This window comes from Triticum urartu, chromosome 5, assembly GCF_003073215.2.
Source record: "Triticum urartu cultivar G1812 chromosome 5, Tu2.1, whole genome shotgun sequence".
In the NCBI taxonomy this organism is placed as follows: domain Eukaryota; kingdom Viridiplantae; phylum Streptophyta; class Magnoliopsida; order Poales; family Poaceae; genus Triticum; species Triticum urartu.
The window spans coordinates 18,025,438-18,097,526 of NC_053026.1; the positions used below are offsets into that span (position 1 = coordinate 18,025,438).

General features: G+C 42.9%; 4 pseudogenes; all 4 read left to right on the forward strand.

The window, feature by feature from the left end:
• Nucleotides 1-22,785: 22,785 nt before the first annotated feature.
• Nucleotides 22,786-23,277, forward strand: LOC125506640 (annotated as a pseudogene).
• A 2,320-nt stretch (nucleotides 23,278-25,597) lies between these two features.
• LOC125506641 lies at nucleotides 25,598-26,089 on the forward strand (annotated as a pseudogene).
• Nucleotides 26,090-26,518: 429 nt separating this feature from the next.
• On the forward strand, nucleotides 26,519-29,082 carry LOC125506642 (annotated as a pseudogene).
• A 30,596-nt stretch (nucleotides 29,083-59,678) lies between these two features.
• On the forward strand, nucleotides 59,679-60,170 carry LOC125506643 (annotated as a pseudogene).
• The last annotated feature ends 11,919 nt before the right edge of the window (nucleotides 60,171-72,089 follow it).

Consider the following 72,089-nt stretch of genomic DNA (forward strand, 5'->3'; position numbering starts at 1 on the left):
CCGTGTACATACTTTCCCTATAACCCTAGCGTCATGGAACCTTAAGTGTGTAGACCCTACGGGTTCGGGAGACATGCAGACATGGCAGAGAAAACTCTCCGGCCAATAACCAACAGCGGGATCTGGATACCCATGTTGGCTCCCACATGCTCCACGATGATCTCATCGGATGAACCACGATGTCAAGGACTTAATCAATCCCGTATACAATTCCCTTTGTCTAGCGATACGATACTTGCCCGAGATTCGATCGTCGGTATCCCGATACCTTGTTCAATCTCGTTACCGGCAAGTCTCTTTACTCGTTCCGTAACACATCATACCTTGTGCGCATTATGATGATGTCCTACCGAGTGGGCCCAGAGATACCTCTTCGTTTACACGGAGTGACAAATCCCAGTCTCGATTCGTGCCAACCCAACAGACACTTTCGGAGATACATGTAGTGTACCTTTATAGCCACCCAGTTACGTTGTGACGTTTGGCACACCCAAAGCATTCCTACGATATCCGGGAGTTGCACAATCTCATGGTCTAAGGAAATGATACTTGACATTAGAAAAGCTTTAGCATACGAACTACACAATCTTTGTGCTAGGCTTAGGATTGGGTCTTGTCCATCACATCATTCTCCTAATGATGTGATCCCGTTATCAATGACATCCAATGTCCATGGTCAGGAAACCGTAACCATCTATTGATCAACGAGCTAGTCAACTAGAGGCTTACTAGGGACATGGTGTTGTCTATGTATCCACACATGTATCTGACTTTCCTATCAATACAATTCTAGCATGGATAATAAACGATTATCATGAACAATGAAATATAATAATAACTAATTTATTATTGCCTCTAGGGCATATTTCCAACAGTCTCCCACTTGCACTAGAGTCAATAATCTAGTTCACGTCGCTATGTGATTAACACTCATAGGTCACATCGCCATGTGACCAACATCCAAGAGTCTACTAGACTCAATGATCTAGTTCACATCACTATGTGATAAACACTCAAAGAGTTCTAGGTTTTATCATGTTATGCTTGTGAGAGAGGTTGTAGTCATCGGGTCTGCAACATTCAAATCCGTATGTACTTCGCAAATTTCTATCTCATCTTGTAGATGCAACTACTACGCTACATTTGGAGCCATTTCAAATAACTGTTCTACTTGGAGCTATTCTAAATTGCACCATTATACGTATCCGATATCTCTACTCAGAGCCATCCGGATAGGTGTTAAGCTTGCATCGACGTAACTCTTTACGTCGAACTCTTTATCACCTCCATAACCGAGAAACATATCCTTATTTCTCTAAGGATAATTTAGACCACTATCTGGTGATCTACTCCTAGATTACCTTTGTACCCTCTTGCTAGATATGTGGCAAGGCACATCAGGTGCGGTACTCAGCATGGCATACCGTATAGAGCCTATGACAAAAGCATAGGGGACGACCTTCGTCCTTCCTCTTTCTTCCGCCGTGGTCGAGCTTTAAGTCTTAACTTCATACCTTACAACTCAGGCAAGAACTCCTTCTTTGACTGATCCATCTTGAACACCTTCAAGATCATGTCAAGGTATCTGCTCATTTGAAAGTACCATTAAGTGTTTTGATCTATCCTTATAGATCTTGATGCTCAATGTTCAAGTAGCTTAATCCAGGCTTTCCATTGAAAAACACTTTCCAAATAACCCTATATGCTTTCCAGAAATTCTACGTCATTTCTGATCAACAATATGTCAACAACATATACTCATCAGAAATTCTACAGTGCTCCCACTCACTTCTTTGGAAATACAAGTTTCTCATAAACTTTGTATACCCCCAAAATCTTTGATCATCTCATCAAAGCATACATTCCAACTCCGAGATGCTTACTCCAGTCCTTAGAAGGATTGCTGGAGCTTTGCATACTTGTTAGCATCTTTCAGGATTAACAAAACCTTCCGGTTGTATCACATACAATCTTTCCTCAAGAAAATCGTCGAGGAAACAATGTTTTGAAATCCTGTCTGCAAGATTTCATAAATAATGCAGTAATCGCTAATATAATTCCAACAGACTCTTAGCATCGCTACGAGTGAGAAAGTCTCATCGTAGTCAACTCCTTGAACTTGTCGGAAAACATCTTAACGACAAGTCGAGCTTTCTTAATGGTGATACTTACCATCATTGTCCGTCTTCCTTTTAAAATCCATATGTACCTAACAGCCTTACGACCATCAAGTAGTTCTTCCAAAGTCTACACTTTGTTTTCATATATGGATCCTCTCTCGAATTATATGGCCTCGAGCCATTTTGGAATCCAGGCCCACCATCGCTTCTCCATAGCTCGTAGGTTCATTGTTGTCTAGCAACATGACTTCCAAGACAGGATTATGTACCACTCTAAAGTAGTACGCATCCTTGTCATCCCACGAGGTTTGGTAGTGACTTGATCTGAAGTTTCATGATCACTATCATAAGCTTCCACTTCAATTGGTGTAGGTGCCATAGGAACAACTCCCTATGCCCTGCCACACACTAGTTGAAGAGACGGTTCAATAACCTCATCAAGTCTCCACCATCCTCCCACTCAATTCTTTCGAGAGAAACTTTTCCTCGAGAAAGGACATGATTCTAGAAACAATCCCTTATTGCTTTCGGATCTGAGACAGGAGGTATACCCAACTGTTTTGGGTGTCCTATGAAGATGCATTTATCCGCTTTGGGTTCTAGCTTATCAGCCTGAAATTTTTCACATAAGCGTCGCAGCCCCATACTTTTAAGAAATGACAGCTTAGGTTTCTCTAAACCATAGTTCATATGGTGTCATCTCATCGGAATTACGTGGTGCCCTATTTAAAGTGAATGTGGTTGTCTCCAATGCCTAACCCATAAACTATCGTTGTAATTCGATAAGAGACATCATAGTATGCATCATATCCAATAGGGTGTAGTTATGATGTTCGGACACACCATCACACTATGGTGTTCCAGGCTATATTAGTTTTTAACCAATCTACACAATGTCTTAATTCTGTGCCAAAATCGTAATTCAGATATTCATCTCTATGATCATATCATAGATATTTCATCCTCTTGTCACGACGATCTTTCAACTTCACCCTGAAATTACATGAACCATTCAATAATTCAGACTCGTGATTCATCAAGTAAATATACTCAACATCTACTCAAATCATCTGTGAAGTAAGAACATAACGATATCCACTACACGCCTCAGCACTCATTGGACTACACACATCAAAATGTATTACTTCCAACAAGTTGCTTTCTAGTTCCATTTTACTGAAAACGAGGCTTTCAGTCATCTTGCCCATGTGGTATGATTTGCATGTCTCAAATGATTCAAAATCAAGTGAGTCCAAACGGTCCATTTGCATGGAGTTTCTTCATGCATATACACCAATAGACATGGTTCGCATGTCTCAAACTTTTCAAAACGAGTGAGCCCAAAGATCCATCAACATGGAGCTTCTTCATGCGTTTTATACAGATATGACTTACGTGGCAGTGCCACAAGTAGGTGGTACTATCATTACTATCTTATATATTTTGGCATGAACATGTGTATCACTACGATCGAGATTCAATAAACCATTCATTTTAGGTGCAAGACCATTGAAGGTATTATTCAAATAAACAGAGTAACCATTATTCTCCTTAAATGAATAACTGTATTGCGATAGACATAATCCAATCATGTCTATGCTCAACGCAAACACCAATCTCGATGGTAGAGGGAGCATGCGATGCTTGATTACATCAAGCTAGGGAAAAACTTCCAACACATATCGCCAGCTCACCTTTAGCTAGTCTCCGTTTACTCCGCAGCCTTTTATTTCGAGTTTACTAACATTTAGCAACCGAACCGGTATCTAATACCATGGTGCTACTAGGAGTACTAATAAAGTACACATTAACACAATGTATATCCAATATACTTCTATCGACCTTGCCAGCCTTCTCATCTACCAAGTATCTAGGGTAATTCTGCTCCAGTGGCTGTTCCCCTTATTACAGAAGCACTTAGTCTCGGGTTTGGGTTCAACCTTGGGTTTCTTCACTAGAGCAGCAGCTGATTTGCCATTTCATGAAGTATCCCTTCTTGCCCTTGCCCTTCTTGAAACTAGCGGTTTCACCAACCATCAACAATTGATGCTCCTTCTTGATTTCTACTTTTGTGGTGTCAAACATCGCGAATATCGCAAGGATCATAATATATGTCCCTGATATATCATAGTTCATCACGAAGCTCTAGCAGCTTGGTGGTAATGACTTCGGAGAAACATCACTTTCTCATCTGGAAGATCAACTCCCACTCGATTCAAATGATTGTTGTACTCAGACAATCTGAGCACAAGCTCAACAATTGAGCTTTTCTCCCTCAGTTTGCAGGCTAAGAAAATCATCGGAGGTCTTTATACCTCTTGATGTGGGCACAAGCCTGAAATCCCAATTTCATCCCTCGAATGTCACATCCCTAGTTCTGGTATGGTCCTAGGCTTGCTTTGTGCAATCATGTTTAAATTTCAAATGAAATTGAAATGGGGATGTTTCAAACCCTAGCACCAAAGCAAATTCAAATAGGTTCAATTTTAAAATGGATTATCAATGAACCCAAAATGCTATTCAAAAATGTTCATGCTCCTTGGAAAATGTTGGGAACAACAACTAGAGGTGATGCACATTTTTGCTACTCATTTTGGATTTTTGAATCAATGCATAAATATTTGATTTGGAGCTGTTTAAATTATATAAATATTTTAATGGCTCCAAAAATGTTGGGAATTGGTGAGGGCCTCTAGAATATTATATCTAGATGCCACAATTATTTTCAGCATTTATGGAAGTGTTTTAACATTTCTTTTGGATAGAAAACAAATGTCAGAAATAGAAAAGAAAACAGGAAAGGAAAACACTTACCTGTCCTTACCTGGCGGCCCAGCTGGCCACCCACCTTGCGGCCCAGCCCACCAGGGGCAGCCCCGTCTTCTACCTCTTGCCAGTAGGCAGCGGAGAAGCCGGGCACGATACCGCGCGCTGGCCACGCGCCTCGCCAGCTTCTGCTTGCCGCTCCCTGTCGTCGCCTGGACCTTCCCTGCGTCGCCACGCATCTTCCTCAACCCCCTCCGTCTCTTCCCTCTCTCTCTCTCTGGAACCCCTCCCCCTTCTCCGTGCGTTCCCGAATAGAGCTCGTCGACGCCGCTCGCCTTGCCGTGGCCACCGAGCCCCCCTCGCCTAGCTAGGATGCCCAGCAGCTCCGCCACCTCGCGCTACGCCTCCCCACAGAAGGAAGCTCGTCGGAGTGCCCCATAACGCCACCATCGCCGTCATCCCCTTCTTCGGCCGCCGAAGATTCGCCTCGCCGTCCCAGCGTCGTCCGACCTTCCCCGAGCCCACTGAGACGCGTGCTGCAACCGCTGTGAGGCCGCCCATCTTTTCCCCCTACTCCCGTCATCGGTTGCGCCCTCTAGCTGGTAGCCCCGCCGCATCCGTGAGCTCACCGCCGGCGACCCCGTCGCCGCCATTGATCTAGCATGCAATAGACACGCCTGAGCGCACGGTCGTGCTCCTGGTTATGCCAGGAAGCCGTAGACAACCCCAGTCGGGCTCCTCGTGCTCCGTAGCCCCGTGCCTGTGCACCACCGAACTCCGGCCGCCGCCTCCATGGTCATGGCCGTCGTTTCCGGCGACCCCGCGGCCTCCCGAGCAGCCAGCTAGATGCGGGCGTGTGCGGGCTATCTTCTGGTGGCCTCCGCGTGCTCTTCCGCCGCCTGTAGCGCGTTCCGGCGAAGCACCGCCGTGCGGTTTGGTCATTGCCGGCCGAACTCCGGCGACTGCCGACGTGGCATGATCATTAGGACTAATCCCGCAACCTAATCCCCCCCTGAGACTGACAGTGGGCCCCAGAGCCAAGTCAAACCCCGGTCAGTGCGGGTTTGACCCGGGGTTAACTCCAGTGTCACTGACGTGTGGACCCCACACGTCAGGTTTGACCTGGTCAGCCCTACTGACGCCTCTGTGAAGTCACGCTGACGAAGTAATTGTTTTTCTGGATTTTAAGTAATTCAGAGAATTTCAGAAAATAGTTTAAACTTCTAAAAATCATAGTAATTCAACCGTAACTCCAAATGAAATAAATTATATATGAAAAATTATCAGAAAAATGCAAGGAATCCATTTATGCTAATTTCATGCATGAAAAACCAACTTATACTTGCTGTATAAGTGAAAATGTAATAATGGCATGTTATATACTTAAATTGGGGTTTGCATATGAATCCTTGGTTCATATGGACTTCAACCAAATTGATGCTACATGCATTTGGGCAAATCATAGCATCTTTGAAATGTCATCTTCATGCATCATACTGTTGCATATGGTTGTTTATTGATTGCCGGCACTGTTCCCTCTCGATAGGTTCTGCTCTGGAAGGTGTCCCGAGTACCTGTCTGAGGAGCAGTGTTTCTTCGTGGATCTATCAGGCACGCAAACCCCCTTGAGCCTCTCAATACAATCCCACTCTCTCGCTCCTGCTCCTTTTACTGCATTAGGACAACAACGATTCAAATTGCTACTTTCTGCTGCGGTAGCTGAACCCATTCCTCTGCATGACCTGTCAATGCCACAGTAAATAGTTGAAACCCACTAGCATGAGTAGGAGTTTCTTGAGCCTTGATGTGCCTACTCATCCATGCTTGTTTTTCTTTATGCCAACTATGCTTAGAGTTGTGTCAGGTCTGATTCATCGGGAATGAATCAGAGTGGTGAACATGTCCTACCGATAAAGGCTAAGTGTGTGAACACATTTTGGTAAAGGTAGCGATGAGAGGCCATGTAGGAGTACATGGTGGGTTGTCTCATTGGAACCGTCCTTAAGCACTGAGTTCTGTGTATGTTATCCAAGTCCAGTTACTACCACACATTGGGTTCCGGTTATCTGGCCCCTCTCGGCTTATTAATCCACTTGATCTCTGTCCAGGAGTTGCAACTAGTTTCTGGCATTTGTAGGTAGTGCTACTTGTCTACCAGGTGGTGTCCGATGGGACGGGCTTGGGACAGACTAGGCACCGTGGCACGGTGTACCAAGTGGCACCCGGATGGTGGGCTTGGGAACCCTGCACACATCGTTTGGGGCCGTGAGTGACACCCCGGCCAGATCTCCTTGCGGATGGAACCCGAATAGGCGATAAACCTGGACGAGAGACTCGTGTGGTTAGTCAGGTCGTGGCCGACACCCTCGCCCAGCTTCCGCTTGAAGGTTGCCGAGGTACATGACGTGTACAGGGCTATAAGTGGCGAGAGCGTGTGTGACGAAGTACACCCCTGCAGGGTCAATATTATCTATTCGAATAGCCGTTTTCCTCAGATATGGAAACTTGGAGGACTTATGTAGTACATAGACAACTTGAAGTGGATACTCGAAAATACGCAGGATAAGCGTGAGTGCTATGGATGGCCTTCTCCTAGGGAGACGGGAACGGATCCATAGTGGAGTATTGATATGGTGAATATGTGGACTCGTGTGCGTCTTCTCACCTCAAAGAAGTTTCTGATACTCGTAGTATAGGTTAGCCACTGAGTCAAAGCTGGCTTGCTGCTGTTAAACTCCACCACCCCCTTTGTTGATAATGTTGCATATGTAGATAGTTCTGATGTAAGACTTGCTGAGTACCTTTGTACTCACGTTTGCTTATTTATGTTTTGCAGTTGGTTACACTAGTGGCTTCGACGAGTAGCTTGTATCCCAGCTACGATCTTGTACCCTTGGGAGGGTCATGTTTAGTCAGGCTTCTCAGTCTTTTCCTTTTGTAGTTGTCTGTACTCAGACATGTAATGCTTCCGTTGCTTGTATGCTCTGAATCATGGGACATGAGACCCCTGTTTGTATTGAATGCTACATGGCTCTTCTGGGCCTTTATCTATATGAGTTTGAGTTATGTTGTGATACCATGATGTATAGCACATACTTGCATGTTATGCGTACGTGTAACGTGTATTGCTATGTGTGGGATCCGACAACCTAGTTGTTTACCTCTGATGGCCTCTGTTATGGGGAAATGTAGTCTTGTGCTTCCATGTGCCATAGTAGTCCGCTACAGCCCGGTTCACCGGAGTCCTGCTAGCCCAGCACTACTGCTCCGGAACACTTGACTGGCCGGCATGTGATTCACTTCGTTCCTGTGTCTGTTCCTTCGGGGAAATGTCACGCGGTGACATCCGGAGTCCTGCCTAGCCTGCTACAGCCCGGGTTCCCGGAGTCCTGTTAGCCCAGTGCTACAGCCCGGACTCATACGCTGTTGACCGACATGCTCGAGGTTGATTCATGTATGCCTGTCCCTGTAAGTTAGTGCTACTTTGGGTTCACGACTAGTCATGTCGGCCCGGGTTCTCTGTCATATGGATGCTAGCGACACTATCATATATGTGAGCCAAAAGGCGCAAACGGTCCCGGGCCAGGTAAGGTGGCACCCGTGGGAATACCGTGCGTGAGGCCACAAAGTGATATGAAGTGTTACATGCTAGATCGGTGTGACTTAGGATCGGGGTCCCGACATCGAAACATCTCATATGTTTCGCGACGTTTCAAAATGTCTTCGGTGCCTCAACTCTAAACCGTTTAACTGAACTATCACGTAGTTATCAAAATGTGTATGTCAGATGTTCGCAACATCCACAGACGACGTTCGAGGTTCAGCACACTGAGCGGTGCATTAAGGACATAAGCTTTCTATGAAGCAATGAGGACAATCCTCAGTTTACGGACCTAGTCCGCATAATTGCTACTATCATCTTTCAACTAAATTTTCTCTAGGAACATATCTAAATAGTAGAACTGAAGCGCGAGCTACGACATAATTTGCGAAGATCTTTTGACTATGTTCAGGATAATTAAGTTCATCTTATGAACTCCCAATCAGATAGACATCCCTCTAGTCATCTAAGTGATTACATGATCCGAGTCAACTAGGTCGTGTCCGATCATCACGTGAGACGGACTAGTCATCATCAGTGAACATCTTCATGTTGATCGTATCTACCATACGACTCATGCTCGACCTTTCAGTCTCTTGTGTTCCGAGGCCATGTCTGTACATGCTAGGCTCATCAAGTCAACCTAAGTGTTTCGCGTGTGTAAATCTGTCTTACACCCGTTGTATGTGAACGTTATAATCTATCACACCCGATCATCACGTGGTGCTTCGAAACGACGAACTTTCGCAATGGTGCACAGTTAGGGGGAACACTTTCTTGAAATTTTAATGAGGGATCATCTTATTTACTATCGTCGTTCTAAGCAAATAAGATGCAAAAACATGATAAACATCACATGGAATCAAAAAGTGACATGATATGGCCAATATCATTTTGCTCCTTTTGATATCCATCTTCGGGGCCCCATGATCATCGTTGTCACCGGCATGACACCATGATCTCCATCATCATGTCTTCATGAAGTTGTCTCGCCAACTATTACTTCTACTACTACAGTTAACGGTTAGCAATAAAGGAAAGTAATTACATGACATTTATATTGACACGCAGGTCATAAATAAATTAAGACAACTCCTATGGCTCCTGCCGGTTGTCATACTCATCGACATGCAAGTCGTGATTCCTATTACAAGAACATGATCATCTCATACATCACATATATCATTCATCACATCCTTTGGCCTTATCACATCACAAAACACTTGCTGCAAAAACAAGTTAGACGTCCTCTAATTGTTGTTGCAAGTTTTTACGTGGCTGCTATAGGTTTCTAGCAAGAACGTTTCTTACCTACGCCAAAACCACAACGTGAATTGCCAATTTCTATTTACCCTTCATAAGGACCCTGTTCATCGAATCCGATCTGACTAAAGTGGGAGAGACAGACACCCGCCAGCCACCTTATGCAACTAGTGCATGTCAGTCGGTGGAACTGGTCTCACGTAAGCGTACATGTAAGGTTGGTCCGGGCCGCTTCATCCCACGATGCCGCCGAATCAAGATAAGACTAGTAACAGCGAGATAATTAACAATATCAACGCCCACAACTACTTTGTATTCTAATCGTGCATAGTAACTACGCATAGACCTAGCTCATGATGCCACTGTTGGGGAACGTAGTAGAAATTCAAAATTTTCTACGCATCACCAAGATCAATCTATGGAGTAATCTAGCAACGAGGGGAAGGAGAGTGCATCTATATACCCTTGTAGATCGCTAAGTGGAAGTGTTCAAGTGAACGGGGTTGATGGAGTCGTACTCGTCGTGATCGAAATCACCGATGATCCTAGTGCCGAACGGACGGCACCTCCGCGTTCAACACACGTACAGCCCGGTCACGTGTCCTACGCCTTGATCCAGCAAGGGGAGAAGGAGAGGTTGGGGAAGACTCCATCCAGCAGCAGCACGATGGTGTGGTGGTGGTGGAGGAGCGCGGGACTCCAGCATGGCTTCGCAAAGCACTACGAGAGACGAGGAGGAAGAGGGGTAGGGCTGCGCCAACAGGGAGATTGAATCGTGTGTTGGGCTGCCCCTTTTCTCAAGTATATATAGGGGGAGGGGAGGGGCTGCGCCCCCACCTAGGGTTCCCTCCCTAGGTGTGGCGGCCAGCTCTAGATCCCATCTAGGGGGCGGCCAAGGGGGGAGAGAGGGGGGGCACACCACTAGGTGGGCCTTAGGGTTTCCCCTTTTTCCCTTCTCTATTTGCCTTGGGCCCTGGTGGGGGGCGCACCAGCCCACCTGGGGCTGGTCCCCTCTCACACTTGGCCCACGCAGCCCTCTGGGGCAGGTAGCCCCACCTGGTGGACCCCCGGGACCCTCCCGGTGGTCCCGGTACGTTACCGATAGCACCCGCAACTTTTTCGGTGACCAAAACAGGACTTCCACAATATAAATCTTTACCTACGGACCATTCCGGAACTCCTCGTGACGTCCGGGATCTCATCCGAGACTCCGAAAAACATTTGTTAACCGTGTACATACTTTCCCTATAACCCTAGCGTCATCGAACCTTAAGTGTGTAGACCCTACGGGTTCGGGAGACATGCAGACATGGCCGAGAAAACTCTCCGGCCAATAACCAACAGTGGGATCTGGATACCCATGTTGGCTCCCACATGCTCCACGATGATCTCATCGGATGAACCACGATGTCAAGGACTTAATCAATCCTGTATACAATTCCCTTTGTCTAGCGGTATGATACTTGCCCGAGATTCGATCGTCGGTATCCCGATACCTTGTTCAATCTCGCTACCAGCAAGTCTCTTTACTCGTTCCTTAACACATCATCCCGTGATCAACTCCTTGATCACATTGTGCACATTATGATGATGTCCTACCGAGTGGGCCCAGAGATACCTCTCCGTTTACACGGAGTGACAAATCCCAGTCTCGATTCGTGCCAACCCAACAGACACTTTCGGAGATACATGTAGTATACCGTTATAGCCACCCAGTTACGTTGTGACGTTTGGCACACCCAAAGCATTCCTACGGTATCCGGGAGTTGCACAATCTCATGGTCTTAGGAAATGATACTTGACATTAGGAAAGCTTTAGCATACGAACTACACGATCTTTGTGCTATGCTTAGGATTGGGTCTTGTCCATCACATCATTCTCCTAATGATGTGATCCCGTTATCAATGACATCCAATGTCCATGGTCAGGAAACCGTAACCATCTATTGATCAACGAGCTAGTCAACTAGAGGCTTACTAGGGACATGGTGTTGTCTATGTATCCACACATGTATCTGAGTTTCCTATCAATACAATTCTAGCATGGATGATAAACGATTATCATGAACAATGAAATATAATAATAACTAATTTATTATTGCCTCAAGGGTATATTTCCAACACTTTCAGTGTCATCTAAACAGTGTGTGCATGCGTGGTATCCTTTGTTTGTCTGTCCTGAAAGGTTACTGAGAGCGGGCCAATCGTTGATGGTCACGAACAGCAACGCCTTTAGGTTAAATTCCTCTTGTCTGTGCTCATCCCACGTACGTACACCGTTTCCATTCCACAGCTGTAAAAGTTCTTCAACTAATAGCCTTAGGTACACATCAATGTCGTTGCCGGGTTGCTTAGGGCCTTGGATGAGAACTGGCATCATAGTGAACTTCCGCTTCATGCACATCCAAGGAGGAAGGTTATACATACATAGATTCACAGGCCAGGTGCTGTGATTGCTGCTCTGCTCCCCAAAAGGATTAATGCCATCCGCGCTTAAAGCAAACCATACGTTCCTTGGGTCCTTTGCAAACTCATCCCAGTACTTTCTCATGATTTTTCTCCACTGCGACCCATCAGCGGGTGCTCTCAACTTCCCATCTTTCTTAGGGTCCTCACTGTGCCATCGCATCGACTTGGCATGCTTTCCGTTTCTGAATAGAAGTTTCAACCGTGGTATTATAGGAGCAAACCACATCACCTTCGCAGGAACCCTCTTCCTGTGGGGCTCGCCGTGAACATCACCAGGGTCATCTTGTCTGATCTTATACCGCAATGCACCGCATACCGGGCATGCGGTCAGATCCTTGTATGCACCGCGGTATAGGATGCAGTCATTAGGGCATGCATGTATCTTCTCCACCTCCAATCCTAGAGGGCATACGACCTTCTTTGCTGCGTATGTACTGCCGGGCAATTCGTTATCCTATGGAAGCTTCTTCTTCAATATTTCTAGTAGTTTCTCAAATCCTTTGTCAGGCACAACATTTTCTGCCTTCCAATGCAGCAATTCCAGTACGGTACCGAGCTTTGTGTTGCCATCTTCGCAATTGGGGTACAACCCTTTTTTGTGATCCTCTATCATGCGATCGAACTTCAGCTTCTCCTTTTGACTTTCGCATTGCATCCATGCATCGACAATGACCCGGCGGAGATCATCATCATCGGGCACATCGTCTGGTTCCTCTTGATCTTCAGCAGCTTCACCCGTTGCAGCATCATTGGGCACATCGTCTGGTTCCTCTTGATCTTCACCAGCTGCCCCCGTTGCAGCATCACGGTATTCAGGGGGCACATATTTGTCATCATACTCTTCTTCTTCGTCGTCTTCCATCATTACCCCTATTTCTCCATGCCTCGTCCAAACATTATAGTGTGGCATGAAACCCTTGTAAAGCAGGTGGGTCTGAAGGATTTTCTGGTTACAGTAAGACACCGTATTCCCACATTTAGTGCATGGACAATACATAAAACCATTCTGCTTGTTTGCCTCAACCGCATCGAGAAACTCATGCACGCCCTTAATGTACGCAGAGGTGTGTCTGTCACCGTACATCCATTGCCGGTTCATCTGCGTGCATTATATATAATTAAGTGTCCAAATTAATAGAAGTTCATCATCACATCAAAACCAAAGTACATACATAGTTCTCATCTAACAACATATAGCTCTCCAGAGCATCTAATTAATTAAACCATACATTGAAACTATGTAAAACATTTAAATGCGAAAACAAAGGCAATCATAATCGCAACCAAGGTAACAATTGGTCCAACAGCATAATGATACCAAGCCTCGGTATGAATGGCATATTTTCTAATCTTTCTAATCTTCAAGCGCATTGCATCCATCTTTATCTTGTGATCATCGACGACATCCGCAACATGCAACTCCAATATCATCTTCTCCTCCTCAATTTTTTTATTTTTTCCTTCAAGAAATTGTTTTCTTCTTCAACTAAATTTAACCTCTCAACAATAGGGTCGGTTGGAATTTCCGGTTCACATACATCCTAGATAAATAAAATATATGTCACGTTGGTCCGCATAATTTTCATAAACAATAAATGAACCAATAGTTATAAAGATAATATATATACCGGCCACATCCGAATCATAGACAGGACGAGGGCCGACGGGGGCGGATACCCAAACCATCGCACTATATAAGATGCAATAATAAAAGTAAGAAAATGATACAAGTATCTATCTAATCATACAAGTAAGAATATTTTTCCTTTCAGAAAGAAGATAAGAACAAGAGGCTCACCACGGTGGTGTCGGTGATGAGATCGGCGCGGGTGATCGACGACAGTGAAGACGGGGGTGGGGCGTGACGGACCGCTAAATCTAGACAAATCTCGAGGAAAATGGAGCTTTGAGGTCGAGCTTCGAGAGGAGAAAGTTTAACTAGTGTGGCTCGGGCATTTCATCGAACACCTCATGTGCATAGGAGGTGAGCTAGAGTACCACACAAACCCCTCCCCACGCCGGCCAGAGAAAAATAGAGCACTGGAGTGCTCTTCTCGCGGGCGAGGGTATATATAGGCACCTCATTGGTCCCGGTTCGTGGCATGAACTGGGACTAAAGGGCAGCCTTTGGTCTCGGTTCAGGCCACCAACCGGGACCAATGGTGGTGGGCCAGGAGCCAGGCCCATTGGTCCTGGTTCATCCCACTAACCGGGACCAAAAGGTCCAGACGAACCGGGACCAATGGCCCACGTGGCCCGGACTGCCCCCTGGGCTCACGAACCGGGTCCAATGCCCCCATTGGTCCCGGTTCTGGACTAAACCGGGACTAATGGGCTGACCCGTCCTGGACCATTGCCCCCTTTTCTACTAGTGTATGTCTCCGTATAAAATGGTTTATGGAAAAGCATGTCACTTACCTCTCAAACTAGAACATAAGGCTTATTGGGCTATTAAAGAGCTCAACTATCATTTCAAACTTGCCGGTGAGAAGAGGTTATTTGACATTAGCTCACTCGATGAATGGAGAACCCAAGCCTATGAGAATGCCAAATTATTTAAAGAAAAAGTTAAAAGATGGCATGACAAAAGGATACAAAAGCGTGAGTTCAATGTAGGTGATTATGTATTGTTATACAACTCTCTTTTAAGATTTTTTGCAGGAAAACTTCTCTCTAAATTGGAAGGTCCTTACGTTATCGAGGAGGTCTATCATTCCGGTGCCATAAAAATCAACAACCACTAGTAGAAAAAGGGTCAAACGTGAAGCACATTAGTGCCGGTTTGTATTTGAGCCGGTACTAATGGTACCATTAGTGCCGGTTCGAACGGATTTGCATTAATGCCGGTTCGTGTTGAACCTTTAGTACCAGTTCGTGGCACGAACCGGTACTAAAGGGGTGGTGGCAGGCTGGCGTCAGGCCGGGGCCCCACGATCACCTTTAGTACCGGTTCGTGGCACGAACCGGTACTAAAGGTCTAACCTTTAGTACCGGTTCATGCCATGAATCGGTACTAAAGGGGTCTGGCCGGTTGGAGACACAAACCGGCACTATAGGGCAATTTTCAAACTTGAAAAAATCATAACTAAATCATCCTAATTCAGAAAAATACATATAATATATCAAAATTTGCAGACCAAATAGATTGATCCGCTGAATTTTTTAAAATCACAAAATTCCAAAGGGAAAACAGAGTTTTTGGGCGTTTTAGACATTTTTTTGGACGTTTTTAGCGTTTAGTGCTAGGGTTTAGATTTCAGCGTTTAGGGTTAGGTTTTATGGTCTAAACCCTTAGTTTTTACTGTTTAGCATAGAGTTTCCGACGTTTTAAGTCCCGGGTTTAGGGTTTAGGACAATTTTTGAAATGACAAATTGTAAAAGGAAAAAAAGATATGCTCTAATTTATGTTTTTTGAATTTTTGTTAAATCTTGTCAAACCGGTCAAACAACTGATTCAAGAAATATAGAGTGTTACTAAATAATTATGCAATAATATTAGTGTTACTAAATAAGTATCTCAGTTTTTTTGAATTTTGTTCAAATCTGGTCAAACTATGGTCAAACTGTGGTCAAACTATGGTCAAACTACTTATTCAAGAAATATTAGGGTTACTACATAATTATTCAAGAATATTAGTGTTACTAAATAATTATTTCAATTTTTTGAATTTTGGTCAAATCTGGTCAAACTATGGTCAAACTGTGGTCAAAATATGGTCAAACTTATTCAAGAAATATTAGCGTTACTAAATAATTACTATTTTTTTAGAATAATAGTTTCAAACTCAAACGGTGAAATGTGTGACTTCATGCTCAAGCTAAACTCCTGAGGGTTAATAGGATTGACATATTACTATTGTCAGGAAAACAACAAGTGCAGACTCGGAAACGAAGGAGAATAGAACCTGAAAGTTAAGCGTGCTCGGGCTGGAGTAGTGAGAGGGATGGGTGACCGGTCGGGAAGTTAGATGATTTGGAATGAGTGGTCCACACTTGAGCAGTTAAGACCATTAGAGACTAAATCATCAAATAATTCAGAAAAATTAAAAATAAAAAAAAACCAAATTTTTTTTTCCAAAATTTTCAAAAAAAACCTTTAGTACCGGTTGGTAACACCAACCGGTATTAAAGGTCCCCCGTACCAGGGCGCGAGCTCACGCCACGTGGTGGCACTTTAGCACCGGTTCGTGCCGAACCGGTACTAAAGGGGGGGGCCTTTAGTGCCGAAACTTTAGTGCCGGTTCCATAACCGGCACTAAAGGCCCTTAAAAACCGGTACTAATGGTCCATTTTCTAATAGTGAACTTCGAAGGCACAAATCCGAAGGTGGTGAACGGTCAAAGAATTAAACATTATATTTCAGGTAATCCAATAAATGTTGAAACCAATGTTATTGAAACCGTAACCCCGGAGGAATACATAAGGGACACTTTCCGGAACGTTTTAGACTCTGAAAAATAGAAAAATATTTAGAAAAATAATGTTATTGAAACCGCAATTTTCTTCTGTTTTGGAATATTTAGAAAAATAGAAAAATAAGAAGCAGTCCGGGAAGGACACGAGGGCTCCACGAGGGTCGAGGGCGCGGCCTACCCCCCTGGGCGCGCTCCCTACCTCGTGGGCACCTCGTGTGCTCTCCGGACTCCGTTTGCTTGCACGTTACGTATTTTGGTCGGTAAAAATTCATTATATAATCTCCGGAGGTTTTGACTCCCGTATCATGCAAATATCTCTCGTCTTTGTTTCGAGCTGTTTTTCCGACAGATCCATGTCGTCTTCAAGTGCCCCCAAGGACAAGTTTGTCGAGAAGGTCATCAACCCCTACCTTGCGGAAGTGCTCCAACACCCTCAAACCATTGAGATGAATGAGGGGGTGCTGCACATCCGCGATGTTGAGGGACCAAGGAGGACCGGAAGCATGGAGACAAGGCTCGAGGCAATGGAGCAACAAGTTTTCAGGTGCCAGGAGATGGTGGAGTGTGGACTTGACTCCAATCACATTATGATCACGGAGTTAACCAACAACCACAAGTTGGATTCCATGGACATTGGGGAGGCCATCTTCAAGCTTCACGAGAAAATCGAGCACCTCCAAGCCCAGATCTATGAAATGCAAAACCAAAAATATGAGTATGAGTATAGATTCAAGAGGATGAGTTTGGCTGCAGATTTCAGGATTCAGGAGACTCGGTCATCCTTCTATGATGGCGAGACTATGCCTTGGAAGAAGGATGACAAGCCTACATCATCAACAACTCCACCCTCTCCACTAACAAAGAAGAATTGAGCATCTGGTATGGGCACTCCCCTTGGCAACTGCCAAGCTTGGGGGAGGTGCCCTGGTATCGTATCACCAACACTTTTATCTTTACCGCTTTTCTTAGTTCGATCATTTTGATAATATTTTGATCTAGTAGAATAAAAGTTCTTAGTATGATCTAATTGTGAGTTTTGCTTTATGATCCTTCTATGTAATTGAGTCCGTGAGCTATATATAATAAAGATTAGTGTTGAGTCAAGGGCTTGATTGTTTTGCCATGATCTTGAGTGAATAAAATAGAAGAGAAAGAATAAAAATAAATAAAAGAGATCATATGTATCTTATGGAGAGTAATGACCTCACATATAAAAAGTACGATGAATAATAGTTGTTGAGAGTTGACAAACATAGTTTTGGTCATCGTTGCAATTAATAAGAAGTAATAAAGAAAGAGAGGTCTTCACATATAAATACACTATCTTGGATATCTTTTATGATTGTGAGCACTCATTAAAATATGACATGCTAAAGAGTTGACGTTGGACAAGGAAGACAACGTAATGGGTTATGTTTTCTTACATCTGAGATAAACTATATTGTCATGGATCATCCAACATGATTGAGCTTGCCTTTCCCCCTCACGCTATCCAAATTCATCGCACCAAGTAGAGATACTACTTGTGCTTCCAAACACCCTTAAACAAGTTTTGCCATGAGAGTCCACCATACCTACCTATGGATTGAGTAAGATCCCTCAAGTAAGTTGTCGTTGGTGCAAGCAATAAAAATTTGCTCTCTAAATATGTATGACTTATTAGTCTGGGAGAAAATAAGCTTTATACGATCGTGTGATATGGAAGAAATAAAAGCGACAGACTGCATAATAAAGGTCCATATCACAAGTGGCAATATAAAGTGACGTTCTTTCGCATTAAGACTTTGTGCATCCCACCATAAAAGCACATGACAACCTCTGCTTCCCTCTACGAAGGGCCTATCTTTTACTTTTATCTGCTACCTTGCATAAGAGTCATGGTGATCTTCACCCTTCCTTTTTTAAATTTATCTTTTGGCAAGCACAACATGTTGGAAAGATCCTGATATATATGGCTAATTGGATGTGAGTTTTCATGAACTATTATTGTTGACATTACCCTTGAGGTAGAACATTGGGAGGCAAATCTATAGGCCCCTATCTTTCTCTGTGTCCGATTGAAACACCATACCCATAAGTATCGCCTGAGTGTTAGCAATTGTGAAAGACTATATGATGGTTGAGTATGTGAACTTGCTGAAAAGCTCTTATATTGACTCTTTCCTATGTTATGATAAATTGCAATTGCTTCAATGACTGAGATTATAGTTTGTTAGTTTTCAATGAAATTTATGATTCAAACTTGAAATTGTGATTGAATTGTTACTCTTACATAAGAGATCATATGACAAGGATTATATAAGTTGCTATTATAAGAATGATCATGATGCCCTCATGTCCGTATTTTATTTTTATTGACACCTCTATCTCTAAACATGTGGACATATTTTTCGATTTCGGCTTTCGCTTGAGGAGAAGCGAGGTCTAAGCTTGGGGGAGTTGATACATCCATTTTGCATCATGCTTTTATATCGATATTTATTGCATTATGGGCTATTATTACACATTATGTCACAATACTTATGCCTATTCTCTCTTATTTTACAAGGTTTACATAAAGAGGGAGAATGCCGGCAGCTGGGATTCTGGGCTAGAAAAGGGGCAAATATTAGAGACCTATTCTGCACAGCTCCAAAAGTCCTGAAACTTCACGGAAGTCATTTTCAGAATATATAAAAAATACTGAGCGTAAGAAGTTCCAGAGGGGCAGCACACCCAGCCCACGAGGGTGGGGGCGCGCCCTACCCCCCCTGGGCGCGCCCCCCTACCTCGTGGGCCCCTGGTGGCCCTCCGATGCCCATCTTCTGCTATATGTAGTCTTTCGATGAGGAAAAAATCATAAGCCAGCTTTCGGGACGAGACTCCGTCGCCACGAGGCGGAACCAATCTAGGGCTCTAGCGGAGCTGTTCTGCTGGGGAAACTTCCCTCCGGGAGGGGGAAATCATCGCCATCGTCATCACCAATGCTCCTCTCATCAGGAGAGGGCAATCTATATCAACATCTTCACCGGCACCATCTCCTCTCAAACCCTAGTTCATTTCTTGTATCCAATTCTTGTCTCCAAGTCTGGGTTGGTACTTGTGGGTTGCTAGTAGTGTTAATTACTCCTTGTAGTTGACGCTAGTTGGTTTATTTGGTGGAAGATCATATGTTCATATCCTATATGCACATTAATACCCCCCCTGATTATGAACATGAATATGCTTTGTGAGTAGTTACGTTTGTTCCTAACGACATGGGAGAAGTCTTACTATTAGTAGTCATGTGAATTTGGTATTCGTTCGCTATTTTGATGAGATGTATGTTGTCTCTCCTCTAGTGGTGTTATGTGAACGTCGACTACATGGCACTTTATAAGGGCCTGATTTGGATCCATATGTTTCATGCTACGGTTATGTTTACCTTAATACTTTTGTTGTAGTTGCGGATGCTTGCAATAGAGGTTAATCATAAGTGGGATGCTTGTCCAAGTAAGGACAACACCCAAGCACCGGTCCACCCACATATCAAATTATCAAAGTACTGAACGTGAATCATATGATCGTGATGAAACCTAGCTTGACGATATTCCCATCTGTCCTCGGAAGCGCTTTTCTCTATATAAGAGATTGTCCAAGCTTGTCCTTTGCTACAAAAAGGATTGGGCCACCTTGCTGCAATTTATTTACTTTTGTTACTTGTTGCTCGTTACAAATTATCTTATCATAAAACTATCTGTTACCTATAATTTCAGTGCTTGTAGAGAATACCCTGCTGAAAACCAATTATCATTTCCTTCTACTCCTCGTTGGGTTCGACACTCATACTTATCGAAAGGACTACGATAGATCCCCTATACTTGTGGGTCATCAGCGTTCCATCAGATTTTGAATTAATGGATTCTTCAACAAAAGAAGTAAATTATTTGCAAGGTACTGAAAATAGAAATTCTAAATTGAGATCGTATATGTGGTACGCCTCCCTGCTGGAGCCAGCGGCATGATCCGGCTGTGCCGTCCGATTTCGGCTTCCAGACCGTGCTACCACACCATGACTACCCGTTCATATCCCCTTTGGCTTGCTGCTGACTCTCTATCAGGCCAAGAAAGAGGGTGGTGGAGATGGCATCCTTGCGGAAGTGAGATTCCACGAACGATTCAGAGTGGGAGGAGATAAGCTTGACGTGGTGATGAGGTTCGGGGCCTCATCTATGTCGTTGGCAACAAGGATGGAGGAGGTGGTAGGGCTCATCCTTGGTCGTCAGGCAATGACTCAGTATATGTATGTCTCCTCTATCTATTTCTAGGAATCATATACTCCCTTGTAATCGTTTACAAATTTGTGAGAACAAGTCATGGGAGGTTAATACTGAAGTATATAGATTAAGCTCCAATATATTATGCTCATCAAATCCTTCAAGTATACGTTATTCTCCTAACATCACTTGCCGAATTCCTTTCTCTTAGTTTTTACGCCACCTCCTCCCAATCCTTTAATTATGCATGTGCTAAATAGAACGTGAAAAATTTAGGTGAAAGGTTAGCCTACTACCTAGCAGCGCCTGACCTTCCTCTCAGGAGGCTAACCCAGGGGTGCGCCCCAACCACTTGTATGGATTATGGCCATAACACTAGCTCTGTGGCACCTTCTCTCTCTAATTTCTCAATTTTATCACTTGGTTGTGATCAGTTTGATGTAATCTTTGGTATGTTTTATTGTGTGATAATTTTGAATTTCTATTAACACTGTATAAAAATTATTTTGATTATGTATGCATGATTTGTAGATGTACATGTTCTTTGATCTAATCGAATATCATAAAAAGTCCAATGTTCTATCTTATCTTTGTTATAATCGATCTACAATTATTTGCAAATTCATGTATTCTGAAAAAAGAGTCCTTCAATCCAATATTTATTTTTATTTTTGAGAAGCCATGAGTCCACTCTTTAACGTACATCATGTGTGCAGCACACTTTTTGCATTTATTTCCATAAAAAATTGCGACACTTCAATCTACGAAGATCCATAGGAGGTGACCAGAGCCTGGCTATGAGATGTGTGTCATCATCTGCGACAAGATCGAAGATGATTACCCAAACAACAGACCACACTCATGCGCGCAACCTGAGAAAAATGTCGAGCATAATTTCAATGAAAATGTAATTTGCAATTTTCGCCAAGTGCAACTAGGTGAAAAGGTGCAAGTTGCATTATTCGCTAAAATGAACTCGTGCTATTCAAAATGAGTAGATTCCTTATACATCATAGACACTTTGGCCATCCCATCTGTCACTCAATTTTTTTTACTCCCTAACATATTGCTGAATATTTTCACCAGGTACTCATACGCCACTAACGTCTATTTATCTTATGTTTATCGTCAAGTGGAAGTTGGAAGACATTTTTTCCCTTGGCACAGCAGAAAACAATATATGCAGTTTTTATCGTTTCTATTGGATTTGTCATTTGACCAGAGAATGAACAATATCAGTTTTTTCCTTTTTGCAAAGATTAAAATCAAATTAAAATTGGACAGAGGGCCTTTAGTCCCAGTTGATACTTAGAAAATAGAAAATTATATTTTTGTACAAAAGTTCAAAACTCTATTTGGCTACATTCTTTGTAATGGAAATATTCACCTATATGCCCAAGTTCACCACATTATCATAAATTAAGGAATGAATATGGTCATCGCATTGGTCATTTGAGACCAATTTTTTCATGGAAAAAAGTGTGAATAATATGGCATCAAATGTAAATGTTGTCAACATAAAATTATCCATCTCGTCAAAATGAACAACATTGATTTTTGAGGCATGTTCATCTGAGGTCGTGTGCAACCGCTACAGCCAAAACAATGCATTGTAGCTAAGACACCCTTCTGCCAAGTGGGACACTCAGTAAAGAGCCCCTTTTCCGAGTTTAGCACTCCGCAACGCCCAAATTGCTGAGTTTTGTTGTTTTACCGAGTGTTTCGTTGACAATACTCGGCAAAGTACCTGTTTGCCGAGTTTTAATTTTTGTCGAGTACTTCTTTGGTAGGAACTCGGCAAAGATACTATTGCCGACTACCTAATTGCACTTGGCTAAGATGAAAATTCCAGTAGTGAAGCTTTGAAGGAGCGAGTGCTTGTGTTTAGCCAGTTTCTTGAACCATTGGACTTGATCATGGAACAGCCGAGGAAAGAGTTCAACTGGACTAAAGACATCGAGCTCCTCTATATGAGTGGAAACGTCTCTGTTAAAACCTGCAAGGCCTTGATGGTGGACTTCAATGATATCGAGAGCGAGTCCAAGGTGATGCTTGCATCTACCAAGGTGTGTGGAGAAGGTATGACCCTCTTTGGTGCGTCGTGTGTGGTGCTCCTCGATGTTGTGTGGAACCCTTTTGCCCAAAGGCAGGCGATTTGATGTGCATATCGAATGGGTCAGCAGAAGATTGTCCATACATACAATCTAATCGTAGAAGGTACGCAAGAGAAGGGCAAATATGATATATGAGCTAAGAAAGACCAAATGTCCAAATTGTTCTTTTCAAGTGAGGCACAGCCTGCGGAGTGCAACCCGTCACCAGAATCTATTTCCAATGATAGGATTTTGGAACAAATGACGGAAGATGAAAATTTGAAAGAGATTTTTGTGAATATTCTCCCATTGTAGTGACAATAGAACTTATAGATCTCTGGTAAATGGAAGCTTCTAAGATCAGAATGTTGCAATTTCCATATTTGTTTGTGGTACTTATCCTATTATATCATTAGTGGACAAGCAGGCGATCCATCAGATTCTGAATTTATGGATTCTTCAACAAAAGAAGTAAATTATTTTCAAGGCACTGAAAATAGAAATTCTAAATTGAGATCGTATATGTGGTACGCCTCCCCGCTGGAGCCGGCGGCATGATCCGGCCGGGCCATCCGATTCCGGCTTCCTGACCGTGCTACCACACCATGACTACCCGTTTGTATCCCCTTTGGCTTCTCGCTGACTCTCTATCAGGCCAAGAAACAGGGTGGGGGAGATGGCATCCTTACTCCCCTATAATCGTTTACAAATTTGTGAGAACAACTCATGGGAGGTTAATACTGAAGTATATAGATTAAGCTCCAATATATTACGCTCATCAAATACTTCAAGTATACGTTATTCTCCTAACATCACTTGCCGAATTCCTTTCTATTTGTTTTTATGCCACCTCGTCCCAATCCTTTAATTATGCATGTGCTAAATAGAACGAGAAAAACATTCGATGAAAGGGTTGCCTCCTACCTAGCAGCGCCTGACCTTCCTCTCAGGAGGCTAACCCAGGGGTGCGCCCCAACCAGTAGTATGGATTATGGTCCATAACACTAGCTCTGTGTCACCTTCTCTCTCTAATTTCTCAATTTTATCACTTGGTTGTGATCAATTTGATGTAATCTTTGGTATGTTTTATTGTGTGATAATTTTGACTTTCTATTAATATTGTATAAAATTATTTTGATTATGTATGCATGATTTATAGATGTACATGTTCTTTGATCTAATCGAATATCATGAGAAGTCCAATGTTCTAGCTTATCTTTGTTATAATCGATCTACAATTATTTGCAAATTCACATACGTACCATTGCCCAACCTAAGGACTAACATGCCGGTTAGCATAGGTATGAGAGGGTCTAGTAGAAAGTCTTGATACATGTATATCATGTATTCTGAAAAATGATTCCTTCCATCCAATATTTATTTTTATTTTTGAGAAGCCATCAGTCCACTCTTTAACGTACATCATGTGTGCTGCGCACTTTTTGCATTTATTTCCATAAAAAATTTGCGACACTTCAATCTACAAAGATCCATAGGCGGTGACCAGAGCCTGGCTATGAGATGTGTGTGATCATCTGCGACAAGGTGGAAGACGATTACCCAAACAACAGACCACACTCATGCACACAATCTGAGGAAAATGTCGAGCATCATTTCAATGAAAATGTAATTTCCACTTTTCGCCAAGTGCAACTCGTTGAAAATGTGCAAGTCGCATTATTCGCTAAAATGAACTCACGCTATTCAAAATGAGTAGATTCCTTATACATCATAGACACTTTGGCCAACCCATGTGTCACTCAAATTTTTTGACTCCCTAACATACTACTGAATATGTTCACCGGGTACTCATATGCCACTAACGTCTGTTTATCGTAAGTTTATCGTCAAGTGGAAGTTGGAAGACATTTTTCCCTTGGCACAGCAGAAAATAATATATGCAGTTTTTATCGTTTCTATTGGATTTTTCATTTGACCGGAGAATGAACGACATCAGTTTTTCCCTTTTTGCAAAGCCTAAAAACAAATTAAAATTGGACAGAGGGCCTTTAGTCCTGGTTGATACTTAGAAAATAGAAAATTATATTTTTATACAAAAAGTTCAAAACTCAATTTGGCTACATTGTTTGTAATGGAAATATTCACCTATATGCCCAAGTTCACCACATTATCATAAATTATGGAATGAATATGGTCATCGCATTGGTCATTTGAGACCAAATTTTTCATGGAAAAAAGTGTAAATAATATGGCATCAAATGTAAATGTTGTCAACATAAAATTATCCATCTCGTCAAAATGAACAACATTGATTTTTGAGGCATCTTTATCTGAGGTCGTGTGCAACCGCTACAGCCAAAACAATGCATTGTAGCTAAGACACCGTTTTGCCGAGTGGGACACTCAGTAAAGACCCCGTTTTCTGAGTTTAGCACTCGACAACGCCCTGATTGCTTAGTTTTGTTGTTTTACCGAGTGTTTCGTTGACAATACTCGGAGAAGTACCTGTTTGCCGAGTTTTAATTTTTGCCGAGTACTTCTTTGGTAGGAACTCGGCAAAGATACTATTGCCGACTACCTAATTGCACTTGGCTAAGACGAAAATTCCAGTAGTGAAGCTTTGAAGGAGCGAGTGCTTGTGTTTAGCCAGTTTCTTGAACCATTGGACTTGATCATGGAACAGCCGAGGAAAGAGTTCAACTGGACTAAAGACATCGAGCTCCTGTATATGAGTTGAAACGTCTCTGTTCAAACCTGCAAGGCCTTGATGGTGGACTTCAATGATATCGAGAGCGAGTCCAAGGTGATTCTTGCATGTACCAAGGTGTGTGGAGAAGGTATCACCCTCTTTGGTGCGTCGTGTGTGGTGCTCCTCGATGTTGTGTGGAACCCTTTTGCCCAAAGGCAGGCGATTTGATGTGCATATCGAATTGGTCAGCAGAAGATTGTCCATACATACAATCTAATCGTAGAAGGAACGCAAGAGAAGGGCAAATGTGATATATAAGCTAAGAAAGACCAAATGTCCAAATTGTTCTTTTCAAGTGAGGCACAGCCTGCGGAGTGCAACCCGTCACCAGAATCTATTTCCAATGATAGGATTTTGGAACAAATGACGGAAGATGAAAATTTGAAAGAGATTTTTGTGAATATTCTCCCATTGTAGTGACAATAGAACTTATAGATCTCTGGTAAATGGAAGCTTCTAAGATCAGAATGTTGCAATTTCCATATTTGTTTGTGGTACTTATCCTATTATATCATTAGTGGACAAGCAGGCGATCCATCAGATCCTGAATTTATGGATTCTTCAACAAAAGAAGTAAATAATTTTCATGGTACTGAAAATAGAAATTCTAAATTGAGATCGTATATGTGATACGCCTCCCCGCTGGAGCCGCCGGCATGATCCGGCCGTGCCATCCGATTCCGGCTTCCTGACCGTGCTACCACACCATGACTACCCGTTCATATCCCCTTTGGCTTGCCGCTGACTCTCTATCAGGCCAAGAAAGAGGGTGGACGAGATGGCATCCTTGCGGCAGTGAGATTCCACGAACGATTCGGAGTGGGAGGAGATAAGCTTGACGTGGTGATGAGGTTCGTGGGCTCATGTGTGTCGTTGGCAACAAGGATGGAGGAGGTGGTAGGGCTCATCCTTGGTCGTCAGGCAATGACTTAGTATACGTATGTCTCCTCTATCTATTTCTAGGAATCCTATACTCCCCTGTAATCGTTTACAAATTTGTGAGAACAAGTCATGGGAGGTTAATACTGAAGTATATAGATTAAGCTCCAATGTATTACGCTCATCAAATCCTTCAAGTATACGTTATTCTCCTAACATCACTTGCCGAATTCCTTTCTCTTAGTTTTTACGCCACCACCTCCCAATCCTTTAACTATGCATGTGCTAAATAGAACGAGATAAAAATTAGGTGAAAGGGTTGCCTCCTACCTAGCAGCGCCTGACCTTCCTCTCAGGAGGCTAACCGAGGAGTGCGCCCCAACCAGTAGTATGGATTATGGTCCATAACACTAGCTCTGTGGCACCTTCTCTCTCTAATTTCTCAATTTTATCACTTGTTTGTGATCAACTTGATGTAATCTTTGGTATGTTTTATTGTGTGATAATTTTGACTTTCTATTAACATTGTATAAAAATTATTTTGTTTATGTATGCATGATTTATAGATGTACATGTTCTTTGATCTAACCGAATATCATAAGAAGTCTAATGTTGTAGCGTATCTTTGTTATAATCGATCTACAATTATTTGCAAATTCACATATGTACCATTGCCCAACCTAAGGACTAACATGCCGGTTAGCATAGGGATGAGAGGGTCTGGTGGAAAGTCTTGATATATGTATATCATGTATTCTGAAAAAATATTCCTTCAATCCAATATTTATTTTTATTTTTGAGAAGCCATCAGTCCACTCTTTAACGTACATCATGTGTGCAACACACTTTTTGCATTTATTTCCATAAAAATTGGCGACACTTCAATCTACGAAGATCCATAGGAGGTGACCAGAGCCTGGCTATGAGATGTGTGTCATTATCTGCGAAAAGATGGAAGTCGATTACCCAAACAACAGACCACACTCATGCGCGCAAGATGAGCAACATGTTGAGCATCATTTCAATGAAAATGTAATTTGCACTATTCGCCAAGTGCAACTGGGTGAAAAGGTGCAAGTCGCATTATTCGCTAAAATGAAATCATGCTATTCAAAATGAGTAGATTCCTTATACATCATAGACACTTTGGCCATCCCATGTGTCACTCAATTTTTTTCACTCCCTAACGTATTGCTGAATATTTTCACTGGGTACTCATATGGCACTAACGTCTATTTATCGTAAGTTTATCGTCAAGTGGATGTTGGAAGACATTTTTCCCTTGGCATAGCAGAAAACAATATATGCAGTTTTTATCGTTTCTATTGGATTTGTCATTTGACCGGAGAATGAACAACATCCGTTTTTTCCTTTTTGCAAAGCCTAAGAACAAATGAAAATTGGACAGAGGGCCTTTAGTCCCAGTTGATACTTAGAATATAGAAAATTATATTTTTGTACAAAAAGTTCAAAACTCTATTTGGCTACATTGTTTGTAATGGAAATATTCACCTATATGCCCAAGTTCACCACATTATCATAAATTATGGAATGAATATGGTCATCGCATTGGTCATTTGAGAGCAAATTTTTCATGGAAAAAAGTGTAAATAATATGCATCAAATGTCAAAGTTGTCAACATAAAATTATCCATCTCGTCAAAATGAACAACATTGATTTTTGAGGCATCTTCATCTGAGGTCGTGTGCAACCGCTACAGCCAAAACAATGCATTGTAGCTAAGACACCCTTTTGCCGAGTGGGACAATTAGTAAAGACCTCGTTTTCCGAGTTTAGCACTCGGCAACGCCCTGATTGCTGAGTTTTGTTGTTTTACCGAGTGTTTCGTTGACAATACTCGGAAAAGTACCTGTTTGCCGAGTTTTAATTTTTGCCGAGTACTTCTTTGGTAGGAACTCGGCAAAGATACTATTGCCGACTACCTAATTGCACTTGGCTAAGACGAAAATTCTAGTAGTGAAGCTTTGAAGTAGCGAGTGCTTGTGTTTAGCTAGTTTCTTGAACCATTGGGCTTGATCGTGGAACAACTGAGGAAAGAGTTCAACTGGACTAAAGACAACGAGCTCCTGTATATGAGTGGAAACGTCTCTGTTAAAACACGCAAGGCCTTGATGGTGGACTTCAATGATATCGAGAGCGAGGCCAAGGTGACGCTTGCACTACCAAGGTGTGTGGAGAAGGTATCACCTTCTTTGGAGCCTCGCGTGTGGTGCTCCTCGATGATGTGTGGAACCCTTCTGCCCAAAGGCGGGCGATTTGATGTGCGTATCGAATTGGTCAGCAGAAGATTGTCCATACATACAATCTAATCGTAGAAGGAACACAAGAAAAGGGAAAATATGATATATAAGCTAAGAAATACCAAATGTCGAAATTGTTCTTTTCAAGTGAGGCACAACCTGCGGAGTGCAACCCGTCATCAGAATCTATTTCCAATGACAGGATTTTGGAACAAATGATGGAAGATGAAAATCTGAAATAGATTTTTGTGAATATTCTCCCATTGTAGTGACAATAGAACTTATAGATCTCTGGTAAATGGAAGTCTCTAAGATTAGAATGTTGCAATTTCCATATTTGTTAGTGGTACTTATTATATTATATCATTAGTGGACAAGTAGATGTTCCATCAGATTCTGAATTTATGGATTCTTCAAGAAACACTGGTAGAAAAAGGGCCTGTTGTCCCGGTTCCTGAACCGGGACTAAAGTGTCGGTACTAATGCCATGTCCCTTTAGTCCCGGTTCAATCCAGAACCGGGACTGATGGGCCTCCACGTGGCCTGTGCGCGGAGCCTAGGCAGGAGACCCTTTGGTCCCGGTTGGTGGCACCAACCGGGACCAATAGGCATCCACGCGTCAGCATTTCTGTGGCTGGGGTTTTTGTTTTTTTTAAATGGGGGGGTTTGGGGGTTTTGGGGGGTTAATTTAGGTGTTTCATATATTGTGTTAGCTAGCTATAATTAATAGAGAGAAGTGTCCTCTCTTATGTCCGTGCTTGGTCGACGCTACGTACTATACATACGTATAGAGAGGCCTAGACACGCTAGCTAGCTAGGAAGAAAACGAAGGAAACAGAAGATCGTCATGAACATATATGCATACAGAGAGAAGTGATATCGACAACCTCTCCTTCTCCGAGAGATTGGTCGAACTACAAGTTCTCGTATATCTATCCGACACTACCGGCTACATATATACAATAATTATCTCTTACAAATATAATCATACGGACTCATGGTCCACATAGTATTCTCCGTCTTCAGCGATCACGTGGTCAAGAAAGAATGCCGCCAATTCCTCTTGAATTGCTCGCATGCGAGCTGGTGCTAGGAGTTCATCCCGCTTCCGAAACATCTAACTTGAAGAAGGTGATCAATACATATATATATGAATGAATGAAACTCAACACAAATGATGGTAATAAAATAAAAGTGTGAATGTTGTTATTTACGTACTTCATATTGTCCGTCAGAGTACCCGCCCCGCTCACAGGTCGTGTGGCGGATGGACTCGCAGACGTAGTATCCACAGAAATCATTCCCTTGTTCCTGCCACAACCACTTTACAAGAAATAGAGGTCAATCAAACTGATAAGCAAGAATGCTAAATGGTATTGATGAAACTAGCGCTTGAATCACTAGGAGATGCGCGGAACATGCTACTATAGTACTTACTTTCGGGTGTCTAAATTCCAGCTCCTTCGGCAGTCCCGGAACTTTTCTGGTGAATTTTCTCCAAACCCTACCGGACAAAGAAAACAATTACTTGATATCAGGAAATGAACAAAGTTGCTGATATGGTGGATAATGATCGATTTAACTTACTTCTTGAGGATTTCAGTCATGTCCGCATACTCCTGGGGATCTTTTCGTTTAGAGTCCAAGACGGTTACTACTCCCTGCTCAAGCCTAATCTCTAGGAGAATATAGTGGAAACTGCACATGCATGCATAACACATCAATTACATTACTATATCCTGGACTAATATATAAGGGAAACCGAATATGCACAAGAAAGTAACACTCACTTGAAGTTGTAAGGAAAGAGTATTATATCTTTGTTTTATTTTTTTGAATGATCGTAGCAAGTTGGCCTCGGTATCTCCGGGACGATGTTCAACCTCAGTTGCATCTATCGGATATGTGTTAACGAACCCAATATCACCGATTTGTCTTTTCTTCAATTTGGCGATCTTCAATCTGCATAATATAGTGAGGATAATTATAAATACATGCAATGAAAGAGATGAGCTATATAGAGAGACTTAATGACAGAAGTAGTAGTACTTACAGACAGTAGCAGGTGATCGTTGTTTTATCGAGGGCCAATTGATTAAAAAAATGATAGAACTCCTCAAATGGAATAGGCAACAGTTCAATTCCAACGAGGTCATGCTCCAGTTTAACTCTCGCATACAAAGTACTCCTCCCCCCAGACTCTCTGCAGATTTTCAAGTACCAATCATGTAATCTTCGCATCATCGTTGTTAAAGATTTTTCATCTTTGACGAGAGGCTTCCTGTACTCGTATCTGTGTATCTACACCTCCACGGGATCATAATGTACATCGCCGGGCAGGTAATCGTCAACATTGCCATAACCGGGCACCATCCTCGGATCGACGATGTCGCTAGGCACCTTGACCGGGGGGCACGATTGCTTCGCTTGTTCGCCGAGCTGGGCAATTTATTTCCCAGCTGCTCGTCGTTCTTTCAGCCTTTGATCACTGACTGTACTTCCCGACCGCTCCGCTTCGGCCCATGTCTTTGCAATAATGCGCTCATAGTTGCCTTTCGGCGGAGAGTTGGGTGGTTTTGCCAGGGCAGCCAGAGTGCGCTTCACATTCACCGGATCTACCTTCTCCTCCGGAGGTGGATGTCTCTTTGCTTTCAACCCTTGAAACCAGTCATCCACTTTGGTTCGCGTGATCTTCGCGTTCTCCTCCGGGGTCCTCTCGTATGGTAACTTCTGTGGACTCTTCAGAGAAGGACCGAATCTGTATGTCCTCTCGCCTCTGGTTGTACTGCTAGACGCCGGCCGAGCAGATGAAGCGGTTGTCTTCTTTACTTGCTTACGAGGCGGAGGAGAAGGACTACGACGCGCCGGAGCAGCTGCTGGTGCGGCGGCGGGTCTCTTCCGCCCTTGCTGACGAGGCGGAGAAGGAGGAGGCTGGCTGCTCGGGCGCGCCGGCGCAGGCGGAGTGCCGCCACGCGCCGGAGAAGGAGCCGGCCGTGGGCCCTGATCGTCACTCGCCGGAGGAGGAGGCGGTGAAGGAGGCGGAGTGCCCTGACTCTCCGGAGGAGGAGGAGGAGGCGGAGGCGTCCAGTTCGGAAGGTTGATGAGCTCCTTCTGCCATAGGCATGGAGTCTTCAGAGCAGACCCCAGCCGAGTCTCCCCTTCACCGGTAGGGTGGTCAAGCTGGAGGTCCTCAAATCCCTCCGTTATTTCATCCACCCTCACCCTAGCATATCCTTCTGGAATCGGCCGACAGTGAAAAGTTGCGCCGGGTTCAGTAGGATAAACAGAGCCAACAGCCGCCTTGACCTTCAAATTCATCCATTGCGTCATAAGGTGGCAATTTTCAGACTCCATGATAGCATCCACGGGACAGCTGGCAGGAGCCGTCAAGGCATGCTCCGGCTGAAGCAGCTCAGTGGAAGCCATGCTGCTTCTGCGCTGAGATGGCGGGGTAGCTTCGGGGGAAGCTTCGGCAGTACGTTTGCGGCGATTTGCTTCTCGTTCCTCTATCGCGTCTACCCTTGCTTGCAGCGCCTACATTTGGGTCTGCTGCACTTTTTTCCTCCTCTCATGGGATTTGTAACCGCCTGCGTCCGGAAACCCAACCTTCCACGGAATGGAGCCTGGCGTGCCTCATGTCCGTCCAGGGTGCTCAGGATTCCCGACTGGTATGTCCATTTGATCGTTCGTCCAAATGCACTTCCCTGTTACAGGGTCCAAGGTTCCGCCAGCCCCGAAGAACCAAGTCCGGCAACGGTCCGGCCAGCTAATTGTCTCTGGTTCGATCCCTTTATCAACCAGATCATTCTCAGTCCTGGCCCACTTAGGCCGGGCCACGAGGTAGCCACCTGACCCCGTGCGATGGTGATGCTTCTTCTTCGCAGCATTTTGCTTGTTTGTCACCGACATCTTCTTACTCTTTTCCGATGTCTTATGGGCCACAAATGCGGGCCAGTGATCTCTGATCTTCTCATATCTGCCCTTGAATTCCGGTGTCTCATTATTTTCGACAAACTTATTCAGCTCTTTCTTCCACCTCCTGAATAGTTCTGCCATCCTCTTAAGAGAAAAAGACTTGATTAATTGCTCTTTAACTGGGTTCTCTGGATTATCCTCTGGTGGTAGGGTGAAATTTGACTTCAGCTCAGTCCAAAGATCATTTTTCTGCATATCATTGACATAAGAAACCTCAGGGTCTTCTGTAGCCGGCTTAAACCATTGCTGGATGCTTATCAGGATCTTGTCCCTAACCAGAACCCCGCACTGAGCAACAAATGCGTTCTTTGTTCGGCTGGGTTCAATCGGTTGGCCATCGGGCGCGATTGCTATGATATCAAACTTTTCATCCAAGCTCAACTTTTTCTTCGGGCCTCATCTCTTTACCGAAGATGTGCTTGATCCGGAGGGCTAGAAAAAAGAACAAAGACTTAATTAATATGTGCACATACCAAAACAATGAATGCATCAATCAGCTAGTCAGCACAGGCTTAACTAATATATATATACCTAGCCGGACTCGGTTCGGTCACCGGAGCCGTCATCACGGTCTCCTTCTTGCACCGGCATTGGGTCACCGGAGCCGTCCTCATGTTCTTCTTCTTGCACCGGCATTAGGTCACCGTAGCCAGCTTCTTCACCCTCTCCTTCCAGACCATCGGTGTCGTTGAGAAACAACGAGACGACATCACTTCCTTCTGCGATTATGCCCCTCAACAACGCTTCTTTTGCTTCGTCTCGTGCAGTGTCCATAGTTTCTACAAATATTTACAACATGGCAATTATTATTCAAACATGACAGATGGATATATTAGTGCCAAACATAGAACTAGCTACCTAATCATAGTAAGGAATCATATATATTAATTAGTGGCCTCGACCCCCCCGCCCACGTGTTGAAGCTATCGGGAGGGGGTATATATCGGCAACGACGACACTACATCTATATGTCCCTCGACGACCCTCGTTCCCGATAAAAAAAGAGGAAGAAGAAGAAAAAAAAGAGGAGAAGAAAGAATAGAGGAGAAGAACTCCTCTATTCTTTCATCTCCTCTTTTTTTTCTTCTTCCTCTTCTTATTTTATCCTCTTCTTCCTCTCATGTTCGAGAGGATCGCCGAGGGGTCGGGAGGTTGCCTAGTGTCAAAGGATTCAACAAAACCATGTCTTCATCATTAGGCGAAAGTAACAGGTGCATGATGGTACGAAGCTCTCCAAAGTTGTTTTGGAACGGAGTCCTAGATATGATAATTCGCTTTTTGGTACAAAGTTCAGCAAGAACCTTCCAAATATTGTTATTTGGAAGGCCTTTGCTGAAATTCATACAAAAAGACAAATTATCCTATCCGGGACACCATTCCAAAATAACTTTGGAGGACTTCGTCATGCCCTGGTTACTTCCGGCTAATGATGAAGCCATGGATTTCTTTAATACTTTGACACTAGGAAATCTCTCTCTCGACCCCTCGGCGATCCTCGACCCCTCGAACCCTCGACGATCCTGGAACCCTCGACCCCTCGGCGATCCTCTTCTTCCTCTCATGTTCAAGAGGATCGCCGAGGGGTCGGGAGGATGCTTAGTGTCAAAGGATTCAACAAAACCATGTCTTCATCATTAGGCGAAAGTAACAGGTGCATGATGGTACGAAGCTCTCCAAAGTTATTTTGGAACGGAGTCCTAGATAGGATAATTCACTTTTTGGTACAAAGTTCAGCAAGAACCTTCCAAATATCGTTATTTGGAAGGCCTTTGCTGAAATTCATACAAAAAGGCAAATTATCCTATCCGGGACACCATTCCAAAATAACTTTGGTGTACTTCGTCATGCCCTGGTTACTTCCGGCTAATGATGAAGCCATGGATTTCTTCAATACTTTGACACTAGGAAATCTCTCTCTCGACCCCTCGGCGATCCTCGACCCCTCGAACCCTCGACGACCCTGGAACCCTCGACCCCTCGGCGATCCTCTTCTTCCTCTCATGTTTGAGAGAATGGCCGAGGGGTCGGGAGGTTGCCTAGTGTCAAAGGATTCAACAAAACCTTGTCTTCATCATTAGGCGAATTAACAGGTGCATGATGGTACGAAGCTCTCCAAAGTTATTTTGGAACGGAGTCCTAGATAGGATAATTCACTTTGTGGTACAAAGTTCAGCAAGAACCTTCCAAATATCGTTATTTGGAAGGCCTTTGCTGAAATTCATACAAAAAGGCAAATTATCCTATCCGGGACACCATTCCAAAATAACTTTGGTGTACTTCGTCATGCCCTGGTTACTTCCGGCTAATGATGAAACCATGGATTTCTTCAATACTTTGACACTAGGAAATCTCTCTCTCGACCCCTCGGCGATCCTCGACCCCTCGAACCCTCGACGACCCTGGAACCCTCGACCCCTCGGCGATCCTCCTCTTCCTCTCATGTTTGAGAGGATGGCCGAGGGGTCAGGAGGTTGCCTAGTGTCAAAGGATTCAACAAAACCTTGTCTTCATCATTAGGCGAATTAACAGGTGCATGATGGTACGAAGCTCTCCAAAGTTATTTTGGAACGGAGTTCTAGATAGGATAATTCGCTTTTTGGTACAAAGTTCAGCAAGAACCTTCCAAATATCATTATTTGGAAGGCCTTTGCTGAAATTCATACAAAAAGTCAAATTATCCTATCTGGGACACCATTCCAAAATAATTTTGGAGGACTTCGTCATGCCCTGGTTACTTCCGGCTAATGATGAAGCCATGGATTTCTTCAATACTTTGACACTAGGAAACCTCTCTCGACCCCTCGGCGATCCTCGACCCCTCGAACCCTCGACGACCCTGGAACCCTCAACCCCTAGACGACCCTGGAACCCTCGACCCTCGATCCCTCGACCCTATAGACCCCTCGAAGAAAGGAATAGCTAGAGGAGAAGATCGAAGAAAAAAAAAGAAGAAAAAAGAGAGGAGAAGAATAAAGGAATAGTGGAGAAGAAGAGAAAATAGTATTTTATTTTCTCTTCTTCTCCACTATTCCTTTCTTCTTCTCCTCTTCTTTTTCTTCTTCTTATTTATTTCTCCTTTTCTTCCTCTCCTCTTGTTCTTTCTTTCCTCTTCTTATTTTCTTCTTTCCTATCCTTCTTTTCCTTCCTTTCTTAATATCACTTAGCAAATGCTTTTTCTTCTTCTTATTTATTTCTACTTTTCTTCCTCTCCTCTTGTTCTTTCTTGAGAATCTTCTCCTTCTTCTTTCCTATCCTTCTTTTCCTTCCTTTCTTAATATCACTTAGCAAATGCACTAACCTAAAATGCAACAAACATAAAATGCAACAAACATAAAATGCACTAAATCGATCAACTAACCTAAAATCAGTGATAAAATGCACTAACCTAAAATCGATATCTAATAACAACTTAAAAAAATTAATACATATATGAAAAAATGCATGTATGAAAAAAAACATCATCATGTCATCAACAAAAAATAGTATCTTTTCTAAAAATCTATCTTTTCAGCACATACATATACTCATACATATACATATAATCTGCAGGAAAAAACATATATGTGCAAAAAAAGGGGGAAGAGGGGGGCGGTGCCGGCCCAGACCACAACGAGGCAGAGGCGACGGCGGCGCGGGGCAGCTGGGGCGCGGCGAGGCAGAGGCGACGCGAGGCAGAGGCGGGGCGGCGACGGCATCGGGGCGCGCGAGAGACCGCGACGGCGCGGGGTGGACGGCGACGGCGTCGGGGCGGCGCGGGACGGCGTCGGAGGCAGGGCACGACGGCGACGGCGAGGCGCAGAGGGGCAGCCTGGCGGCGTCGTCGGGGCGCGATGGAAGAACTGAACGAAATTTTTCACAAGTCTTGCTTATATAGACGGCGCATTGGTCACGGTTCGTGGCACCAACCGTGACCAATGCCCCCTTTAGTCCGCTTGGTCGTTGTGCCACCAACCGTGACCAATGCCCCCTTTAGTCCCGGTTGGTGCCACCAACCGGGACCAATGGCCTTGTGCTGCCCCGCGCCCAAAAGTTTAGTCCCACCTCGCTAGTGAGAGGGCTCGGGAGTGGTTTATAAGCGCTGCTGCGCCCACCCTCCCGAGCTCCTCTCAACTCAGGCTTTCGGGCCTAATCTGTCACTGCAATGCCTGTGGGCCTACTGGGCCTGCTGCGGGCCTGAATCCTGGCCCATGGTAGGGTTTCTAGTCGTATTCAGGCCGTGGTGGCCCAGTAGGTGGCATTTTTTTGTTTTTTTGTTGCTTTATTTATTTTCTTTATTATAAACTTTTTGTTAATGCCATTAGTTTTCAAATTTGAAAATAATTTTTTAGTTTTTTTGTCTTCTTTGTTGCTTTATTTATTTTATTTTGTGATTAACTTTACTATAAAAATAGTTTTTTCCTGTTTTTTGATTTGTTTTTTGCATTAGTTTGCTTTTAGGTTAGCAAAATTATAAACTTTCTGTTAGTGCCGTTAGTTTTAGAAAAATTATAAACTTTCTGTTAGTGCCATTAGTTTTCAAATTTGAAAACACTTTTTTAGTTTTTTTGTTTTCTTTGTTGCTTTATTTATTTTATTTTGTGATTAACTTTATTATCAAAATAGTTTTTTTCCTGTTTTTTGATTTGTTTTTTGCATTATTTATTTTCTTTTGTTTTTTGATTTAATTTTTAATTCTATTTGCTTTTAGGTTAGCAAAATTATAAACTTTCTGTTAGTGCCATTAGTTTTCAAATTTGAAAACACTTTTTTAGATTTTTTGTTTTCTTTGTTGCTTTATTTATTTTATTTTGTGATTAACTTTACTATAAAAAAAAAATTCCTGTTTTTTTGATTTGTTTTTTGCATTACTTATTTTCTTTTGTTTTTTGATTTAATTTTTAATTCTGTTTGCTTTTAGGTTAGCAAAATTATAAACTTTCTGTTAGTGCCATTAGTTTTCAAATTTGAATAGTTAAAATTTGAATTCTTTGTAAATTGTTTGAATCACAAGTTTGTGATTAACTTACTAAAAAAATGAGAATAGATGTGCTTATATAGAAAATTCAACCTAAATTCCTAGTAAATTTCTATGAATTTCAGAGAAATTCACTATGAATTTAGGTTAAACTTTTCTCTATTAGGGCATCTATTTTCACTTTGAGAGGAGCTCAACAAGGCAGAGAGGGAAGGACTTATAAACCGGTGTGAGCCCCCTTCGGTTGGCGAGGTGGGACTAAACTCGGCCCGCAACGAGGACCAACCCTTTAGTCCTGGTTTGTGGCACAAACCGGGACTAATGGTCATGGGCCAGGGGCGAGGAGCAAAATTATAAACTTTCTGTTAGTGCCATTAGTTTTAGAAAGTTGAAAGTTGAAAGTTGGCATGGGCCAGGGACTAATGGTCATGGTATTACGAGGGCCGAACCATAAGACATGAAAACATTTCAAATGAACTCTGAAAAAGTTGAAAGTTGGGATGGTATCATAATTTCACCCACATAGCATGTGCATGTACAAAACCGACAATGGTAGCATGTTCATGTGTTACAAAGTTGTGGGAGAAAGTCTTCACTTTTTCTTCGCTTGTGTCATTTGCTTATTGCGCCGTAACCATGGATAATCTTCATTGTTTATCAGGATGCTTGGGTCAGCCTTGACATTGAAGGGCGGAATTTCATGAAACTTTTCATAATCTTCAGACATGTCTGTCTTGCCGTCCACTCCCAGGATGTCCCTTTTTCCTGAAAGAACTATGTGGCGCTTTGGCTCATCGTATGATGTATTCGCTTCCTTATGTTTTCTTTTTCTCGGTTTGGTAGACATGTCCTTCCCATAGATAACCTGTGCCACATCATTGGCTAGGACGAACGGTTCCTCAGTGTACCCAAGATTTTTCAGATCCACTGTTGTCATTCCGTACTGTGGGTCTACCTGTACCCCGCCGCCTAACAGATTGACCCATTTGCACTTAAACAAAGGGACCTTAAAATCAGGTCCGTAGTCAAGTTCCCATATGTCCACTATGTAACCATAATATGTATCCTTTCCGCTCTCGGTTGCTGCATCAAAGCGGACACCGCTGTTTTGGTTGGTGCTCTTTTGATCTTGGGCGATCGTGTAAAATGTATTCCCATTTATCTCGTATCCTTTGTAAGTCAATACAGTCAAAGATGGTCCCTGGACAACAAGTACAAATCATCACAAACAGTGTTGTCACCTCTGAGACGTGTTTCCAACCAACTGCTGAAAGTCCTAATGTGTTCACATGTAATCCAGTCGTCGCACTGCTCCGGGTGTTTGGAGGGCAGACTGTTCTTGTGTTCATCGACATACGGGGTCACCAAGGTAGAGTTCTGTAGAACTGTGTAGTGTGCTTGAGACCAAGAATATCCATCCCTGCATATTATTGAGTCTCTTCCAAGAGTGCATTTTCCAGTCAGTCTCCCCTCATACCGCGATTTAGGGAGACCTATCTTGTTAAGTCCAGTAAAGAAGTCAACACAAAACCCGATAACATCCATTGTTTGATGGCCCATGGAGATGCTTCCTTCTGGCCTAGCGCGATTACGGACATATTTCTTTAGGACTCCCATGAACTTCTCAAAGGGGAACATATTGTGTAGAAATACGGGCCCCAGGATGACAATCTCGTCGACTAGATGAACTAGGACGTGCGTCATGATATTAGAAAAGGATGGTGGGAACACCATCTCGAAACTGACAAGACATTGCGCCACATCACTCCTTAGCCTTGGTATGATTTCTGGATCGATCACCTTCTAAGAAATTGCATTGAGGAATGCAGATAGCTTCACAATGGCTAATCGGACGTTTTCCGGTAGAAGCCCCCTCAATGCAACCGGAAGCAGTTGCGTCATAATCACGTGGCAGTGATGAGACTTTAGGTTCTGAAACTTTTTCTCTGGCATATTTAGTATTCCCTTTATATTCGACGAGAAGCCAGTCGTGACCTTCATACTGAGCAGGCATTCAAAGAAGATTTCTTTCTCTTCTTTTGTAAGAGCGTAGCTGGCAGGACCTTTATACTGCTTCGGAGGCATGCCGTCTTTTTCATGCAAACGTTGCAAGTCCTCCCGTGCCTCAGGTGTATCTTTTGTCTTCCCATACACGCCCAAGAAGCCTAGCAGGTTCACGTAAAGGTTCTTCGTCACGTGCATCACGTCGATTGAGGAGCGGACCTCTAGGTCTTTCCAGCAGGGTAGGTCCCAAAATATAGATTTCTTCTTCCACATGGGTGCGTGTCCCTCAGCGTCATTCGGAACAGCTAGTCCACCGGGACCCTTTCCAAAGATTACGTAGTGTAAATCATTGACCATAGCAAGCACGTGATCATCGGTGCGCATGGCGGGCTTCTTCCGGTGATCTGCCTTGCCTTTGAAATGCTTGCCTTTCTTTCAACATTGATGGTTGGTCGGAAGAAGTCGACGATGGCCCAGGTACACATTCTTCCTGCATTTGTCCAGGTATATACTTTCAGTGTCATCTAAACAGTGCGTGCATGTGTGGTATCCTTTGTTTGTCTGTCCTGAAAAGTTACTGAGAGCGGGCCAATCGTTGATGGTCACGAACAGCAACGCCTTAAGGTTAAATTCCTCCTGTCTGTGCTCATCCCACGTACGTACACCGTTTTCATTCCACAACTGTAAAAGTTCTTCAACTAATGGCATTAGGTACACATCAATTTCGTTGCCGGGTTGCTTAGGGCCTTGGATGAGAACTGGCATCATAATGAACTTCCGCTTCATGCACATCCAAGGAGGAAGATTATACATACATGGAGTCGCGGGCCAGGTGCTGTGATTGCTGCTCTGCTCCCCGAAAGGATTAATGCCATCCGCGCTTAAAGCAAACCATACATTCCTTGGTTCCTTTGCAAACTCATCTCAGTACTTTCTCTCGATTTTTCTCCACTGCGACCCGTCAGCGGGTGCTCTCAACTTCCCATCATTCTTTCGGTTCTCACTATGCCATCGCATCAACTTGGCATGCTCTTCGTTTTTGAACGGACGTTTCAACCGTGGTATTATAGGAGCATACCACATCACCTTCGCAGGAACCCTCTTCCTGGGGGGCTCGCCGTCAACATCACCAGGGTCATCTCGTCTGATCTTATACCGCAATGCACCGCATACCGGGCATGCGTTCAGATCCTTGTATGCACCACGGTAGAGGATGCAGTCATTAGGGCCTGCATGTATATTCTCCACCTCCAATCCTAGAGGGCATACGACCTTCTTTGCTGCGTATGTACTGTCGGGCAATTCGTTATCCTTTGGAAGCTTCTTCTTCAATATTTTCAGTAGCTTCTCAAATCCTTTCACAGCCACAGCATTCTCTGCCTTCCACTGCAGCAATTCCAGTACGGTACCGAGCTTTGTGTTGCCATCTTCGCAATTGGGGTATAACCCTTTTTTGTGATCCTCTAACATGCGATCGAACTTCAGCTTCTCCTTTTGACTTTCGCATTGCGTCCTTCCATCGACAATGACCCGGCGGAGATCATCATCGGGCACATCGTCTGGTTCCTCTTGATCTTCAGCAGCTTCACCCGTTGCAGCATCATTGGGCACATCGTCTGGTTCCTCTTGATCTTCACCAGCTCCCACCGTTGCAGCATCACCGTATTCAGGGGGCACATAGTTGTCATCGTAGTCTTCTTCTTCGCCGTCTTCCATCATAACCCCTATTTCTCCGTGCCTCGTCGAAACATTATAGTGTGGCATGAAACCCTTGTAAAGCAGGTGGGAGTGAAGGATTTTCTGGTTAGAGTAAGACCTCGTATTCCCACATTAAGTGCATGGACAACACATAAAACCATTCTGCTTGTTTGCCTCAGCCGCATCGAGAAACTCATGCACGCCCTTAATGTACTCGCGGGTGTGTCTGTCACTGTACATCCATTGCCGGTTCATCTGCGTGCATTATATATAATTAAGTGTCCAAATTAATAGAAGTTCATCATCACATTAAAACCAAAGTGCATACATAGTTCTCATCTAACAACATATAGCTCTCCAGAGCATCTAATTAATTAAACCATACATTGAAACTATGTAAAACATTTCAATGCGAAAACAAATGCGATCATAATCGCAACCAAGGTAACAATTGATCCAACAGCATAATGATACCAAGCCTCGGTATGAATGGCATATTTTCTAATCTTTCTAATCTTCAAGCGCATTGCATCCATCTTGATCTTGTGATCATCAACCACATCCGCAACATGCAACTCCAATATCTTCTTCTCCTCCTCAATTTTTTTTATTTTTTCCTTCAACAAATTGTTTTCTTCTTCAACTAAATTTAACCTCTCGAAAATAGGGTCGGTTGGCATTTCTGATTCACATACATCCTAGATAAATAAAATCTATGTCACGTTGGTCGGCATAATTTTCATAAACAATAAATGAACCAATAGTTATAAAGATAATATACATACCACATCCGAATCATAGACAGGACGAGGGCCGACGGGGGCGGATACCATAACCATCGCACTATATAAGATGCAAAAGAAAATGATACAATTATCTATCTAAACATACAAGTAAGAATATTTTTCCTTTCAGAAAAAAGATAAGAACAAGAGGCTCACCACGGTGGTGTCGGTGATGAGATCCGCGCGGGTGATCGACGGCGGTGAAGACGGGAACGGGGCGTGACGGACCGCTAAATCTAGACAAATCTCGAGGAAAATGGAGCTTGGAGGTCGAGCTTCGAGAGAAGAAAGCTTAAGTAGTGTGGTTCGGGCATTCAATCAAACACCTCATGTGCATAGGAGGTGAGCTAGAGCACCACAAAACCCTCTCCCCCTCGGCCAGAGAAAAACAAAGCACTGGGGTGCTCTGCTCGCGAGCGAGGGGTATATATAGGCACCTCATTGGTCCTGGTTGGTGACATGAGCCGGGACTAAAGGGGAGCCTTTGGTCCCGGTTCAAGCCACGAAGCGGGACCAATGGTGGTGGGCTAGGAGCGAGGCCCATTGGTCCCGGTACATCCCACAAACCGGGACCAAAAGGTCCAGATGAACCGGGACCAATGGCCCACGTGGCCCGGCCGGCCCCCTGGGCTCACGAACCGGGACCAATGCACACATTGGTCCCAGTTCTGGACTGAACCGGGACTAATGGGCTAACCCGGCCTGGACCAAAGCCCTGTTTTCTACTAGTGAAAAGAAGTAAATTATTTGCAAGGTACTGAAAATAGAAATTCTAAATTGAGATCGTATATGTGGTACGCCTCCTCGCTGGAGCCGGCAGCATGATCTGGCCGTGCCATCTGATTCCGGCTTCCTGAACGTGCTACCACACCATGACTACCCGTTCGTATCCCCTTTGGCTTGCCGCTGACTCTCTATCAGGCCAAGAAAGACGGTGGCGGAGATGGCATCCTTGCGGCAGTGAGATTCCACGAAAGATTCGGAGTGGGAGGAGATAAGCTTGACGTGGTGATGAGGTTCTGGGGCTCATCTGTGTCGTTGGCAACAAGGATGGAGAAGGTGGTAGGGCTCATCCTTGGTCATCAGTCAATGACTTAGTATACGTATGTCTCCTCTATCTATTTCTAGGAATCCTATACTCCCCTGTAATCGTTTATAAATTTGGGAGAACAAGTCATGGGAGGTTATTACTGAAGTATATAGATTAAGCTCCAATATATTACGCTCATCAAATCCCTCAAGTATACGTTATTCTCCTAACATCACTTGCCGAATTCCTTTCTCTTAGTTTTTACGCCACCTCCTCCCAATCCTTTAATTATGCATGTCCTAAATAGAACAAGAAAAAAATTAGGTGAAAGGGTCACTACTAGGAAAAGGGCTATAGCCAATACGGACATTAATGGCGCACCATGTATGTGGTGCGGCACTGCTATATAGCAGTGGCGCACCAGATACAAGTGCGCCATTAGTGTCCTCATTACTAATGGCGCACCACATACACGGTGCGCCATTACTAGCAAATTTTATTTTTTTATTTATTTTTCCAAAACTATTAATGGCGTACCAGCGCACGGTGCGCCATTAATAGTTTTAACTAGTAATGGCGCACCACACACACGGTGCGCCGTTACTAACAATTTTTTCCAAAACTAGTAATGGCGCACCAGGGTACAGTGAGCCATTACTAGTTAAAACTAGTAATGGCGCACCACAACCGAGGTGCGCCACTACTAACAATTACTAGTTCAAACTAACGTCCTTCTCCCATCCCCTCGCCTCTCACCACCGCCGCCCCCACCCACCGGCGACCTCGCTCCCGGGCTCCGCCGCGTCCACCCACCACCTCCCTCGCCATTGTCGCACCCACCCACCCCCTCCCTCGCCTTCCCAGCTACCGAAACCCTAGAAACCCACGGCGCCTCTCCGCTCGAGCTCCACCGTGCGAGGCGACAAGCGAGAGGAAAGGTGGTGAGCCGCGGAAGCAAGGCGCGACGGTGCTCGACCCCTCCACCCCCTCCACCTCTTCTTCCTCAGGGAAGCAGAGCCGAAGCGGAAGCAGAGCCAAACTCGCCGATGTAGACGTGCTTGCCCGCCGGCCCTAGTAGACGTGCTCGCCGCTGTAGAAGTGCTCGTTAGGGCCTCTCCTCCGACATCACCGGTGAGCCACCGCGCCCTGCCGTCTCCCTCTCAGCACCTCCCTCCTTGCCCTCTCCCTCACTTCTCGATCCCCTCTCTTCTCCGTCTCCACCTTATGTTCTTGCCTGTGAGGTGTTTGATTAAATGTCAATTCAAACGATTGATGCAGCCGCGTCCACCGGAGCACCACGACTGCGTCTGCGACCTTGTCTCTGCTCCGCCGCCATCTACGACCTCGTCTGCGACCGCATCCATTGAGGTGATTTCTTCCATGGACCATTTTTGTTTCTTCAGTGAACTAGTTATAGTAGTCGTCAGGGTGTTGCTCTTCTGCAATTCATTCATCTGTATGATGTGGTTGGTGCTTGCGACGAGTTGATCTTGCATTTATTTTGGATGATGGATGCACTTCGTATAAAAGAAAAATGCAGCAGTTCTTTCCAGAAGTGAGCTGATGATCCTGTGTTTCTGTTAGGCATTTGGCAGAAATGAAAAATGTAGTGGGTTAGAGCTGGCGATGGTGGTTGTAGTTGCGCTGTTCTGAGTTTTGGACAAGGAGCATGAAAAGGAATTTGTCTCATGTGACAGTAAGAAGAAGAATGAAAATGCAAGGAGTAAATAAGAATAAGAATAAGAATTTTTCTTATGATATGATGATGAGACAACTGCCAAGAATGCAGGAATATTTTACTCTGCCTAAGAATATGCATGTCTTGTTTTCTAGTTATGGATATTGTATAGTACTGCATATCTTTTTTTGTAATATAATGCTTACCAAAGGTTTCAATATTTTGCTATATTTTGTTATGAATATGGACTTTGGGAGTTTGTTTACCTAGCACCATTTAGTCAAGTAGCCATTCATGTGAACTTTTATTTTGTCCATATTCAAGCAAAGGACCATATGGTCTGGGGACTTTTCATCCATCATTTACACTGTGAATCCAACACCAGGGGTGCTGCTTTGTTTCTGTGATCACATTCTGGTGCCTGGCACATTTGCCCCATCACTTTGTTACCCCTTTCTCCTGAAATGTTGATTAATTTCCGTTTCGGTTGAGATTGGGACACTCCTACGTCAAGAAAATTAGCAAAGGTCATGCCCGATTTTCTTGACTTAGAAGGTGCCTGATTATCAACCGAAACAAAAATTAATCAGCATGTATCTTGACATCAACCAATAGTAGTGATCTAGTGCTTTAGTGGTTGGATTAGTTTAGTATTTTTTCACACACTCAGACACCCTTGCTTTCCATGTGTGTGAGAGAGATAGTGAGAGGAGACAAGAAGAAGGGGGTTAGGAAGATGCTGACTGCTCATCAAAGCTACCCATCTCCCCCTTTTCACTCCTTTTCCATTGTCTTTTGTGGGTTGCAAGGAAGCTACTGGTTCCATCCCAAAACACCAAGCAACAACACACTAACAGGTTCCATCCCAAAACACCTTGGCAATATCACAAACTTCTATTTGGATGGCCCTGCTAACCCTTGACCATAAATACTTGAGATGGATGTACCAGGCTTAAAGAAAGAAATGTTTTTAGGCCAACTCCACTGGGCCTGGCTGAAAATGCACAAGTCATCGGACGCTAGAGATGATGTAGTTTTGAATTATGAACGTAGGAAATGTCATCATCGGACGACGAAAGTCTCTCAGGGGAGTGCGGCTGGTGCCACGACGATCGAGGTCTGTGCGACAGGCCTCACCTGGACGATGATCGGCGCTTCAGCATTAAGCTCGAGGAGACCTTCAAAGTTGAAACGGTACACAACAACGACAAGTGTTTTATTTCATAATTAAGCATGACTTCAACTATTTCAACGTGTAGTTTTCATCTTTTACAATTCGAGTATAGCTTATCCCATGCCATGCAAGACGCTATGTCTTGGAGAGGATGGATTTTGAAGACCATGAAAGTTATTATGAAACAAAAAAAATTCACCTAAGGCCTCATCATGATGTGGATTTTGAAGTAAATCTGTATAATTCTGGGAGTGTAACACATTTTGGTTGCAAAAATTGGGAAGCATTTTGCAAGATGTATGGTTTTGATGAGGGTATGCTTGTCACCATGGATCTTGGTGATCCTGACATCGACCAAGACAATATGGATATTTGGGTCCTTGTTGATACGCCTCCAGTTCTACCGCTATATGAGTTTCTCAAACATAGTTAATTATTAACTAATTTATATTGTTCATTTCAAAATAGTTGACAGCTTATTTCCATTGACAGCCTTTTTTCATTCTTCAAAGAATGTGCGGCAGATGGTAGACAAAACCCACTACACTGATGGCTCCGAATTAACTTATAAGGAGAAAAATCATCTAGTCGGATTTTTTTACTGACATTGAGAATTATAATATCTACAATCAAACTCCTTTACATTATGGTCAATACGTGCCACTAGTGCATGTGTTGAACAACGGTAACTACCATGGAGATACCCTGGTAAGATTTTTTACTATTACAACATCCGTGCATCTTTTGCATACTTCTAAAACTAGTACATCATTGCTAACTATGAAGTTATTACTATGTTTTTCAACAGAGAATCCCAAAGAATTGTGTGCCTCATTTGATGTATCAGAAAGGTAGCCTTAATGTCTTGAACATACAACCAGGTCATCCTACGAATCTCAATTGTCCATACCAGATTTATAAAAGAAGTGGAGACATGCAAATCAAAGGATGGAAAAAATGTATGGACAGCTGTAAGGAGGTTCTTGGAAGCAAAAGGAAGCGAAGCGCAAGAATTGGAGACACTAGTAGAAAACAGGGCTTTGGTCTAGGCCGGGTCAGCCCATTAGTCCCGGTTCAGTCCAGAACCGGGACCAACGGGGGCATTGGACCCGGTTCATTAGCCCACGGGGCCGGCCGAGCCACGTTGGCCATTGGTCCCGGTTCGTCTGGACCTTTTGGTCCCGGTTGGTGGGACGAACCGGGACCAATGGGCCTCGCGCCTGGCCCACCACCATTGATCCCGGTTGGTGTCTTGAACCGGGACCAAAGGCTCCCCTTTAGTCCCGGTTCATGCCACCAACCAGGACCAATGAGGTGCCTATATATACCCCCTCGCGTAAGAGCAGAGCACACTGCTCTGTTTTTTCTGGCCGAGGGGGAGAGAGCTTGGTGGTGCTCTAGCTCACCTCCTATGCACACAAGGTGTTCGATGGAATGCCCGAGCCACACTACTTAAGCTTTCTCCTCTCCAAGCTCCATTTTCCTCAATATTTGTCTAGGTTTAGCGGTCCATCACGCCCTGTCCCCGTCTTCACCGCCGTCGATCACCCGCGCCGAGCTCATCACCGGCACCACCGTGGTGAGCCTCTTTCTGAAAGGAAAAATATTCTTACTTGTATGTTTACATAGATACTTGTATTATTTTCTTACTTTTATTATTGCATCTTATATAGTGCGATGGTTTTGGTATCCGCTCCCGTCGGCCCTCGTCCTGTCTATGATTCGGACGTGGTATATATATATTATCTTTATAACTATTGGTTCATTTATTGTTTATGAAAATTATGCCGACCAACATGACATAGATTTTATTTATGTAGGATGTATGTGAATCGGAAATTCCAACCGACCCTATTGTCGAGAGGTTAAATTTAGTTGAAGAAGAAAACAATTTGGTGAAGGAAAAAATAAAAAAAATTGAGGCGGAGAAGATGATATTGGAGTTGCATGTTGCGGATGACGTCGATGATCACAAGATCAAGATGGATGCAATGCGCTTAAAGATTAGAAAAATTTGAAAATATGCCATTCATACCGAGGCTTGGTATCATTATGCCGTTGGATCAATTGTTACCTTGGTTGCAATTATGATCGCATTTGTTTTCGCATTGAAATGTTTTACATAGTTTCAATGTATGGTTTAATTAATTAGATGCTCTGCAGAGGTATATGTTGTTAGATGAGAACTATGTATGTACTTTGGTTTTAATGTGATGATGATCTTCTATTAATTTGGACACTTAATTATATATAATGCACGCAGATGAACCGGCAATGGATGTACGGTGACAGACACACCTCCGAGTACATTAAGGGCGTGCATGAGTTTCTCGATGCGGCTGAGGCAAACAAGCAGAATGGTTTTATGTGTTGTCCATGCACTGAATGTGGGAATACGAGGTCTTACTCTAACCGGAAAATCCTTCACTCCCACCTGCTTTACAAGGGTTTCATGCCACACTATAATGCTTGGACGAGGCATGGAGAAATAGGGGTTATGATGGAAGATGGCGGAGAAGAAGAGTACGATGACAACTATGTGCCCCCTGAATACGGTGATGCTGCAACGGGGGGAGGTGGTGAAGATCAAGAGGAACCAGACGTTGTGCCCAAGGATGCTGCAACGGGTGAAGCTGCTGAAGATCAAGAGGAACCAGACGATGTGCCCGATGATGATGATCTCCGCCGGGTGATTGTCGATGCAAGGACGCAATGCGAAAGTCAAAAGGAGAAGCTGAAGTTCGATCGCATGTTAGAGGATCACAAAAAAGGGTTGTACCCCAATTGCGAATATGGCAACACAAAGCTCAGTACCGTACTGGAATTGCTCCAGTGGAAGGCAGAGAATGCTGTGGCTAACAAAGGATTTGAGAAGCTACAGAAAATATTGAAGAAGAAGCTTACAAAGGATAACGAATTGCCCGACAGTACATGCGCAGCAAAGAAGGTCGTATGCCCTCTAGGATTGGAGGTGGAGAAGATACATGCATGCCCTAATGACTGCATCCTCTACCGTGGTGCATAAAAGGATCTGAACGCATGCCCGGTATGCGGTCCATTGCGGTATAAGATCAGACGAGATGACCCTGTTGATGTTGACGGCGAGCCCCCCAGGAAGAGGGTTCTTTCGAAGGTGATGTGGTATGCTCGTATAATACCATGGTTGAAACGTCTGTTCAGAAACGAAGAGCATGCCAAGTTGATGCGATGGCACAGTGAGGACCGGAAGAAAGACGGGAAGTTCAGAGCACCCGCTGACGGGTCGCAGTGGAGAAAAATCGAGAGAAAGTACTGGGATAAGTTTGCTTTAAGCGCGGATGGCATTAATCCTTTTGGGGAGCAGAGCAGCAATCACAGCACCTGGCCCGTGACTCTATGTATGTATAACCTTCCTCCTTGGATGTGCATGAAGCGGAGGTTCATTATGATGCCAGTTCTCATCCAAGGCCCTAAGCAACCCGGCAACGACATTGATGTGTACCTAAGGCCATTAGTTGAAGAACTTTTACAGCGGTGGAATGGAAACGGTGTACGTACGTGGGATGAGCACAGACAGGAGGAATTTAACCTAAAGGCGTTGTTGTTCGTGACCATCAACGATTGGCCCACTCTCAGTAACCTTTCAGGACAGACAAACAAAGGATACCACGCATGCACGCACTGTTTAGATGACACTGAAAGTATATACCTGGACAAATGCAGGAAGAATGTGTACCTGGGCCATCGTCGATTTCTTCCGACCAACCATCAATGTCGAAAGAAAGGCAAGCATTTCAAAGGCGAGGCAGATCACCGGAAGAAGGCCGCCATGCGTACCGGTGATCACGTACTTGCTATGGTCAACGATTTACACGTAATCTTTGGAAAGGGTCCCGGTGGACTAGCTGTTCCGAATGACGCTGAGGGACACGCACCCATGTGGAAGAAGAAATCTATATTTTGGGACCTACCCTACTGGAAAGACCTAGAGGTCTGCTCTTCAACCGACGTGATGCACGTGACGAAGAACCTTTGCGTGAACCTGCTAGGCTTCTTGGGCGTGTATGGGAAGACAAAAGATACACCTGAGCGGAAAGGACACATATTATGGTTACATAGTGGACATATGGGAACTTGACTATGGACATGGTTTTAAGGTCCCTTTGTTTAAGTGCAAATGGGTCGATCTGTCAGGCGGCGGGGTACAGGTAGACCCACAGTATGGAATGACAATAGTGGATCTGAAAAATCTTGGGTACACTGACGAACCGTTCATCCTAGCCAATGATGTGGCACAGGTTATCTATGTGAAGGACATGTGTACCAAACCGAGAAAAAGAAAAGATAAGGAAGCGAATACATCATACGATGAGCCAAAGCGCCACACAGTTCTTTCAGGAAAAAGGGACATCCTGGGAGTGGACGGAAAGACAGACATGTCTGAAGATTATGAAAAGTTTCATGAAATTCCTCCCTTCAATGTCAAGGCTGACCCAAGCATCCTGATAAACGATGAAGAATATCCATGGTTACGGCGTAATAAACAAATGACACAAGCGAAGAAAAAGTGAAGACTTTCTCCCGCAACTATTATGATGATACCATGCCAACTTTGTAACACACGAGTATGCTATGCCAACTTTTTCAGAGTTCATTTGAAAACTATGAATTTAGGTCGAATTTTCTCTATAGGTGCATCTATGTTCATTTTTCTAGTAAAGTTAATCACAAACTTGTGATTCACACAAATTTCAAAGAATTAAAATTTTAACTATTCAAATTAGAAAACTAATGGCACTAACAGAAAGTTTATAATTTTTCTAAAACTAATGACACTAACAGAAAGTTTATAATTTTGGTGACCTAAAAGCAAAAAGAAATAAAAAATAAAGCAAAAATAAAAGAAAATAAATAATGTAGAAAACAAAACAAAAAATCTGGAAAACAAAAAGAATAGCAACAATAAGTATTTTTTGTAAATAGAAACAAAATAAAATAAATAAAGCAACAAAGAAAAGAAAAAAAACTAAAAAAGTGTTTTCAAATTTGAAAACTAATGGCACTAAGAGAAAGTTTATAATTTTTCTAAAACTAAAGTCAAAAAGAATAAAAGAATAAAGCAAAAAACAAAAGAAAATAAATAATGCAGAAAACAAAACAAAAAAACTGGAAAAAAATAGCAACAATAAGTATTTTGTTGTAAGTAGAAACAAAATAAAATAAATAAAGCAACAAAGAAAAAAAACAAAAAAAGTGTTTTCAAATTTGAAAACTAATGGCACTAACAGAAAGTTCATAATTTTTCTCAAATTAAGAATTAAAAAATAAAGCAAAAAACAAAAGAAAATAAATAATGCAGAAAACATAACAAAAAAACTGAAAAAATAGCAACAATAAGTATTTTGTTGTAAGTAGAAACAAAATAAAATAAATAAAGCAACAAAGAAAAAAAGTGCCACCTACTGGGCCCCCACGGCCTGAATACGACTAGAAACCCTACCATGGGCCAGGTTTCAGGCCCGCAAGAGGCCCAGTAGGCCCACAGGCACACAGTGCAGGGTTAGGCCCGAAAGCCTGCATTTGAGAGGAGCTCGAGAGGGAAGGTGCAGTAGCGCTAATAAACCACTCTCGAGCTCTCTCAGCTAGCGAGGTGGAAGTAAAGTTTTGGCGCGGGGCAGCACAAGGCCTTTGGTCCCGGTTGGTGGCACCAACCGGGACTAAAGGGTGCATTGGTCACGGTTTGTGCCACGAACCGTGACCAATGCCATTGGTATATAACCAGGACTTGTGAAATTTTCAGATTTCCCTCGCCGGTTGTGCCCGACGACGCCGACCTCCTCGACGCCGCCAGGCTGCCCCGACGCCGCACGCCGCCCCCGCCATCTCCGTCGCCCGCGCTCGTCGTCGCCGTCGCCCGCACGCTCGCCGGCCGTCGCCCGCGCCCGTCGTCGCCGTCGCCCGCGCCCTCGCCGGCCGTCGCCCGCGCCCGTCGTCGCCGTCGACCGCGCCGTCGCCCGCGCCCTCGTCGCCCACGCCCTCGCCGGCCGTCGCCCGCGCCCGTCGTCGCCGTCGCCTGCGCCCTCGCCGGCCTTCCCCTGCCCCGACGCGTCGCCGCCTCTGTGAGCACTGCGCGTCTGCCGCCCCCTTCGCACCGTGCATTTTTTTAATTATACATGTTTTTTACATGTTTTTAGATTTTCATATATATATATATATGTATATATGTATCTTTTAGATATATGTTTTTGTACGTATGTTCATATAGGTATATATGTATGTATTTTTTCAATTGTAATGATGTTTTAAAAATACATATATGCAAAAGTTAGATTTTTTTTATTAGAAAAGTTTCATCTATATATGTTCTCTGATTTAGTACATTTTAGGTTAGTTTCATATATTTAGGAAGAAGGAATAGAAGGAAGAAGAAGGAAGAAAATGTTTTATATATGAGGGTCCAAAGGGGGTCGACGGTCGAGAGGGGGTCGAGAGGGGGAAGAAGAAGAAATAAAAGAGGAGAAGAAAGAATAGAGGAGTTCTTTTTTTCCTTCTTCCTCTTCTTTTTTTATCCTTGAAGCGTTGTCGAGGCCACCCCAAACCCTAGAGAAGCAGCATCGAGGCCACTAATTAATATTAGTTCTACGTTTGCCACTAATATATCCATCTGTCATGTTTGAATAATAATTGCCATGTTGTAAATATTTGTAGAAACTATGGACACCGCCCGAGACGAAGTGCAAGAAGAGTTGTTGGGGGACATAATCGCACGAGGAAGTGATGTCGTCTGCTCGTTGTTTCTCAACAACACCGATGGTCTGGAAGCAGCTGGCTATGATTATGATGGCTTTGGTGACCTAATGCCGGTGCAAGGAGACCGTGAGGACGGCTCCGGTGACCCAATGTCGGTGCAAGAAGGAGACCGTGATGACGTCTCCGGTGACCGAACCGAGTCCGGCCAGGTATATATATTAGATAAGCTTCTGATGACTAGCTAATTGATGCATTCATTGTTTTGGTATGTACACATATTAATTAAGTCTTTGTTCTTTTTTCTAGCCCTCCGGATCGAGCACAACTTCGGTAAAGAGATGAGGCCCGAAGAAAAAGTTGAGCTCGGATGAAAAGTTTGAGATCATAGCAATCGCGCCCGACGGCCAACCGATTGAACCCCTCCGGACAAAGAGCGCATTTGTTGCTCAGTGCGGGGTTTTGGTTAGGGACAAGATCCCGATCAGCATCTAGCAATGGTTAAAGCCGGCTACAGAGGACCCTGAGGTGTCTTATGTCAATGATATGCAGAAAAATGATCTTTGGACTGAGCTGAAGTTAAATTTCACCCTACCGCAAGAGGATGATCCGGAGAAGCCAGTTAAAGAGCAATTAATCAAGTATTTTGCTCTTAAGAGGATGGCAGAACTATTCAGGAGGTGGAAGAAAGAGCTGAATAAGTTTGTCGAAAATAAAGAGACACCAGAATTCAATGGCAGATATGAGAAGATCAGAGATCACTGGCCCGCATTTGTGGCCCACAAGACATCGGAAAAGAGTAAGAAGATGTCGGCGACAAACAAGCAAAATGCTGCGAAGAAGAAGCATCACCATTGCACGGGGTCAAGTGGCTACCTCGTAGCCTGGCCTAAGTGGGCCAAGACTGAGAATGATCTGGCTGATAAAGGGATCGAGCCAGAGACAATTAACTGGCCAGACCGTTGCCGGACTTGGTTCTTCGGGGCTGGCGGAACCTTGGACCCTGTATCACTGAAGTGCATTTGGCCGAACGATCAAATGGACATACCAGTCAAGAAGCTTCAACAGTATATCGAAGCAGCGCAACGAGGGACGTTGTCCCAGACAGAGAGAATGACGAGTTCACAATGGCCCTCGGGAATCCTGAGCACCCTGGACGGACACGAGGCACGCCAGTCTCCGTTCCGTGGAAGGTTGGGTTTCCGGAAGCAGGCAGTTACAAATGCCAGGAGAGGCGGAAAAAAGTGCAGCAGACCCAAATGCAGGCGCTGCAAGCAAGGGTACAAGCAATAGAGGAACGAGAAGCAAATCGCAGCAAACGAACTGCCGAAGCATCCCCCGAAGCTACCCTGCCATCTCAGCGGAGAAGTAGCGTGGCTTCCACCGAGCTGCTTCAGCCGGAGCATGTCTTGACGGCTCCTGCCAGCTATCCCGCGGATGCTATCACGGAGTCTCAAAATTGCCACCTTATGACGCAATGTATTAATATGAAGGTCAAGGCGGCTGTTGGCTCTATTTTTCCTACTGAACCCGGCGCAACTTTTCACTGTCGGCCGATTGCAGAAGGATATGCTAGGGTGATGGTGGATGAAATAACGGAGGGATTTGAGGACCTCCAGCTTGACCACCCTACCGGTGAAGGGGAGACTCGGCTGGGTTCTGCTCTGAAGACTCCATGCCTATGGCGGAAGGAGTTCATCAACCTTCTGAACTGGATTTCTCCACCTCCTCCTCCTCCTCCGGCGAGTCAGGTCACTTCGCCTCCTCCACCGCCTCCTCCTCCGGCGAGTGACGATCAGGGCACACGGCCGGCTCCTTCTCTGGCGCGTGGCGGCACTCCGCCTCCTTCTCCGCCTGCGCCGGAGCTTCCAAGCAACCAGCCTCCTCCTTCTCCGCCTCGTCAGCAAGGGCGGAAGAGACCTGCCGCCACTCCGGCTACTCCAGCGCGTCGTAGTCCTTCTCCTCCGCCTCGTAAGCAAGTAAAGAAGACAACCGCTCCGTCTGCTCTGCCGGCGTCTAGCAGTACAGCCAGAGGCGGGAGGACATACAGATTCAGTCTTTCTCTGAAGACTCCAGAGAAGTTACCATATGAGAGGACCCCGAAGGAGAACGCCGAGATCGCGCGAGAAGAAGTGAGGAACTACTTTGAAGGGGTGAAAGCAAAGAAACATCCACCTCCGGAGGATAAGGTAGATCCAGTGAAAGCGAAGCGCACTTTGGCTGCCCTGACAAAACCACCCAAGTCTCCGCCGAAAGGAAACTATGAGCACATTATTGGAAAAGAATTTGCCGAAGCGGAGCGGTCGGAAAGTACTGTTAGTGATCAAAGGCTGAAAGAACGACGAGCTGGGAAACAAATTGCACAGCTCGGTGAACAAGCGAAGCAATGGTGCCCCCCGCTCAAGGTGCCTAGCGACATCGTCGCTAATGATCCGAGGATGGTGCCCGGTTATAGCAATCTTGGAGATTACCTGCCCGACGATGTACATTATGATTTCATGGAGGTGTAGATACAAAGATACGAGTACGAGAAGCCTCTCGTCAAAGATGAAAGATCTCTATCAATGATGATTCGAAGATTGCATGATTGGTACTTGAAAATATGCAGAGAGTCTGGGGGAGGAGTACTTTGGATGTGAGAGTTAAAAAGGAGCATGACCTCGTTCGAATTGATCTGTTCCATGTTCCATTTGAGGAGTTCTTTCAGTTTTTCAATCAATTGGCCCTCGATAAAGCAACGGTCACATACTACTGTCTATAAGTAGTACTACTTCTGTCATTAAGTCTCTCTATATAGCTCAGCCCTTTCATTGCATGTATTTATAATTATCCTCACTATATTATGCAGATTGAAGATCGTCGAATTGAAGAAAAGACAAATCGGTGATATTGGGTTCATTAACACAAATATCATAGATGCAACTCAGGTTAAATTTCATGCCACAGATAGCGAGGCCAACTTGCTACGATCGTTGGTAATAAATGAAAACAAAGATATAATACTCTTTCCTTACAACTTCAAGTGAGTGTTACTGTCTTGTGCGTATTCGGTTTCCCTTATATATTAGTCAAGGTTATAGTAATGTAATTGATGAGTTATGCATGCATGTGCAGTTTCCACTATATTCTCCTAGAGATTAAGCTTGAGCAGGGACTAGTAATCGTCTTAAACTCAAGACGAAAAGATCCCCAGGACTATGCGGACATGACTCAAATGCTCGAGAAGTAAGTTAAATCGATCATTATCCACCATATCAGCAACTTTGTTCATTTCTTGATATATCAAGTAATTGTTTTCTTTGTCTGGCAGGGTTTGGAAAAAATTCACAAAAAAAAGCTCCGGTACTCCCGAAGAAGCTACAATTTAGACACCCGAAAGTAATTACTATAGTAGCATGTTCCGCGCATCTCCTATTGATTCAAGCGCTAGTTTCATCAATACCATTTGGCATTCTTGCTTATCAGTTTGATTGACCTCTATTTCTTGTAAAGTGGTTGTGGCAGGAACAAGGGAATGATTTCTGTGGATACTACGTTTGCGAGTCCATCCACCACACGACCTGTGAGCGGGGCTACTCCGACGAACAATATGAAGTGCATAAATAACAACATTCACAATTTATTTTATTACCATCATTTGTGTTGAGTTTCATTCATTCATATATATATGTATTGACCCCCTTCTTCAAATTAGATGTTTCGGAAGCGGGATGAACTCCTAGCACCAGCTCGCACGCGAGCAATTCAAGAGGAATTGGCGGCATTCTTTCCTGACCACGTGATCGCTGAAGACGGAGAATATTATGTGGACCATGAGTCCGTATGTTAGGAGATTATATTTGTAAGAGATAATTATTGTATATATGTAGCCGATAGTGTCGGATAGATATACGAGCACTTGTTGTTCGACCAATCCCTCGGAAAAGGAGAGGTGGTCGATATCACTTCTCTCTGTATGCATATATGTTCATGACGATCTTCTGTTTCCTTCGTTTGCTTACTAGCTAGCTAGCGTGTCTAGTCCACTCTATACGTATGTATAGTACGTAGCGTCGACCAAGCACGGACATAAGAGGGGACACTTGTCTCTATTAATTATAGCTAGCTAACACAATATATGAAACATCTAAATTAACCCCCCAAAAACCCCAACCCCCCCTTCAAAAAAAAAACAAAAACCCCAGCCACAGAAATGCTAACGCGTGGATGCCTATTGGTCCCGGTTGGTGCCACCAACCGGGACCAAAGGCCCTACTGCCTAGGCTCCGCCCACAGGCCACGTGGAGGCCCATCTGTCCCGGTTCTGGATTGAACCGGGACTAAAGGGACAGGGCATTAGTACCGACCCTTTAGTCCCGGTTCAGGAACCGGGACAAAAGGCCCTTACGAACCGGGACAACAGACCCTTTTTTTACTAGTGAGACAGGATGATCTCCATCCTCCATAATGGAGAGTCAGGGTCTATATTGTTTTATGCTATTTTACCTTAAAGAGGTTATTTAGGTCCTCAGTTCAATCTAAGTTATGTTTAGGCATAGCAGTAGCAGTACCAAGGAGATAAGAGAGGACACATCTCTCAATTATCTCCGAACGTAGTATTACTTTTGACAAACTCGCTACTCGCGGTCTCGAGACTTGTAATGTTCTAACTTTGTTCGGTCTTTTGAATTCGGAGACTAATATGATGAATTGTATTCGGAGACTAATCTTCTATTGTATTTGATGAATCTGCTGTTTATATGTTGTGTTGTATATATTCTGTGCAGTAACATATTTTGTATCCTGTGCAAAAATCAGAAAACAAAAAAAAAATCCTAATATTCATACTAGTGGCGCACCATACAACACATTAATGGCGCACTGCTATAAAAAACTACTAGAGGCGCATTATTTGTTAGTGCGCCATTAGTAACCCAGAGTACAAAGTAAATATGGCCCCCTGGGAGGCATACTAATGGCGCACCGTGTGACTTACTAATGGCGCACTGCCTGGTGCGCCACTATAGTCTGGTATACTAATGGCGCACCAGGGGTGCGCCATCAGTATATGTTACTAGTAGTGTGATGATAGTGGCGCACCTATAGTGCGTCATTAATGGCCAAAACAGGTGCACCACTAATAAGCCTTTTCCTAGTAGTGGGTTGCCTCCTACCTAGCTGCGCCTGACCTTCCTCTCAGGAGGCTAACCCAGGGGTGCGCCCCAACCATTAGTATGGATTATGGTCCATAACACTAGCTCTGTGGAACCTTCTCTCTCTCATTTCTCAATTTTATCACTTGGTTGTGATCAATTTGACGTAATCTTTGGTATGTTTTATTGTTTGATAATTTTGACTTTTTATTAACACTGTATAAAAATTATTGTGATTATGAATGCATGATTTATAGATGTACATGTTCTTTGATCTAATCGAATATCATAAGAAGTCCAATGTTCTAGCTTATCTTTATTATAATCGATCTACAATTATTTGAAAATTCACATATGTATCATTGCCAAACCTAAGGACTAACATGCCGGTTAGCATAGGGATGAGAAGGTCTAGTGGAAAGTCTTGATATATGTATATCATGTATTCTGAAAAAAGATTCCTTCAATCCAATTTTTATTTTTATTTTTGAGAATCCATCAGTCCACTCTTTAATGTACATCATGTGTGCAGCACACTTTTTGCATTTATTTCCATAAAAAATGGCGACACTTCAATCCAGAGCCTGGCTATTAGATGTGTGTCATCATCTGCGACAAGATGGAAGACGATTACCCAAACAACAGACCACACTCATGCGCGCAACCTGAGCAAAATGTCGAGCATCATTTCAATGAAAAGGTAATTTCCACGTTTCGCCAAGTGCAACTGGGTGAAAAGGTGCAAGTCGCATTATTCGCTAAAATGAACTCATGCTATTCAAATTGAGTAGATTCCTTATACATCATTGACACTTTGGCCATCCCATGTGTCACTCAAGTTTTTTGACTACCTAACATATTGCTGAATATTTTCACCGGGTACTCATATGCCACTAACGTCTATTTATCGCAAGTTTATCGCCAAGTGGAAGTTGGAAGACATTTTTCCCTTGGCACAGCAGAAAACAATATATGCAGTTTTTATCGTTTCTATTGGATTTGACATGTGACCGGAGAATGAACAACATCAGTTTTTTTCCTTTTTGCAAAGCCTAAAAACAAATTAAAATTGGACAGAGGGCCTTTAGTGCCGGTTGATACTTAGAAAATAGAAAATTATATTTTTGTACAAAAAGTTCAAAACTCTATTTGGCAACATTGTTTGTAATGGAAATATTCACCTATATGCCCAAGTTCACCACATTATCATAAACTATGGAATGAATATGGTCGTCGCATTGGTCATTTGAGACCAAATTTTTCATGGAAAAAGTGTAAATAATATGGCATGAAATGTAAAAGTTGTCAACATAAAAGTATCCATCTCGTCAAAATGTACAACATTGATTTTTGAGGCATCTTCATCTGAGGTCGTGCGCAACTGCTACAGCCAAAACAATGCATTGTAGCTAAGACGCCCTTTTGCCGAGTGCGACACTCAGTAAAGACCACCTTTTCTAAGTTTAGCACTTGGCAATGCCCTGATTGCTGAGTTTTGTTGTTTTACCGAGTGTTTCGTTGACAATACTCGGCAAAGTACCTGTTTGCCGAGTTTTAATTTTTGCCGAGTACTTCTTTGGTAGGAACTCGACAAAGATACTATTGCCGGCTGCCTAATTGCACTCGGCTAAGACAAAAATTCCAGTAGTACAGCTTTAAAGAAGTGAGTGCTTGTGTTTAGCCAGTTTCTAGAACCATTGGACTTGATCATGGAACAACTGAGGAAAGAGTTCAACTGGACTAAAGACAACGAGCTCATGTATATGAGTGGAAACGTCTCTGTTAAAACCCGCAAGGCCTTGATGGTGGACTTCAATGATATCGAGAGCGAGGCCAAGGTGATGCTTGCATCTACCAAGGTGTGTGGAAAAGGTATCACCCTCTTTGGAGCGTCACATGCGGTGCTCCTCGATGTTGTGTGGAACCCTTCTGCAAAAAGGCGGGCGATTTGATGTGCATATCGAATTGGTCAGTAGAAGATTGTCCATACATACAATCTAATCGTAGAAGGAACACAAGAGAAGGGCAAATATGATATATAAGCTAAGAAAGACCAAATGTCCAAATTGTTCTTTTCAAGTGAGGCACAGCCTGCAGAGTGCAACCCGTCATCAGAATCTATTTCCAATGACAGGATTTTGGAACAAATGATGGAAGATGAAAATCTGAAAGAGATTTTTGGGAATATTCTCCCATTGTAGTGACAATAGAACTTATAGATCGCTGGGAAATGGAAGCTTCTAAGATCAAAATGTTGCAATTTCCATATTTGTTTGTTCCATCAGATTCTGAATTTATGGATTCTTCAACGAAAGAAGTAAATTATCTGCAAGGTACTGAAAATGGAAATTCTAAATTGAGACCGTATATGTGGGACGCCTCCCTGCTGGAGCCGGCAGCATGATCTGGCCGTGCCATCCTATTCCGGCTTCCTGACCGTGCTACCACACAATGACTACCCGTTCGTATCCTCTTTGGCTTGCTGCTAACTCTCTATCATGCCAAGAAAGAGGGTGGCGGAGATGGCATTCTTGCGGCAGTGAGATTCCATGAACGATTCGGAGTTGGAGGAGATAAGCTTGGTGTGGTGATGAGGTTCGGGGGCTCATCTGTGTCGCTGGCAACAAGGATGCAGGAGGTTGTGGGGCTCAGCCTTGGTCGTCAGGCAATGACTCAGTATACGTATGTCTCCTCTATCTATTTGTAGGAATCCTATATTCTCCTGTAATCGTTTACAAGTTTGTGAGAACAAGTCATGTGAGGTTAATTCTGAATTATATATATTAAGCTCCAATATATTACGCTCATCAAATCCTTTAAGTATACGTTATTCTTCTAACATTACTTGCCGAATTCTTTTCTCTTAGTTTTTGCGCCACCTCCTCTCAATCTTTTAATTATGCATGTGCTAAACAGAACGAGAAAAAAATTAGGTGAAAGGATTGCCTCCTACCTAGCAGCGCCTGACCTTCCACTCAGGAGGCTAATCCAGGGGTGCGCCCCGACCACTGATATGGATTATGGTCCATAACACTAGCTATGTGGCATCTTCTCTCCCTAGTTTCTCAATTTTATCACTTGGTTGTGATCAATTAAATGTAATCTTTGGTATGTTTTATTGTGTGATAATTTTGACTTTCTATTAATATTGTATAAAATTATTTTGATTATGTATGCATGATTTATAGATGTACATGTTCTTTGATCTAATCGAATATCATGAGAAGTCCAATGTTCTAGCTTATCTTTGTTATAATCGATCTACAATTATTTGCAAATTCACATACGTACCATTGCCCAACCTAAGGACTAACATGCCGGTTAGCATAGGGATGAGAGGGTCTAGTGGAAAGTCTTGATATATGTATATCATTTATTCTAAAAAAAGATTCCTTCAATCCAATAATTGTTTACATTTTTGAGAAGCCATCAGTTTACACTTTAACGTACATGATGTGTGTAGCACACTTTTTTCATTTATTTCCATAAAAATAGCGACACTTCAATCTACGAAGATCCATAGGCGGTGACCAGAGCCTGGCTATGAGATGTGTGTATCATCTGCGACAAGATGGAAGACGATTACCCAAACAACAGACCACACTCATGCACACAATCTGAGGAAAATGTCGAGCATCATTTCAATGAAAATGTAATTTCCACTTTTCCCAAGTGCAACTGGGTGAAAGGTGCAAGTCTGCATTATTCGCTAAAATGAACTCGTGCTTTTCAAAATGAGTAGATTCCTTATACATCATAGACACTTTGGCCATCCCATGTGTCACTCAATTTTTTTGACTCCCTAACATATTACTGAATATTTTCACCGGGTACTCATATGCCACTAACGTCTATTTATCGTAAGTTTATCGTCAAGTGGATGTTGGAAGACATTTTTTCCCTTGGCACAGCAGAAAACAATATATGCAGTTTTTATCTTTTCTATTGGATTTGTCATTTGCCCGGAGAATGAACAGCATCGGGTTTTTCTTTTTTGCAAAGCCTAAAAACAAATTAAGATTGGACAGAGGGCCTTTAGTCCCGGTTGATATTAGAAAATAGAAAATTATATTTTTGTACAAAAAGTTCAAAACTCTATTTGTCAACATTGTTTGTAATGGAAATATTCACCTATATGCCCAATGTTCACCACATTATCATAAACTATGGAATGAATATGGTCATCACATTGGTCATTTGAGACCAAATTTTTCATGGAAAAAAGTGTAAATAATATGGCATCAAATTTAAAAGTTGTCAACATAAAATTATCCATCTCTACTACTATTAAACAATCGAGTTGTGGCGGGAAGATTACATCTCAGCCATACATCCGCCATCTCTCAATGGACCGGATTGCCTCAATGTTGTATCACATCATTTACCATAATCAATTATCAACAATTACCATATGATCTACGCCATCATAATTACGCAATAATTACCATAATCTCGCTCCAACCTGGGCTTATTTTAATCATATCAATTAGCAAGAATTACCATGATCTACGTCATCATATATTTGTTTTTCTGAAACTCAACCTTGTGTGCTGCATACATAGAAGGAAAATATCAATTAACAATAATTACCATGATCTACGCCAACATGTTTTTTAAAATCAGCCTTGTGTGATGCGTACATAGAAGGAAAATATCAATTAACAATAATTACCATGATCTACGCCATCATGTTTTTTAAAACTCAGCCTTGTGTGATGCGTACATAGAAGGAAAATATCAATTAATAATAATTACCATGATCTACGCCATCCATGTTTTTTTTAAACTCAGCCTTGTGTACTGCGTACATAGAAGGAAATAAGAAAAAGGCCTGGCCCATGTTCGCATGTAGGCAGATAATAACGTGGAAACCAAATCTCTCGTTTCCTGTTTGTTTGGATCACATGATCGATCAGACCCTGACCTTGATTCCGATTGTTCCTTGAGTTCCATCACTTCCTTCTTTTCGTTCACATGTTTGAGTGTTCATCGTCTTCGACGGCTCGACTCTTGGTTTGACTCTCCTGGTCTTCTCGTCCCGAGGAACGACGGCGACGTGGGCCTGCAACGCTACGCGGCCGACAGGTACGAGCATGTCTCCTTACACAGTCACGTCTAGCGCCCTATGCCACTGAAATGGAGCATGTGTCATTTGTCTTCCCTATCATGTAAAAACATGTTTATTTCCCTTAAATTAGAGTGAAAACAGGGTAGTTTGGTTAATGTGATATTCTATTTTTGTCAGATGGCTTGAAATTTCTTTAACATTACTTTTAATGTTAATGTCATGTACCATCATATTTATTTCCAAACTGTGGCGTGAGGTTATATTGCCAGTTTATGTCATGTTCGGTTCACAAATATATATTGCCAGTCGTGCCTTTAAGCTTTGTTGGTAGATTCTGTCATAAAATTCTATTTCTACTTTTATGTAATTTATACACAGTTTCAAAAAAAAAAAAAATTAATTATTTTAAAATTATTTTTAAATAAAATTAATTAATAAAAATAATAATTATTAAAAATAATAATAAAATAAAATGAAAAAAAAAATTTAAAATAAAAAATAAATTTATATAATAATTTAAAAATTTTTTATTAAAAAATTAAAATAATTTAAAATAAAATTTTTTAATTAAAATATAAAAAATTAATAAAATTTCAAATAATATTTTAAATTTCATTAATTTTTAAATAATATTAATTTTTAATAAATATTTTTTAAAAAAATAAAACTTTTTAAAATATTTTTTTAAAAAATTTAATAAATAAAAAAAAAAAATATAATAAATAAAAAATTTTAAAAAAAAAAATTAAATAAAACAAAATTAAAAATAATTTTATAAATTTTAAAATAAAAATTAAATATTCTATTTAATAAAAATTCATCAAATTAAAAATAAATAATTAAAACAATTTAAAAAATAATAATTTTAATAATTTTAAATTTAAAATTTTTAATTTTAAAAAAATATTTTATAAAAAAAAAAAAAAATTAAAAATTTCTAAAAAATTTTAATTTTTTTAATAAAATTAAAATAATATTTAAAATAAAATTTCAAAATTTTAAATTTTTTAAAAAAAATAATTTTTAACATAATAATTATTTTTTTTAATTTAATAATTAAAATTATTAATATTAATTATAAATATATTAAATAAAATAAATTAAAAATAAATTTAATAATTTTTAAAATTTTATTTAAAAAATTAAAATCAAATATTTTATATTTTACTAATTAATTTTAAAAAAAAAAAAAAATTGTTTTAAAATATACATAATTTAAAAAAAACATGAATATTTTAAAAAAATTAAAAATCTTTTAAAAAATTTTATAAATTAAAATTATTTTTATTTTAATAAATATTTTTAAAAAATTTTGAATTTTATATTAAATTATTTTTTTTAAATTAAATATTATGATTTTAATTTAATTTCTAATTTTTAATTAATATAAATATAACAATAAAAATTTAAATTTTTATAAAAAAACAAACAAAAAAAAATTTAAAATTTTAAAAAAATAAAAAAAAAAAAAAATTAAAAAAAAAAAAATAAAAAAAAAAAGAAAATAAAAAAATAAAGATAAAATAAAATTAAAAAAAAAATATTTAATAAAAAAAAAAAATTAAATATTTTAAAAATATTAAGAAATAAGAAAATTTTAATAAAATAAATTAAAACATTAAAAAAATAATTAATTTATATTTTTTAATTAATAATTTATATAAATAAATATATAGTTTATGTCATGTTCGGTTCACAGATATATATTGAATCCTTGCCTTTATAGCTTTGTTGGTAGATTTTTGGTAGATTTGTCATTTACAGTGCATAAAATCTATTTCTACTTTTAGTGTAATTGACTTGTACACAGTTTGACATTTTCAGACATTGTGCTTACAAGTGCTTGCTTTCGCTATATTTATTATAGATAGTGTTCTGACAGATTTTATAAAGTATGTCGATAGTTGGATCATGTATCCTTGACTTGATAGACAAGTTCAAAGGTTTACATTCTTCAGAGTGCATAACTGGCACGCTAGGTCCTAACTTGACTGCTTGCATAACCAACATTCAGTTCAAGGAAGCTTCAAGTCTTACCTTGGAAATTTCTTTTACCTCTTATCCAGCATCTAACGTCCGGATTATTATTACTCAACCACGTTAGCGCTTAGCAAAAACCCTCCGGCGGACATACTCTGCAAAAATCATCCGCCAAGAATATGTGTTCCGTCAAAGCGTAATCAGCTCCTTCTCAAACCGATCGAACACCATTGGCTGGCTCCTTCCTGTTATATCTTTCCATTCATGCATCCTCCTAGGTTAGATCGCCGCCGCCAGCATGCGGCCACAGATCAAGGCCACAATCTTTCTCCGGCTACCGGACGCCAACCCACACGCACATCCACCGGCCCAACGACAACAACGACGAAGTCCGGCATGCAGCACGCCAGCACAAGAAGGCCTCCTTCGCTAGCGCCCCCGCCCAGTGCGGCCTCCCTCGCCGGAGCCCCCGCCTAGCGCAGCCTACTGTGCAGTCTGCATCATGCCCATCGCCGCTCCCATGCCGGGCCCCTGCCCAGCCGCTGCAGCCTCCATGGAGTCGCGCTGCCACTGTCTTCATATTAACAACTACTCTAGGGGGAATGACACATCATGCTCAACGCCGTCCGCCGCCAGCACCACTGCCCAGCCACTGCAGCCTCCATCGTACTACTCTGGACTTGCCGCCGTTGCCATCGTCTTTCCAACTTGTGCTTCTTGATTACAGCGGTCAAGGTGGTTGCAGTGGCCGTGCGGTGAAGGAGAGGGGAGATCAAGGCACCAGAGAGGTGGAAGGGGATCCCAGGTGGAAGAAGGTGGTGGCCACACATCAGCTATCGTCCTCCCCATGCCTATCACGCCAATGTTTTGTTGGTGTCTAATCCCGCACCACGGTGCACACAGTGTGTTTGAGGTAATGCCCGCTAGCACATACAGTAAATTTATCTCTTTTCTTATTCTATGATAATAGATCCTAAATTAATCTTTGATAACCACTATCGCTAGGGCCTAGGGGACTCAGATTTTCATGCATGAAATGTTTGTTTTTAGGAATGTAGAGATAAAATGGAGCAGACCACCCACCCGCCAGATCTGCGCAACTTACCGATGGCCCGTCTTGAGCCCCGGCCCAGGCGGCCCTCCTCTGCTGTGATGCGGTCTTCACGCTCACTGACGTTAGTTTAATTAAAAGTCTGTTTCGGTGTGTTTGAAGTGCATGGTAAGATGATGTGCACAAATAGCATTAGAAGAGTGGGCATATCCACTGGTTGGTATTTTTTCCTTCATAAAGTGGTGGTGGTGCTAATTAACTATGGCCCTTAGTTTCATTCAAGGTCTGTAGGTGCACTGCATGTATACTTCCGTGAATAGCAAAAAGCAAAGAAAATTTGATTTTGTTCATCTGCGTGCACTTCCTTTGCATATATGTTGATCAAAGCTTAACTTCAAAATGACAAGAGTATAATCCACATCCATTGTGTATAGTAATTTTTGGTGCCAACTAATGCTATATATAATTTCACAAATGTGTATGCTACACCCATAGTAACAAATCACATCTCAGATATGAGGGACAATACAAAAGGCTGGATATGATATTGGCTCCATGTGTACCATGCGATCTTCTACTATCATATTTGGTTTATTTGATTTCCTTCAGTTCAGACTCATCTTCTGCTACTTTGGTCCTTTGTACTAAACCTGATAAGAGCTGCAAGAACAAACTCATAAATGGTTGTTCGACTTCGTACATATTACAACAGAGTTGAATGTATAGGCCATAGATGTATTCTTATTCTTGATCGATTGACTGTAAAGCTATCAGATTTATTCTGTATGAAACTCGGGCCTACCAGTTTCAAAAGATGAAGAATATAACCCACCAAATTATTTGCTTATTCCTGTATTTTGCTCAAGCTATCTTAATTTCTTCCTTTGAATGCTCGCTAACTATCAAGGTGTGTGTTAATATAGCAATGCAGATGTGCTATTTTGGCTATATTATACTAACCTCATTAGTTTCATGTGCCTTCTCTTTATCATATTAGTTAGAATTACTATATCATGACGGGAATCCTTTTTCTCCATGCACGGAAAGTACTTAACTTCCTCTTTGCAGAATTGACATTCTACGTATTACATGCAACAGGAGATTTATTTCTCAAGGTTATACGTGCGTTGCACGTGCACACTTACTAGTTTCATCAAAATGAAGAACTTTGATTTTCCAGGCATCTTCATCCGAGGTCGTGTGCAACTGCTACAGCCAAAACAATGCATTGTAGCTAAGACACCCTTTTGCCGAGTGGGACACTCAGTAAAGACCCCCTCTTCCGAGTTTAGCACTTGGCAATGCCCTGTTTGTGAGTTTTGTTGTTTAACCGAGTGTTTCGTTGACAATACTCGGAAAGTACCTATTTGCCGAGTTTTAATTCTTGTCGAGTACTTCTTGGTAGGAACTCGACAAAGATACTATTGCCGACTGCCTAATTGCACTACGCAAAGATGAAAATTCCAGTAGTGAAGCTTTAAAGGAGCGAGTGCTTATGTCACTAGTAGAAAAAGGGTCAAACGTGAAGCCCATTAGTGCCGGTTTGTAAAAAAACCGGCACTAATGTGATCAATAGTGCCGGTTCGAATGGCTATGCATTAGTGCCGGTTCGTAATGAACCTTTAGTACCGGTTCATGCCACGAACCGGTACTAAAGGGGTGGTGGCAGGCTGGCGTCAGGCCAGGGCCCCACGAGCCCCTTTAGTGACGGTTTGTGACACAAACCGGTACTAAAGGTCTAACCTATAGTACCGGTTTGTGTCACCAACCGGCACTAAAGAGTCTTAACCTATAGACCCGGTTGAAGACACAAACCGACACTATAGGGCAATTTTCAAACTCTACCCCCCCCCGGTGTATCGCCATTTCAGTTTTGAAAAAATCAAAAGAAAATGATAAAAACTTTAAAAAATAAAATCCTTCGAGAGGTAGTTATATTACTACATCTACACGTTAGGAAAATTTGAAAACTTAAATTTGGACATATTTTGCAAAAAGTGTAGGGAAAATGTAAAACGGCTATAACTTTTGCATACGATGTCGGAAAAAACGTATAATATATCAAAAAATTCAGCACGAAAATCCGCATCCGATGGAGACCACCTACAGCCTGTTTGCAATTTTTTTAGAATCCTCAAATTCCAAAAGGAAAAAAAGATATGGTCAAATTTCAGTTTTTTAAAAAAATTTGGTTAAATCTGGTCAAACTACTTATTCAAGAAGTATTAATGTTACTACATAATTATTCAAGAATATTAGTGTTACTAAATAATTATTTCAATTTTTGGAATTTTGGTCAAATCTGGTCAAACTGTGGTCAAACTATGGTCAAACTTATTCAAGAAATATTAGTGTTACTAAATAATTACTGTTTTTTAGAATAATAGTTTCAAACTCAAACATGTGAAATGTGTGACTTCATGCTCAAGCTAAACTCGTGAAGGTTAATAGGATTGACATCTTACTATTGTCAGGAAAACAACAAGTGTAGACTTGGACACGAAGGAGAATAGAACCCGAAAGTTGTTAGAGACTAAATCACCAAATAATTCATAAAAATTAAAAATCGAAAAGAGAGGTGGTTAGAGACTAAATCACCAAATAATTCATAAAAATTAAAAATCGAAAAAAAATCAAAAAAAATCCAAAAATTCAAAAAAAACCTTTAGTACCGGTTGGTAACACCAACCGGTACTAAAGGTCCCCCATACCAGGGCGCGAGCTCACGCCACGTGGTGGAACTTTAGCGCCGGTTCGTGCCGAACCGGTACTAAAGGGGGGGGGGGCTTTAGTGCACACCAATTAGTGCCGGTTATGGAACCGGCACTAAAGGCCCTTACGAACCCGTTTTAAAGCTCCGTTTTCTACTAGTGTGTTTAGCCAGTTTGTTGAACCATTGGACTTGATCATGCAACAGATGAGAAAAGAGTTCCACTGTGTTGGCCTAATAAGCCGCGGCGATGCACCGGACACGACCAGCGTGTGTATGGGCGCGGGCTGGCCGGGTCGGGCGCGTCAGGTCCACGGTGAGTAGTGTGTGCATGTGTGCGTGTGGTGCACGGGGTGGCCGTGCAAGTGTACACCGTAGGCGTGCTTGTGTGTGTGGGTCTGTTGGCGAGCCGTACGGCCCGATCGGGCGCGATCCAGCGAGGCTCACCGGGAGAAGCGCGCGTTTAGGCGCGGCGCGGGCGCGGTCTGAGCACGGAGAGCGCGGGCACGATCGGGGTGCGAGTGGAGGCGTGGGTGCGTGCCCGGTGCGCTGGCTCGGGGTATAAAACCGCACGGTGGCGTTGTAACAGTGTGAAATTTTCGAGTTCGTGCTCGAGGAAGGAAAGAGGCGTTCGAGTGCAAGAAAACCTACTGTGTCCACCGTGTTCTTCCTCCTCCCTTCTTCTTCTTTCTCGAGTGAGCCACGGCGAGGGAGAGTGAGCTGAGTGACAGAGAGAGGAGGGCAGCTGCGAGGGACTGGAGGTTCCAACATTTGGCATCAGAGCCACGTTCTGTTCAGGGCGCGCCGGCGATGTCGATCGTCCCGTACGGCGGCGGAGTGAACCCTGCTCATGGACGACGTCGAGGATGCCGGGCTGCTCTGAGCCGCGGCTTAGGGCGCGAGTGTTGGCCTAATAAGTCGCGGCGATGCACCGGACACGACCAGCGCGTGTATGGGCGCGGGCTGGCCGGGTCGGGCGCGTCGGATCCGCGGCGAGTAGTGTGTGCATGCGTGCGTGTGGTCCACAGGGTGGCCATGCAAGTGTACACCGTAGGCGTGCGTGTGTGTGTGGGTCTGTTGGCGAGCCGTGCGGCCCGATCGGGCGCGATCCAGCGAGGCTCACCGCGAGAAGCGCGCGTTCGGGCGCGGCGCGGGCGCGGTCAGAGCGCGGAGAGCGCGGGCACGATCGGGGTGCGAGTGGAGGCATGGGTGCGTGCCCGGTGCGCTGGCTCGGGGTATAAAACCGCACGGTGGCGTTGTAACAGTGTGACATTGTCGAGTTCGTGCTCGAGGAAGGAAAGAGGTGTTCGAGCGCCGGAAAACCTACTGTGTCCACCGTGTTCTTCCTCCTCCCTTCTTCTTCTTTCTCGAGTGAGCCATGACGAGGGAGAGTGAGCTGAGTGACAGAGAGAGGAGGGCAGCTGCGACGGACTGGAGGTTCCAACACACTGGACTAAACTCAACGAGCTCTTGTATATGAGTGGAAATGTCTCTGTTAAAACCCGCAAGTCCTTGATGGTGGACTTCATTGATATCGAGAGCGAGCCCAAGGTGATGCTTGCATCTACCAAGCTGTGTGGAGAAGGTATCACCCTCTTTGGAGCATCGCGTGTGGTGCTCCTCGATGTTGTGTGGAACCCTTCTACCCAAAGGCAGGTGATTGAACGTGCATATCGAATTGGTCAGCACAAGATTGTCCATACATACAATCTAATCGTAGAAGGAACACAAGAGAAGGGAAAATATGATAAATAAGCTAAGAAAAACCAAATGACCAAATAGTTCTTTTCAAGAGAGGCACAACCTGCGGAATGCAACCCGTTATCAGAATCTATTTCCAATGACAGGATTTTGGAACAAATGGCAGAAGATGAAAATCTGGAAGAGATTTTTGGGAATATTCTCCAATTGTAGTGACAATAGAACTTATAGATCTCTGGTAAGTGGAAGCTTCTAAGATCAGAATGTTGCAATTTCCATATTTGTTTGTGGTACTTATCCTATTATATCATTAGTGGACAAGCAGGCGTTCCATCAAATTCTGAACTTATGGATTCTTCAACAAAAGAAGTAAATTATTTGCAAGGTATTGAAAATAGAAATTCTAAATTGAGATCGTATATGTGGTACGCCTCCCTGCTGGAGCCGGCGGCATGATCCGGCCGTGCCATACGATTCCGGCTTCCTGACCGTGCTACCGCACCATGACTACCCGTTCGTATCCCCTTTGGCTTGCCCCTGACTCTCTCTATCAGGCCAAGAAAGAGGGTGGCGGAGATGGCATCCTTGCAGCAGTGTGATTCCACGAACGATTCGGAGTGGGAGGAGATAAGTTTGTTGTGGTGATGAGGTTCGGGGGCTCATCTGTGTCGTTGGCAACACGGATGGAGGAGGTGGTGGGGCTCAGCCTTGGTCGTCAGGCAATGACTCAGTATACATATGTCTCCTCTATCTATTTCTAGGAACCCTAGATTCTCCTGTAATCGTTTACAAATTTGTGAGAACAAGTCATGGGAGTTTAATTCTGAAGTATATAGATTAGGCTCCAATATATTATGCTCATCAAATCCTTCAAGTATACGTTATTCTCCTAACATCACTTGCCGAATTCCTTTCTCTTAGTTTTTACGCCACCTCCTCCCAATTCTTTAATTATGCATGTGCTGAACAGAACAAGAAATTTTTTAGGTGAAAGGGTTGCCTCCTACCTAGCAGCGCCTGACCTTCCTCTCAGGAGGCTAACCCAGGGGTGCGCCCCAACCACTAGTATGGATTATGGTCCATAACACTAGCTATGTGGCACCTTCTCTCTCTAGTTTCTTGATTTTATCACTTGGTTGTGATCAATTTGATGTAATCTTTGGTATGCTTTTTTGTGTGATGATTTTGACTTTGTATTAACACTGGATACAAACTATTTTGATTATGTATGCATGATTTATTGATGTATATGTTCTTTGATCCAATCAAATATCATAATAAGTCCAATGTTCTAGCTTATATTTGTTATAATCGATCTACAATTATTTGCAAATTCACATATGTACCACTGTCCAACCTAAGGACCGAACATGTCTGTTAGCATTGGGGTGAGAGGGTCTAGTGGAAAGTCTTGATATATGTATATCATGTATTCTGAAAAAAGATTCCTTCAATGCAATATTTATTTTTATTTTTGAGAAGCCATCAGTCCACTCTTTAACCTACATCATGTGTGCACCAACTTTTTGCATTTATTTCCATCAAAAATTGCAACACTTCAATCTACGATGATCCATGGGAGGTGACCAGAGCCTGGCTATGAGATGTGT